The sequence below is a fragment of the Chiloscyllium plagiosum genome, unplaced genomic scaffold (genome assembly GCF_037043375.1).
Source record: "Chiloscyllium plagiosum isolate Xiang-an unplaced genomic scaffold, Cpla_swu_hap1 HiC_scaffold_44, whole genome shotgun sequence".
Classification (NCBI taxonomy): domain Eukaryota; kingdom Metazoa; phylum Chordata; class Chondrichthyes; order Orectolobiformes; family Hemiscylliidae; genus Chiloscyllium; species Chiloscyllium plagiosum.
The window spans coordinates 10,072,855-10,143,302 of record NW_028270182.1 but is presented as its reverse complement, the minus strand read 5'-3'; the positions used below and the strand labels follow the sequence as shown (position 1 = coordinate 10,143,302).

Here is a 70,448-nt window from a genome sequence, read left to right as displayed (position 1 = left end):
AAAATATAACCTACACCTTCCAAACAAAGCTGGCTAGCAGAGGGTTTTTGTTAAAAAAAAATCCAGCAGGTATCTTTTCAGCTTTTAATGGGACAAAATTATAAATGCTTCAGATTTTGACGCTTAAATGGATCTTTTGCACCCTTCAATAGCATTTATGTCTATCCAGTCAATTTGTGACTCCCAAATTATGGATTAAGTGTCTTGATACTACCTAAAGGGAGTCTGTTTGAACTCATACAATGATGATCATAGAATCTCTACATTGTGGAAGCAGGCCATTCAACCCTCCAAGTCCACACTGATCTTTCTGAACTGCATCCCATCCAGAGACACCCCCTGACCTTATGCCTGTAACTCTGCATTTTCCCATGGCTAACCAACCCAGCTTGCGCGTCCCTGGGCGACACAGGCCAGTCTAGCATGGCCAATCGAATTAACTCACACATCTTTGGACTGTGGGAGGAAACCAGAGCACCCAGAAGAAACCCACACAGACATAGGGAGAATGTGCAAACTCCATACAGACAGTGGCTCAAGGATGGAATTGAACCGGGATCCCTGGCGCTGTGAGGCACTGAGCCACCATGCCACCCTAACTCATTGCTAAGTTTAAATAGCTGGTTTGAGTGAGAGTGTGGGCTCCCTACCTTGTGAATCACAGCTATCAGAATCAGAATCAACTCTCTGTAGCCTGTGCCCGATTGGCAAAATTGGGTCAGTTGGAAATAGGTTTGGATTTCTGCATCCTGCCTGCCCAGGGTGTGGAGAGTTGAGACAGCTTTGTGAAAAGTCAGTCCTTTCTATCCAGGTGGATCACTTTCTGTTATGAAATAGAGAACACTACAATAGCAAACAATTGCCACAACTATAACATCGAAAATTGAACCACATCTTAACTTGTGTTGATGTAACAGAGCAGGGAAACACCACCAACATCCAACTCCCAGCCATTCTTAAATAACAAACACTCTTTAAAGAGTTCTCTGTCAGTGACTATCATCGGAAACTAAGCTTCCCCTATGTCTCTAAGGGTATTATTCTCTTTGCTTGATTAAAAATATAAACCAGTGATCACAAACTTTCTATAGCCTTCAAAGCCCTGATCTTTTTTATTCGTAAATACATTTGAAGCTATTGGTTCATCATAAACTCCTCTTACTTGTATGGCATTTTCTGAAGACACACTATGCACCTTCACAAAGGACACATTGTTACTTTCTGAACAATCCACCTTCACATGTCACCTGTTAAGAAAAAGATATCGTTTGACTTAACCTCCACTCTCTCATTTTCAATATTCTGACGAGTACACAACCTCATTGTGATCCTTACCCTGTTCACTATCAGATTTATCTTTTTAATTTCTGTATGGATTTGCAAACAAGGGTCTACTGTAACTCATGTGTTTGTGAGACAAGTTGTATTCATCATCCACTACAGCACCTGCTCTTTGAAACTTTATTTGCTTCTCGGTAGGACCTAGGTAGAGGGCCATTTTTGTACACATCCTCAGTATGAATTTTAAAAACCTGACAGGTCAAGTCTTTGAACACTTTTTCATTCCTGATCCTTAACACATTCAAATATAAATTTCAGGTTAGTCACCGAAATTGCCATGTACCACTATAAGACAGAAAGTGAAATTCAAGATGACCCTGAACTTCAGGCCTGGATTAAAGACCTCACTGAAGTTGGACTTGGAGATAATAAAAATACCGGTAAGTGAATTTAGACTCACACCTGAACAAATTTTAAGTTTGAACTTTCCTTAAGTGTCACAAAATACATTTTGACTACGGTGAGGACAAGGACCACAGGTGAGTCTCAACATTATCACATCCGAGTTCCCCTTCAGCTCACACACCAACCCAACTTGGGACACTTTTCCTCCCAGTAAAATCATAGAATCTAACAGCATAGAAAGGAGGCCATTCAGCCCATCATATACGAGCCAGGTCTTTGAAAGAGCTGTCCAATTAGTTCTGCATCTCAGCCTTTTACATACTGTACACAATATTCAAAAGGTAGTCTCACCAATAGTATAAAATGTAGCTAAAAACCCCCACTGTTCCCATATTTTGATATCTACCATCTATCATCTCAGTCACCAGCTGAACCTCACCTTATGGGATTCATGGACCAGGCCTCTCTCTGCAAACCTGAGTACTGCAATATCTCTCCTCTCTAAATAATATGCTGCTTTGATATTCTTCCTATTAAAGTGGACACATTATTTTCCTATATTGTAAACCATCAGGATTCCTAATGAAAAGTTTATGTTCAAAATGGAGTCCCCGGGGGAAGGTCAGAGGGGGGAATGGAGTCCTGGGGGGAATGGGCGGGCGGGGAATAAGTCCCAGGAGGAAGACCGGGGGCAGGGAATGCAATCCTCGGAGGAAGGCCGGGGCAGGGAATGGAGTCTGGAGTCCCTGGGGGGGGGGGGAGGCTGGGGCGGGGAATGGAGTCACGGAGGCCAGTGTGAGAAAGCGTACCCCAGAGCGGAGGCTGGTGCAGGGACTGCTGGAGCACTGAACTAGGGACAAAGATTCAGGGTAAAGATCAGGCCAGGTATGGCTGGGATGAGAATTCCTTCACTTCAGAATGTGGTGTGACTTTGGAATTCACTTCCCTAGACAACCATCAGTCAGTGAGTGTGCTCTTGACGTAAATGGATAATTGGTTGTTTCTGGAGACTAGTATCATCACAAAGTACGAAAGTAACATGAGAAAGTGGAATTGAGATAGATGATAGGCTGTGATATCATGAAGGCTGTCTCCACTTGTATTAAGTTAAAAATCACACAACACCAGGTTATAGTCCAACAGGTTTAATTGGAAGCACACTAGCTTCCAATTAAACCTGTTGGACTATAACCTGGTGTTGTGTGATTTTTAACTTTGTACACCCCAGTCCAACACCGGCATCTCCGAATCATGTCCACTTGTATTGAGAAGAATAGGTGCAGATTTAACAAAACCTGCAAAAGAGGATATGTGGAGGGATAAAAGTACTTTGTCATGCGTTGAGCAGTTGTGTTCTGGAAGACTGCCTGGAGGTGTGGTGGTGGAGAATTCAATTGTTGCTGTGGTGGAAATTGCACGTTTTCTGATGAGCAGCAGAGGGCGCCTGTGGCCCAGTCTGGGGCTGTTAGCTTCTCATTGATCTCCAGCCTCCAGTTCTGGCTTGTGGCTGCAATAGGGTTTGCAGCCTCCCACCCTCCTCCTTGTATTTCTTACTGGGATTTCAGGTGGAAATTTCAGATAGGTGGTCACAGAGTGCAGAGAGAGAGTATAAGTCAGGCAGACAGAGGGATGGATAATAGCTAAGGAAGGAGAAAACAGGGATCATAAGTGGATGAAAATGGGCTGGCTGCGCTGAAAGCAGACCGCATCATGGGGAGAAAATGAACTGCAGATGCTGGAGATCAGAGTCAAGAGTGTGGTGCTGGAAAAGCACAGCCGGTCAGGCAGCATCCGAGGAGCAGGAGGATCGATGTTTCGGTCATAAGCCCTTCATCATGAATGAGCCTTGTGGGCCAAGAGTGCTGAGAGATAAATGGGAGGGAGTGGGGCTGGTTGGAAGGTAACTGAGAATGCGATAGGTAGACGGAGGTGGGGGTAAAGGTAATAGGTCATAGAGGAGGATGGAGCGGATAGGTGGGAAGGAAGGTGGACATGTAGGACAGGTCAAGATGGCGGTGCCGAGTTGGATGGTTGGATCTGTGATGTGGTGGGGAGGAGGGGAAATGAGAAAAATGACCACATCGTGACAGGGCCAGGGGTGTCAGGGTCGGTAAAAGACGTGGAAGGAGATGTTTTGGTTCTAAAATTATTGAACTCGATATTGAGCCCCCAGGCGAAAAATGAGATCCTGTTTGAAATAACTCCATTAAGGCCGGTATCCCATCACCAAGTCACTCTTTATTATGACACTGACGCAGCTAGTTCAGAGCTGGCTCCTAGAGTGAGCAGAACCCCTGACACAAAAAAGAACAAAGAACAATACAGCACGGAAGCAGGCCCTTCAGCCTTCTAAGCCTGCGCCGCCATATTTTGCCCTTCTATATTAAAACTGTCTTCACTTACAGGATGCATATCCCTCTATTCCCTTCCTGTACCTGTCAGCCAGGGCTCCCTGATTGGACCAGATTAACAGTCCCAATCAGGGAACTCATATTCTACAAGATCAACCTCACTGCAATCACTACACTGTTCTTCCAGCTTGTAACTGCTTCAGCATAACCAGGAAACTGCGCAGAGAGAGAGAGAGAGAGAGGATGTCTGAGGGTGAATACAAGGTAATTGAGGGATAGCATTGTGTTCTTTTGTTGTTTACCTGAATGTGGGCACCGCAGGCAAGGCCAACATTTATTAACCATCCCTCAGTGTCCTTAAAGTGTCTGTGGAGAAGCCAATTACAGCTGCCACAATGCATGTAGGTTAGGGACCCAGTGACACTGAAGGATATATTTCCAAGTCACGATGGTGAGGGGCTTGGAGGAGAACTTGCATGGGAGTGCTGTTCGTCTGCACCTGCTGACCTTGTCCTTCTCGGTGTAGAGTTCGGGACAGGCTATTTCGACAGCACAATGGAAAGCTCAAAGGGTGGGGTGCTGTAAAGGTCCATGTGTTCTTGGAGAGGGGGGGGGGGTGCGATGAGACTGAGAAAATGACCTTCATCTAAATAACTCCTCCCACAATGACAGGATACTTTGCGTCCAATTAAGTAATTTTTGAAGTTTAGTCCCTCCTGTAAAGTCAGAAGCAGTGTAACTGATAGCAAGATCCTCTAAACCTCGATTAAATTCATCACAAAATCATTCGTTATGGGCATCCGTTGATTGAGAAATGCTGGCTTGGGACTCAGGAGATTAGTCCATCCTCTTCTTCCGATATTTGCTGCCGCGGTATCTTTTACTTCTTCCTGGGTGGAGCCTTGCTGCTCCGGTTTCCTCCCACAGTCCAAGGATGTGCAGGTTAGGTGAATTGGTCATGCTAAATTGCCCGTAGTGTCAGGTGCATTAGTCAGGAGTCAATGTAGGTGAATGGGTCTGGGTGGGTTGCTCTTCGGAGGGTTGGTGTGGACTTGTTGGGCCGAAGGACCTGTTTCCACACTGTAGAGAATTTAATCTAATCAAAGGATGGCACCTCTGACTACGCAGCGCTCCTGCGGCACTGTACTGAGGTTATCAGCCTTAAGCAATCGATTCTCTAACATGGAGGCTGCTGGAGAAAGGTGCAAAACTGAGGAAAGCCCGACATCCAAAAGCAAAACACAGTGCAAAGCAACAGGAGGAGGGACAGGCTCAGTCACGCAAGAAAAGGTATGAAATCATAAACCTTGCACCAATTGTGGAGCATTCTACACCTGAGGCGGTTCATGTGAAAAAAGTCTGGGTTGAAGTCAGCCTGTGTTAATTCCTGTAAAGTGAGGGACTCACCCACTTCCCTTTCTATAAACTAACAAAGTCGTCCATATGGCCAACATAGGAAAGATGTTGTTAAATGCTACAGGGAAAGTGTGTTAAACTTAAGAGGGCGCAGAAAAGACTTACAAGGACATTGCTGCTGTTAGAGGGTTTGAGCTATATGGAGAGGTTGACTAGGTTGGGGCTGTTTTCCCTAGCTGAGGGGTGATATTGCAGTTATACAAGACATTAATTAGGCTACTTTTAGAATACTTATTGGTTGCCTTGCTATGGGTAGGATGTTGTGAAACTTGAAAGGGTGCAGAAAAGATTTACAAGGATGTTGCCAGGGTCGGAGGATTTGAGATGCAGGGAGAGGCTGAATAGGCTAGGGCTGTTTTCCCTCGAGCAATGGAAGCTGAGGGGTGACGTTATAGAGGCTTATAAAATCATGAGGGACATGGATAGGGGAAATAGACAAGGTCTTTTCCCCCAGCATAAGGAAGTCCAGAACTAGAGGGTATAGGTTTGAGGTGAGAGGGGAAAGACTTAAAAGGGACCTAAAGGGCATCTTTTTCACACAGAGCATGATGTGTGGATGGAATGAGCTGCCAGAGGAAGCGGTGGAGGTTGGTACAATGACTACATTTAAAAGGCATCTGGATGGGTATATAAATGGAAGGGTTTGGAGGGATATGGGCCAGGTGCTGGCAAGTGGGACTAGATTACGTTGGGATAACTGGTTGGCATGGTCGGGTCAGAGCGAAGGATCCGTTTCCATGCTGAACAACTCCATGACTGTATGACTGTAACATGGACAAGCACACCAAACCCTGTAACTGCTCTGGATGGTTGACCTGAAGGGTTTGGAAAGAGATCTTCTTCCTTCTGGCAGTGAGACTGCTTGACCCAGGATATTCCACCATGAACATGGAAGGGCATGCTTTACTTCTGTAGGATGAGTGCTTGGAGTGAGCAGGGGGTCCTTCAGCTTGGAAGACATCAGCTGGTCCACTGGGAGAGAGCCACAGATTGCATGATCGCTGCTCACAGCCCTGTCATCAGTGTAGAGCCACAGGGAGCTGGGGTATTGCCTGGAGTTTTGAAGAAGTGGCGCTCAACCAGAAATGTTAATTCTGCTTTCTCTCCACAGATGCTCGCAGACCTGCTGAGTTTTTCCAGCATTTTCTGTTTTGGTTTCTGATAGTCTGGAGTGACTGTGTTGTGTGGGATTTGAGCATTTCGCGCTATTTATTGCCCTTCCACATTTGCCCAGAGGGTAGTTCAGACTCAGTCTCATATAGGCAAGACCAGGTAAGGATGGCTGATTTCCTGTTCAAGAGGACAATGGTGAACCAGATGGGTTGTTTTTTTTTAATGACAGTAACAACAGATATGCAATCACAATTTCTCCCCTTCAGATTTTAGTGAACTCAAATTTCACCATCTGCCATGGTGAGATTCTAACTCATGTCCATTTAATAGTAGCCTGAGGTTCCTGAGGAAGAGCTTATGCTCGAAACGTCGATTCTCCTGCTCCTCGGATGCTGCCTGACTGGCTGTGCTTTTCCAGCACCACACTCTGTGACTCTAAGCTCCTGGATTACTCACCCAATGTCAGCTGCTACCATCGCTTTAAGGTTGAAGTGTTGTTGGATTACAAGGGAGATCCTGGGTTTGGAGAGACTGTCTTATGAGGAGAGGTTTAGTAGACTTTGCCTGTATGTGTTGAGGTTTAGAAGAATGAGAGGTGACCTCGTTGGAATATGCAAGATTTTTAGGGGACTTAATCCTTATGGGAGAGTCTTGGACCAGACAATATAGTCTCAGAAAATTGGTATGTTCATTTAAAACAGAAATGATGAAGAATTTCTCCTCTTAGAAGGTTGTGAAATTATTTACAGCTGAGGGCTGTCAAAGCTGGGTTGCTATGTATATTCAAGGCTGAGATAGACAGATTTTTAATTGATAAGCCAATTAAGGGTTATGGGGAAAAGGAAGGAAAGTGGAATTGAGGATTATCAGGCCAGCTATGATCTCACTGAATGATAATGCAGACTTGATGGGCTGAATGGCCTTCTTCTGCTCCTGTGTCCTCATGAAAATATTCTATCCAATGTTGAATTCTGACCTCCTCATCTTTAACAACACAAACTCCATCCTGAGAGGGAAGCAGTTTTTGTCCATTTGACCATCATCTACAGGGAGCCCCGGTGGATTACAAAAAGTATTGTTGTCATGACGATTGGTTGATCTCTCGAGTTTTCGGTTTCTGCTACATGTCCTTTATCTTCCAAAATTGTCACTGGGCTTTTGATTTTGTGGCCTTTAACAGGACAGGCCTCTCTGAGTGATTAAGTGAGTCACATTGATATATCCACCTTAGTGAGGAGCTCCACTGGGAATTGTGAGAGCTGGATGGATCACAAGAGGTTGGATTAACGATGTTCCAAGAACTGTATTGTCTGAATCTAAGGTGGCTGTGACAGTGACCATCATTTCTCAGAGAACTCTGAATTCAGGTGCAGTTCTCAAATATTTTCTTTGATTCTGACAAAAATATCAAGCACAAGAAACTGAGGACATTTGATCCCCAAAATCTGTCACACCGAGTTCTATGAATTTATTTATGATTTCATCCCTCCCCTTACTTGCTAACTGCATCCAATCCCACAATTTTCCAAGTTCTTTGCAATGTGGTTAACTCTGAAGTAACCCTTTCAAATTATCCAGCTATAGAGTAGTCCAAGGAGAAAGTGAGGACGGCAGATGCTGGAGATCAGAGCTCAAAATATGTTGCTGGAAATGCGCAGCAGGTCAGGCAGCATCCAAGGAACAGGAGAATCAACGTTTTGGGCATAAGCCCTTCTTCAGGAATGAGGAAAGTGTGTCCAGCAGGCACACATAAAAGGAGTAGTCCAACTCAATCACGCCTACCAGGTTTCCCAAACGGAACCAATCCCTTTTGCCTGCATTTGGCCCATATCCCTCTAAACATTTCCAATTCATGTATCTGACCAATGTCTTTTAAAATGTTGTATCTGGATCTGCCACTTTCGCTGACGGTTCATTCCACAGCCTCAGGCAACTGTCTGTGTGGAGTTTGCACATTCTCCCCGTGTCTGTGTGGGTTTCCTCCGGGTACTCCAGTTTCCTCCCAAAGTCCAAAAAATGTGCAGGTTAGCTGAATTGGCAATGCTAAATTGTCCGTAGCGTTAGGTGTAGGGGAATGGGTCTGGGTGGGTTGCTCTTCGGAGGGTGTGTATGAACTTATTGGGCTGAAGGGCCTGTTTCCACACTGTAAGTAATCTAATCTAGACCCTCTGTGTGAAAAAAAATTGCCCCTTTTAAAACTTTCCCTTTTACCTTAAAGTTATACCCTCTAGTTTTGAAACCTTATCTTAGCCCATGCATGATTTTATACAATTCAATGAGGTCACCCCTTAACCTCCTACACTCCACTGAAAAAAGTCCCAGCCAGTGCAACCTCTCCTTTTAACTCAAATTCTCCAGTCTTGGTAATATCCTTGTAAATCTTTTCTGCACCTTCTCCAATTTAATAATATCCTTCCTGAAGGGAATTGAGGATGCAAAACAAATGCTAGCCTCGACACACACACACACATATATATATATAAAAGCTACGTACTCTCACTGCAATTCTGAATTTATTGCAGCAACAGGTCACCGTCACTCTTAATGTGGTTTATTGCAACTTGCATTTCCGCCAGGGCTGTTTCCAATTTTCCAATCAAGTCCCCCCCCCCCCTTTAACTTAATTACAAGAAAGAAATACAATGGTCAAACCAAGTGTCACTTTCCCAAATGTGCGACTTGCATAACCATTCATTTGCAATGTTGGAGTGAGGCAATCAACAAGTATGCATTTCCGTTAAGGCAGAACCGACTCTTAACCCAGAGGAACCTCACAAACCATTCCATTCAGATACACTGCAGACTTTCCGGGGGGGTGCTGCTGACTGCCACTTTCTCAAAGCTGTTAAGGACAGGCAACAAATGAGTGCCTTGCCAGTGACAGCCACATCTTAAAAATGACATGCAATAGATACGCATCCTGTAAATTTGAAGCATTGACATTAACAGAGGGGAAAACATGAGGATGTTGGTCCACACACAGAGAAATGTCACTATATATCCAAAGGGGCCTTCTGCTGTCTGGCAGCTGGTAGCCTTTTAAATCACAAGGGTTAATCCCGCGCTCAGGCAATTTGGGAGAGCGTCTCATGTTACTGAACTAAGCACACGCCTATAACAACAGGTATGCAGTTTGAAACACACCTAGTATTTGTTCAGTGTTTAATAGCCTTGCTAAAGGAAACCTAGCTCTGTGACATTATCCAGCGCTGACGACCCGTGAACTAGCCCTGCCCTCTGGCTGATTCACTCCAAAGCTGCGTCTCCCACAACCAGCAATACTCTTTCTTTCCTGTTCCCCTCCAAACCTTTGTGAAAAGATGATCACCTACAGGGTCACAGTGGCTACAGGCACAACTTATTACTCAGGAACAAACAATTACATCTATGTCACTCTGATAGGAGAGAAAGGGAAAAGCCAGAGGACCAGCCTGGACAAGTGGCTTCAGAATAATCTGGAGCGTGGAAGTGTAAGTGCCTGTGAGAGTTTTTTTTTGTGTGTGTGCATGAGAGAGAGAGTGTATGTGTCTGCATGAGTGTGCATGTGTATGAGAGAGAGAGAGGAAATGTGTGGGTTGAATTTGTGTAGTCAGTGAAACTTTTTAGATAATATGCAAGAGAGAAAGTGTGTGTGTACTGCACATCGTGCATGAATTTTGCATGAGTGAGTGTGACAGAAGTCTTGTTTATGTCTTTGCGAGTGGGTATGTGTATGAAAGAGAATGGGCGTGTGTATGAGTGTGTGTGTGAGAGAGAGCAGGCATGCATATGAGTGTGAGAGTCTGAGTGGTGTGAGAGAGAGTGTGTGCAAGTGTGTGTGTGACAAGGTGGATGGATGTACGAGTTGGCAAGTGAATGTATGTGTGAATCTGTGAGAGAATGTGTGTGTGAGGGAGTGTCTGAGTGCGTGAGTGTGTATGAGAGAGAGATGGCTGTGTATATACGTGTGTGTGTGTGTGTGAGAGAGAGAGAGTGGCTGTGTGTAGGTGAAAAAGAGAATGGCTGTGTTTCTGTATGTGTGCAAGAGTGATTGTGTGAGAGAGTGGCCATGTGTTTGCGATGGATGTGTATCTGTGTGCAGGCTTTGTGTGCGTGTATGTGTGCCTATTTGTGTGTTTGAAAGTGAGAGAGAGACATTTGCATGCGTGTCTGTTTGTGAGAGTGGGTGTGTGAGTGACGAGTGTAACGTGTGTTAAGTGTGCTGTGTGACTACTGAGTGTGTAAGTATTCGCTGTATGGTGGCCATAAAAGCTGGTGAGTATAATGATATCACTTTTTAGTATTGAACATTTAATCTGCATTCTAACCGTACGAGAACTCAATTTGAGAGAGGGGTGTCTCCTGTAGAAAATTAAGAACTGAAAGTTTTTTTTATAAAATAAGACCTGTGGAGGCAGGAGCTATTTTCCCAATTAATGAATTATATATAATACTCCCTTAACAGCCTGCAGCAAGACCTATAATCGCAAATTGCTCATTGATTCTTGCTTATGCAGAAAGTCTACAATCTCCATTTCGTAGGGAAGGGTGAGCTCTATCCCCAGATTTTGCTTACTGAGATTGTTGTAAAACATATCAGCATTTAGTTTGTTTCCACTATTGTACTGATGCCAATTTGGCACAGAATACCGGCAGGTTCTTGAGATTAAGCAGAAGCATACCCAAAGGCAGCTAACATTTGGTGTTGCTCAACTATTGTAGACTCACACCAGCCACGTTCACGCCCCATGCCCAACACACCTTTTATCTAAACTGGGATTTGATGTGTGGGGAAAGGCATCTTAACTTACAGAAAGGAGAAAATGATGGTTCCTTGGTCAGACTCTATCACAGTGGTCAGTTCCAGTTGCTGGAAGGGACCTCAGGAAGGGTCAATACCGAACGTCTGATTCATCATAGTGCAATTAGTATTGATCACCGTTATGTACGAACAATGCTAGGTGTGGCCTTAAATGACATTCGTTCTTGTTTCACAGTGTTTCTATTCCAAGCCTATACTTGCAGTTACAACACATCCAGTTAGGCCTGAGACCAATCTCATTCTGGATAAAGGGCTTATGCCTGAAATGTCGATTCTCCCGCTCCTCGGATGTTGCCTGACATGCTGTGCTTTTCCAGCACCACACTCACGACTCTGATCTCCAGCCTCTGTCGTCTTCACTTTCTCCTACCATTCTCCTAAAGTAACACACCACAGAAACAGAGCCTTTGGTTAAAGCAGTCCATGCCGAACGTAATCCCAACTAAACTAGTCCCAGCTGCCTGCTGCAGGGTTACAAGGACTGGGTCGGGAGTCTGGGTGGGATTCTCTTCAGGGGGTCAATGTGGGCTTGATGGGCTGAATGGCCTGCTTGTTCACTGCAGGGATTCTATGATTCAGTCCATGCCAAATGTAATCCCAACTAAACTAGTCCCTGCTGTGTGCTCCTGGTGCATCTCCATCCAAACCTTTCTTTTGCATGTTACTTATCTAAGTGTCTTTTAAATGTTATAACTGTGGTTGCATCCACCACTTCCCCAGGAAGTTCATTCCACGTGCGAACCGCCCCCAAATTTGCCCCTTATGTCTTTTTTAAGTCTCTCTCCTCTCATCTTAAAAATATGCCCCCCAGTCTTGTCACCAGTTCTGAAACCGTGTATGGTTTCAGAACTGGTGACAAATTTCACATGTAACGGACACGATCCTTGTTTCAAATGTCCAAGAAAGAATAACAGTAAGGATTGCTTACAGATGGCAATGTGCAATTTCAAACTCAACTCGTGAGCATGGCGGTGGCATTACTCACAATTTTAAGAGAGACATGCATCAGGAGAAAGATTGGCTCTGATTTAAAATAAATGTCAATTTTAGCTGAATGAATTCCGAGAATGAAATTTGAACTTTACCTGGGACTGCATGTTTCCAATAATAGTTTCTCTGAATGTAGTCTTTTTCAGGAATGTAAATATCGCGTTGTTTGTTTGATGATGCAAATACCTCCCGCCTCAGGCTTACTGCTCAAGGGTAGATGTTTTCAAATTGAAAATTGCAATAGTAGAATTCAGCTTCTCTATCTGATCCTGATTTTATTTACTCCACCATTATCAGGTCATGTTGGTGAGCTGCCAAGCCCTGTGATTTGCTTCCCCAGGGTGGGGGAGTCCGAGCAAGATGGCATGGATTTAAGGGGAGAGGGCAAAGGTATAAAAGGGACCTGATAGAACACAAGAGGGGGGTGTGTGTATGGAATGAGCTGCCAGAGGAAATAGTGGAGGCTGGTACAATGACAGCATTTAAAAGATAGGTATAAAGATAAGAAAGGTTTAGAGAGATGTGCGCTAAACACAGGCCAATGGGACTAGTTCAGTTTCGGAAACCTGGTTGGCATGGATAGGTTGAGCATAATGCCTGTTCTCTCTGACATTTCCAGTTAAGGTTTCAAATCGAGTGACCGTTCGTCAGAACTGAAAGCAGCAGCTTGGAAAGGGCAGGGTTTATGCTGATTACAGGGGAGTGGGGAAAGGAGTGAGTGGACAGGTGGAGAGGGAGCCCAGAGAGAAATATAAAGGATAGGCAGACAAAAGGAATAAGCCAGGAAAGATGAGAAGCTAGATTGGTGCTAATGGGAACTGTGAGTGGGCGAAAATAGTTGGCCTCACACCATGTTGTAACACAGTAGGTTAGGCAGCAACCGAGAGGCAGGAGAATCAACGTTTCAGGCAGAAGTCCTTCATCAGGAATGATGACCGACTTATGCCCGAAACACCGATTCTCCACTCCACTGTCTGACCTGCTGTGCTTTTCCAATACCCCACTCTCCACTCTGATCTCCATCATCTGCAGTCCTCACTTTCTCCATGTCATAACATGGCCTGGTGTGTGGACTGGGTAATAGATATGTTCAGGACCTAAAATTATTAAACTCAATATTGAATCCTGAAGGTTGTAAGGTCCTCGAGTGAAAGATGAAGTGTTGTTCTTCCAGCCTGCATTGTGTCTTACTGGAGCACTGCGGGAGGCCTGAGACAGAAATGTTAAGACAAGAACATGGCAGTGTGTCAAAGTGGCAGGCAGCTGGAAGCTCGGGGTCATTTTTGTGAACAGAACTCATTATTTCATTACTGTTTGGTCATGTAGCTGCCTACCAACCACTCAGAGACATCTTGAGATCGTGAAGGCTGCCACAGAAATGTGGAATACTGGGGGTGAGCAGTGCGATTGCCCCATTTGCACTTGCATGACTGTCAGGCTCTTGAATGAGCATGGCAACTTTATCAATGGAATGTGGAAAAGCATCTGACCCTTATGCACAGTGTAAAGCCGCACCTTATTGTCACACAGAGACCGGCTTGTCAGAGGATGTTTGGCTTGGCATATGAAACAAACATTCAGCAGGCTGAACAGGCAGATACTGTGCTGAGAGGGAAAATAAAACAACCTCATCCGACTTCTAGAATATTCCGTGCTCTGTGGGAACCAACTGTGCATGCTATCGCCAAGAGCAAAGTAATGGAACCTACCATCCTGTGACCAACACACAGCCTCTTGGTTTAGTGCTTGGTTAAATCACAGGACATGGTTTAATCCAATCTCAACACAGCCTGATGCATTTTCCTCACAGATTTCCTCACTCTCCCAAGGAGTGTGAATGTCAGCATTTATGGCCCAACCCTGATTGGCCTGGAGAATTGGTGCTGAGCTCCCTGTTTTAACCATTGCAGTCCAACTTCTGTAGGTATATACATGTATGACTCTAATCTGCATTGCTCCAACAATCACCTACCCAGTAGAATATCCAGGCCATTGTTGCTAAGACTATTGAGAGACCTATAAATGTAGGTCTTCAACCTACAAGAGCACCAGACGATCTGCCTCTCTCCAGCAAAGCTGTTGAGACACAATCAGATTTTGTGGCGTTTAATGCCGCTCCAACATTAACCATTTGCAACACTTCTAAGACAACCACATTTCGCAAGTAAGGAGGCCAAAATTAAATACAGTGTGCCAGAACGTCGTCTCACCAGGGGACATGTCAGATATTTCCCCTGATTGTAGGGTAGAGACCAAGGGGACGTAGCCTAGGAATAAAAGGCAAGCCAATTTATACTATAACAAGGAGGAACATCTTCACTGGGAGGTTGGTGAATGTTTGAAATCCTTTACCGCAGCTGGTCAATCATTGCATTCTGGAATCGACAGATTTTGGGAGACTGAGGACATCGAGGGTCTTGGAGATGGTGAGATGAAATGGCCTATGAGGTGGATGAACAGCCATGAACAGTTTAGTTTGACAGACTAAATTGCTTGTTACGACTTCATCTTTCAAAGTTCCCTCTGTTCCAAAGTCCACTAACATCCCCACTGAGTGGTAGCACCATCCATATACTGAGGAACCTCGATTATCTGAATGAGGTGGGCGGGCTGTATTTCCTTCGGATAATTGATCATTCCGATAATCAATTTTCCCTTAAACAAGGGAAACCATGCTGATCGAACACTGTGCTCTACCAGAGAGTTTGTTTAAATCTATAATATTAATGTATTGTGTGTGAGGACACAGGTTTCATATGATGAACCAAATAAAGCAATGATAACACGAGAAAACTTTTTAAAAAATGCAGCAGTGGTTAGCATTTGGCAAGGAATGGTGAAGACAGCCTGAAGGTCCTGAACAGCTTCTACGTTTGCAAGAGCATTTGTCGGTTTCCAGGAACACAGTCTTGCATTAGAAAGATAGAAGCACCGCCTCGCACATGCATTTACGTTCTCGGATGTTTTTTTCATGAACAGTAAAGTGATGGGAATACTGTAAAACACTTACTTTTTCAAAGGGCTGTGTAACAACCATGACCTAAAAAATATCCAGTTGCTGATGCTTGAACTGCTTGTGTTTCTATGTTCTTGCCAGTGTTTTCACATGTCCTTCAGTACAGGTAGATCGAATACACTTACCTCTTTGATGTAACGTTTTTGCGGGACCTTGAAATCTTCAGATAATCCAAAATTCGCTTAATTAATATTCGGATAATCGAGGTTCCTCTGTAAATCTACATTTTTTTTTTCTTTTGCACTGTCCTGACTCCTCTATATTCTTTTAGTGTCCCCTAGTCAGGGAGTCGAGAATCAGGGGGTCATTGTTTCAGGAAATGGGGTCGGCCGATTAAGACAGAGACGGGGAAACTTTTCTTCACTCAGACAGAGGTCAACTTGTGGAATTTGCTACTACGGAAGGTTGCGGGGGTGGGGGGAGCTGGGATGTTGAGGATATTCGAGAAAGAGATCGGTCATTTTGTCTTAGATATTAAAGGCATCAAAGGACATGGCTGTGAATATGGCTTTGAGACAGAGGATCAGCCATGATCATATTGAATAGCAGAGCAGGTTCGAAGGGCTGAATGGCCTCCTCCTACGTTCATTGTAACATATCTTCTCATTGGTTTGGCCAGGTGGATGAATACAAGGTGAAAAGTGAGAGGGATCTGGGCTCCATCTGGTGGGTGCAGTTGGAGAAAGTGAAGTTTCTGGTGGAAGATGACTGGTTTTGCCGTTATTTGACGGTATGCACCCCCTCAGGAGATATCCTACAGTTCCCCTGCTACCGGTGGATGAGCGAAGAGGACATCATCCGCGTCCGGGAAGGAACAGGTTCGTGTGTGAACCCCGCATAGTGGAGGGTTTGAAGCTTGACGTGATGTCCCAATAACTTTTGATTTGATTTGATTTATTATTGTCACATGCACTGAGATGTGAAAAGTATGGTTTTACGCGCTAACCAGACAGATCCTACCTTACATAATTACGTCAGGGTAATGGAACAGAATGCAGAATATAGTGTTGAAGCTACAGAGAAGGTGTGGAGGAGGACTGACTCTAATATGTGAGAGCTCCCTTCATAAGTCTGATGACACCAAGGAAGAAGCTGTTCTTGAATCTATGTTTTCAAAGTTTTGCCCAATGGAAGAGGGGGAAGAGAGTATAACTGGGGTGGGAGGGGTCTTTAATGATATTGGCTGCTTTCCCGATGCAGAGGAAAGTGTAGATGGAGCCAATGGATGGAAGGCTGGTTTGTGTAAAGGACTGGGCTGTGTTTACAACTCTAAGTTCTTGCAGTGTTGGACAGAGCAGTTGCCTTACCAAACTGTGATGCATCCAGATAGGATGCTTTCTATGATGTATCTGTAAAAATTCCAATTCAAAACATTCTCACGTGCCTTCACAGGAGTGTTATCAAGGTATTGAGAGACCCCCTGGGATTGAGGATCAAAACCTTGGTCATAGGGCTTTAACCAAGAGGGAGTGAGACGTAGATGGGTTTATGGAGGTAATTGCAGAGCTTAGGGCCCCAGGCAGTTGATGACATAGCCACCAATGGTAGATTGATAGAGATCAGTGAATGCTCATGACGGCAAAATTGGAGGAGCCCAGAGATCTTGGAAGCTAGCAGAAGGTGATAGAAATGGTTTGGCACCTCACGAGGACGTGAAGGGGTTTGAAAACAAGGGTAAGCACTTCAAAATCAAAGGTGTGAGTTGACACATGAGCTTTGGAGGGCTCAAGACCTGGGAGGGAAGGAACATAGCCAGATCACTGGGTGGGAGGTGGTGGGGGGAAATAGCCAGATCGCTGAGGGGGGGAAAGAGAGCAGAGGGCAAAAAGATGGTCGCTGGTTGGGAACAGGCGGTGGGTGTAAATAGCCAGATGGTTGGTCGGGGAGAGGGGGGTGGGGAAGGTGGAATTGCCAGATCGCTGGGGAATAGAGGGGGCAGCGGTTTGGAAGGGGAAAGGCTAGTTCACTGGGTGGAGAGGGGTTGGCGGGTGGGGGGGGAGGGGAGTGTTGCTGAATAGCCAGATTGCAGATAGATAGGGGACAGGGGAACAGCCTGTAAGAGAATTAGACTTGTTGCAGAGGCTGGTGAGGAAGGTGAGAGAGTGGTCGGAGTGCAGAGGTGAGGACGATGAGAGAGTGGGCGGAGTGTAGAGGTGAGGACGATGAGGGAGTGGGCGGAGTGTAGAGGTGAGGACGATGAGGGAGTGGGCGGAGTGTAGAGGTGAGGACGATGAGGGAGTGGGCGGAGTGTAGAGGTGAGGACGATGAGGGAGTGGGCGGAGTGTAGAGGTGAGGATGATGAGGGAGTGGGCGGAGTGTAGAGGTGAGGACGATGAGGTGGTGGGCGGAGTGCAGAGGTGAGGACGATGAGAGAGTGGGCGGAGTGCAGAGGTGAGGACGATGAGGCGGTGGGAGGAGTGTAGAGGTGAGAACGATGAGAGAGTGGGCGGCGTGCAGAGGTGAGGACGATGAGAGAGTGGGCGGCGTGCAGAGGTGAGGACGATGAGAGAGTGGGCGGCGTGCAGAGGTGAGGACGATGAGAGAGTGGGCGGCGTGCAGAGGTGAGGACGATGAGAGAGTGGGCGGCGTGCAGAGGTGAGGACGATGAGAGAGTGGGCGGCGTGCAGAGGTGAGGACGATGAGAGAGTGGGCGGCGTGCAGAGGTGAGGACGATGAGGCGGTGGGAGGAGTGTAGAGGTGAGGACGATGAGTGAGTGGGCGGAGTGCAGAGGTGAGGACGATGAGAGAGTGGGCGGCGTGCAGAGGTGAGGACGATGAGAGAGTGGGTGACGTGCAGAGGTGAGGACGATGAGAGAGTGGGCGGCGTGCAGAGGTGAGGACGATGAGAGAGTGGGCGGCGTGCAGAGGTGAGGACGATGAGAGAGTGGGCGGCGTGCAGAGGTGAGGACGATGAGAGAGTGGGCGGAGTGCAGAGGTGAGGACGATGAGGGAGTGGGCGGAGTGCAGAGGTGAGGACGATGAGGGAGTGGGCGGAGTGCAGAGGTGAGGACGATGAGAAAGTGGGCGGCGTGCAGAGGTGAGGACGATGAGAGAGTGGGCGGCGTGCAGAGGTGAGGACGATGAGGGAGTGGGCGGAGTGCAGAGGTGAGGACGATGAGGGAGTGGGCGGAGTGCAGAGGTGAGGACGATGAGAAAGTGGGCGGCGTGCAGAGGTGAGGACGATGAGAGAGTGGGCGGCGTGCAGAGGTGAGGACGATGAGTGAGTGGGCGGAGTGCAGAGGTGAGGACGATGAGTGAGTGGGCGGAGTGCAGAGGTGAGGACGATGAGGGAGTGGGCGGAGTGCAGAGGTGAGGACGATGAGAGAGTGGGCGGAGTGCAGAGGTGAGGACGATGAGGGAGTGGGCGGAGTGCAGAGGTGAGGACGATGAGAATGTGGGCGGCGTGCAGAGGTGAGGACGATGAGAGAGTGGGCGGCGTGCAGAGGTGAGGACGATGAGGCGGTGGGAGGAGTGCAGAGGTGAGGATGATGAGTGAGTGGGCGGAGTGTAGAGGTGAGGACGATGAGAGAGTGGGCTGAGTGTAGAGGTGAGGACGATGAGAGAGTGCGCGGCGTACAGAGGTGAGGACGATGAGAGAGTGGGCGGCGTGCAGAGGTGAGGACGATGAGAGAGTGGGCGGCGTGCAGAGGTGAGGACGATGAGAGAGTGGGCGGCGAGCAGAGGTGAGGACGATGAGAGAGTGGGCGGAGTGCAGAGGTGAGAACGATGAGGCGGTGGGAGGAGTGCAGAGGTGAGGACGATGAGTGAGTGGGCGGAGTGTAGAGGTGAGGACGATGAGAGAGTGGGCGGAGTGTAGAGGTGAGGACGATGAGAGAGTTGGCGGCGTGCAGAGGTGAGGACGATGAGAGAGTGGGCGGCGTGCAGAGGTGAGGACGATGAGGGAGTGGGCGGAGTGCAGAGGTGAGGACGATGAGGGAGTGGGCGGAGTGCAGAGGTGAGGACGATGAGGGAGTGTGCGGAGTGCAGAGGTGAGGACGATGAGGGAGTGGGCGGCGTGCAGAGGTGAGGACGATGAGAAAGTGGGCGGCGTGCAGAGGTGAGGACGATGAGAGAGTGGGCGGCGTGCAGAGGTGAGGACGATGAGGGAGTGGGCGGAGTGCAGAGGTGAGGACGATGAGGGAGTGGGCGGAGTGCAGAGGTGAGGACGATGAGGGAGTGTGCGGAGTGCAGAGGTGAGGACGATGAGGGAGTGGGCGGCGTGCAGAGGTGAGGACGATGAGAAAGTGGGCGGCGTGCAGAGGTGAGGACGATGAGAGAGTGGGCGGCGTGCAGAGGTGAGGACGATGAGGCGGGAGGAGTGCAGAGGTGAGGACGATGAGTGAGTGGGCGGAATGTAGAGGTGAGGACGATGAGGGAGTGGGCGGAGTGTAGAGGTGAGGACGATGAGAGAGTGGGCGGCGTGCAGAGGTGAGGACGATGAGAGAGTGGGCGGCGTGCAGAGGTGAGGACGATGAGAGAGTGGGCGGCGTGCAGAGGTGAGGACGATGAGAGAGTGGGCGGCGTGCAGAGGTGAGGACGATGAGAGAGTGGGCGGCGTGCAGAGGTGAGGACGATGAGAGAGTGGGCGGCGTGCAGAGGTGAGGACGATGAGAGAGTGGGCGGCGTGCAGAGGTGAGGACGATGAGAGAGTGGGCGGCGTGCAGAGGTGAGGACGATGAGAGAGTGGGCGGCGTGCAGAGGTGAGGACGATGAGAGAGTGGGCGGCGTGCAGAGGTGAGGACGATGAGAGAGTGGGCGGCGTGCAGAGGTGAGGACGATGAGAGAGTGGGCGGCGTGCAGAGGTGAGGACGATGAGGCGGTGGGAGGAGTGTAGAGGTGACGACGATGAGAGAGTAGGCGGAGTGTAGAGGTGAGGACGATGAGGGAGTGTAGAGGTGAGGAGGATGAGGCGGTGGGTGGAGTGTAGAGGTGAGGAGGATGAGAGAGTGGGAGGAGTGTAGAGGTGAGGACGATGAGGGAGTGGGCGGAGTGCAGAGGTGAGGACGATGAGGGAGTGGGCGGAGTGCAGAGGTGAGGACGATGAGAAAGTGGGCGGCGTGCAGAGGTGAGGACGATGAGGGAGTGGGCGGAGTGTAGAGGTGAGGACGATGAGAGAGTGGGCGGAGTGTAGAGGTGAGGACGATGAGAGAGTGGGCGGCGTGCAGAGGTGAGGACGATGAGAGAGTGGGCGGCGTGCAGAGGTGAGGACGATGAGAGAGTGGGCGGCGTGCAGAGCTGAGGACGATGAGAGAGTGGGCGGCGTGCAGAGGTGAGGACGATGAGAGAGTGGGCGGCGTGCAGAGGTGAGGACGATGAGAGAGTGGGCGGCGTGCAGAGGTGAGGACGATGAGAGAGTGGGCGGCGTGCAGAGGTGAGGACGATGAGAGAGTGGGCGGCGTGCAGAGGTGAGGACGATGAGAGAGTGGGCGGCGTGCAGAGGTGAGGACGATGAGAGAGTGGGCGGCGTGCAGAGGTGAGGACGATGAGGCGGTGGGAGGAGTGTAGAGGTGACGACGATGAGAGAGTAGGCGGAGTGTAGAGGTGAGGACGATGAGGGAGTGTAGAGGTGAGGAGGATGAGGCGGTGGGTGGAGTGTAGAGGTGAGGAGGATGAGAGAGTGGGAGGAGTGTAGAGGTGAGGACGATGAGGGAGTGGGCGGAGTGCAGAGGTGAGGACGATGAGGGAGTGGGCGGAGTGCAGAGGTGAGGACGATGAGGGAGTGGGCGGAGTGCAGAGGTGAGGACGATGAGAAAGTGGGCGGCGTGCAGAGGTGAGGACGATGAGGGAGTGGGCGGAGTGTAGAGGTGAGGACGATGAGTGAGTGGGCGGAGTGTAGAGGTGAGGACAATGAGGGAGTGTGCGGAGTGCAGAGGTGAGGACGATGAGGGAGTGGGCGGAGTGCAGAGGTGAGGACGATGAGGGAGTGGGCGGAGTGCAGAGGTGAGGACAATGAGAAAGTGGGCGGCGTGCAGAGGTGAGGACGATGAGAGAGTGGGCGGCGTGCAGAGGTGAGGACGATGAGGCGGTGGGAGGAGTGCAGAGGTGAGGACGATGACAGAGTGGGCGGAGTGTAGAGGTGAGGACGATGAGTGAGTGGGCGGAGTGTAGAGGTGAGGACGATGAGAGAGTGGGCGGAGTGTAGAGGTGAGGACGATGAGTGAGTGGGCGGAGTGTAGAGGTGAGGACGATGAGGGAGTGTGCGGAGTGCAGAGGTGAGGACGATGAGGGAGTGGGCGGAGTGCAGAGGTGAGGACGATGAGGGAGTGGGCGGAGTGCAGAGGTGAGGACAATGAGAAAGTGGGCGGCGTGCAGAGGTGAGGACGATGAGAGAGTGGGCGGCGTGCAGAGGTGAGGACGATGAGGCGGTGGGAGGAGTGCAGAGGTGAGGACGATGAGTGAGTGGGCGGAGTGTAGAGGTGAGGACGATGAGTGAGTGGGCTGAGTGTAGAGGTGAGGACGATGAGAGAGTGGGCGGCGTGCAGAGGTGAGGACGATGAGAGAGTGGGCGGCGTGCAGAGGTGAGGACGATGAGAGAGTGGGCGGCGTGCAGAGGTGAGGACGATGAGAGAGTGGGCGGAGTGCAGAGGTGAGGACGATGAGAGAGTGGGCGGAGTGCAGAGGTGAGGACGATGAGAGAGTGGGCGGAGTGTAGAGGTGAGGACGATGAGAGAGTGGGCGGCGTGCAGAGGTGAGGACGATGAGAGAGTGGGCGGCGTGCAGAGGTGAGGACGATGAGGCGGGAGGAGTGCAGAGGTGAGGACGATGAGGGAGTGGGCGGAGTGTAGAGGTGAGGACGATGAGAGAGTGGGCGGCGTGCAGAGGTGAGGACGATGAGGCGGGAGGAGTGCAGAGGTGAGGACGATGAGGGAGTGGGCGGAGTGTAGAGGTGAGTAGGATGAGAGAGTGGGAGGAGTGTAGAGGTGAGGAGGATGAGAGAGTGGGAGGAGTGTAGAGGTGAGGAGGATGAGAGAGTGGGCGGCGTGCAGAGGTGAGGACGATGAGGCGGTGGGAGGAGTGCAGAGGTGAGGACGATGAGTGAGTGGGCGGAGTGTAGAGGTGAGGACGATGAGTGAGTGGGCTGAGTGTAGAGGTGAGGACGATGAGAGAGTGGGCGGCGTGCAGAGGTGAGGACGATGAGAGAGTGGGCGGCGTGCAGAGGTGAGGACGATGAGAGAGTGGGCGGCGTGCAGAGGTGAGGACGATGAGAGAGTGGGCGGAGTGTAGAGGTGAGGACGATGAGAGAGTGGGCGGAGTGTAGAGGTGAGGACGATGAGAGAGTGGGCGGCGTGCAGAGGTGAGGACGATGAGAGAGTGGGCGGCGTGCAGAGGTGAGGACGATGAGGGAGTGGGCGGAGTGCAGAGGTGAGGACGATGAGGGAGTGGGCGGAGTGCAGAGGTGAGGACGATGAGGGAGTGGGCGGAGTGCAGAGGTGAGGACGATGAGGGAGTGGGCGGCATGCAGAGGTGAGGACGATGAGAAAGTGGGCGGCGTGCAGAGGTGAGGACGATGATAGAGTGGGCGGCGTGCAGAGGTGAGGACGATGAGGCGGGAGGAGTGCAGAGGTGAGGACGATGAGTGAGTGGGCGGAGTGTAGAGGTGAGGACGATGAGAGAGTGGGCGGAGTGTAGAGGTGAGGACGATGAGAGAGTGGGCGGCGTGCAGAGGTGAGGACGATGAGAGAGTGGGCGGCGTGCAGAGGTGAGGACGATGAGAGAGTGGGCGGCGTGCAGAGGTGAGGACGATGAGAGAGTGGGCGGCGTGCAGAGGTGAGGATGATGAGAGAGTGGGCGGCGTGCAGAGGTGAGGACGATGAGAGAGTGGGCGGCGTGCAGAGGTGAGGACGATGAGAGAGTGGGCGGCGTGCAGAGGTGAGGACGATGAGAGAGTGGGCGGCGTGCAGAGGTGAGGACGATGATAGAGTGGGCGGCGTGCAGAGGTGAGGACGATGAGAGAGTGGGCGGCGTGCAGAGGTGAGGACGATGAGAGGGTGGGAGGAGTGCAGAGGTGAGGACGATGAGTGAGTGGGCGGAGTGCAGAGGTGAGGACGATGAGCGAGTGGGCGGCGTGCAGAGGTGAGGACGATGAGAGAGTGGGCGGCGTGCAGAGGTGAGGACGATGAGAGAGTGGGCGGCGTGCAGAGGTGAGGACGATGAGAGAGTGGGCGGCGTGCAGAGGTGAGGACGATGAGAGAGTGGGCGGCGTGCAGAGGTGAGGACGATGAGAGAGTGGGCGGCGTGCAGAGGTGAGGACGATGAGAGAGTGGGCGGCGTGCAGAGGTGAGGACGATGAGAGGGTGGGAGGAGTGCAGAGGTGAGGACGATGAGGCGGTGGGAGGAGTGTAGAGATGAGGCGGTGGGAGGAGTGCAGAGGTGAGGACGATGAGAGAATGGGCGACGTGCAGAGGTGAGGACGATGAGAGAGTGGGCGGCGTGCAGAGGTGAGGACGATGAGAGAGTGGGCGGCGTGCAGAGGTGAGGACGATGAGGCGGTGGGAGGAGTGTAGAGGTGAGGACGATGAGAGAGTAGGCGGAGTGTAGAGGTGAGGACGATGAGGGAGTGTAGAGGTGAGGAGGATGAGGCGGTGGGTGGAGTGTAGAGGTGAGGAGGATGAGAGAGTGGGAGGAGTGTAGAGGTGAGGAGGATGAGAGAGTGGGAGGAGTGTAGAGGTGAGGAGGATGAGAGAGTGGGAGGAGTGTAGAGGTGAGGAGGATGAGAGAGTGGGAGGAGTGTAGAGGTGAGGAGGATGAGAGAGTGGGAGGAGTGTAGAGGTGAGGAGGATGAGAGAGTGGGAGGAGTGTAGAGGTGAGGACGATGAGAGAGTGGGCGGAGTGTAGAGGTGAGGACGATGAGAGAGTGGGCGGAGTGTAGAGGTGAGGACGATGAGAGAGTGGGCGGTGTAGAGGTGAGGACGATGAGAGAGTGGGAGGAGTGTAGAGGTGAGGACGATGAGAGAGTGGGAGGAGTGTAGAGGTGAGGACGATGAGAGAGTGGGCGGAGTGTAGAGGTGAGGACGATGAGTGAGTGGGCGGAGTGTAGAGGTGAGGACGATGAGGCGGCGGGAGGAGTGTAGAGATGAGGCGGTGGGAGGAGTGCAGAGGTGAGGACGATGAGAGAGTGGGCGGCGTGCAGAGGTGAGGACGATGAGAGAGTGGGCGGCGTGCAGAGGTGAGGACGATGAGAGAGTGGGCAGCTTGCAGAGGTGAGGACGATGAGGCGGTGGGAGGAGTGTAGAGGTGAGGACGATGAGTGAGTGGGCGGAGTGTAGAGGTGAGGACGATGAGGCGGTGGGAGGAGTGCAGAGGTGAGGACGATGAGAGAGTGGGCGGAGTGCAGAGGTGAGGACGATGAGGCGGTGGGAGGAGTGCAGAGGTGAGGACGATGAGAGAGTGGGCGGAGTGCAGAGGTGAGGACGATGAGAGAGTGGGCGGAGTGTAGAGGTGAGGACGATGAGAGAGTGGGCAGAGTGTAGAGGTGAGGACGATGAGGCGGTGGGAGGAGTGCAGAGGTGAGGACGATGAGAGAGTGGGCGGAGTGCAGAGGTGAGGACGATGAGGCGGTGGGAGGAGTGCAGAGGTGAGGACGATGAGAGAGTGGGCGGAGTGTAGAGGTGAGGACGTTGAGGCGGTGGGAGGAGTGCAGAGGTGAGGACGATGAGAGAGTGGGCGGAGTGTAGAGGTGAGGACGATGAGAGAGTGGGCGGAGTGTAGAGGTGAGGACGATGAGGCGGTGGGCGGAGTGTAGAGGTGAGGACGATGAGAGAGTGGGCGGAGTGTAGAGGTGAGGACGATGAGAGAGTGGGCGGCGTGCAGAGTTGAGGACGATGAGAGAGTGGGCGGAGTGTAGAGGTGAGGACGATGAGAGAGTGGGCGGAGTGTAGAGGTGAGGACGATGAGAGACTGGGCGGCGTGCAGAGGTGAGGACGATGAGGCGGTGGGAGGAGTGCAGAGGTGAGGACGATGAGAGAGTGGGCGGAGTGTAGAGGTGAGGACGATGAGAGAGTGGGCGGAGTGTAGAGGTGAGCTCGATGAGTGAGTGGGCGGAGTGTAGAGGTGAGGACGATGAGAGAGTGGGCGGAGCGTAGAGGTGATGACGATGAGAGAGTGGGCGGCGTGCAGAGGTGAGGACGATGAGAGAGTGGGCGGCGTGCAGAGGTGAGGACGATGAGAGAGTAGGCGGAGTGTAGAGGTGAGGACGATGAGGGAGTGTAGAGGTGAGGAGGATGAGGCGGTGGGTGGAGTGTAGAGGTGAGGAGGATGAGAGAGTGGGAGGAGTGTAGAGGTGAGGAGGATGAGAGAGTGGGAGGAGTGTAGAGGTGAGGAGGATGAGAGAGTGGGAGGAGTGTAGAGGTGAGGAGGATGAGAGAGTGGGAGGAGTGTAGAGGTGAGGAGGATGAGAGAGTGGGAGGAGTGTAGAGGTGAGGAGGATGAGAGAGTGGGAGGAGTGTAGAGGTGAGGACGATGAGAGAGTGGGCGGAGTGTAGAGGTGAGGACGATGAGAGAGTGGGCGGAGTGTAGAGGTGAGGACGATGAGAGAGTGGGCGGTGTAGAGGTGAGGACGATGAGAGAGTGGGAGGAGTGTAGAGGTGAGGACGATGAGAGAGTGGGAGGAGTGTAGAGGTGAGGACGATGAGAGAGTGGGCGGAGTGTAGAGGTGAGGACGATGAGTGAGTGGGCGGAGTGTAGAGGTGAGGACGATGAGGCGGCGGGAGGAGTGTAGAGATGAGGCGGTGGGAGGAGTGCAGAGGTGAGGACGATGAGAGAGTGGGCGGAGTGTAGAGGTGAGGACGTTGAGGCGGTGGGAGGAGTGCAGAGGTGAGGACGATGAGAGAGTGGGCGGAGTGTAGAGGTGAGGACGATGAGAGAGTGGGCGGAGTGTAGAGGTGAGGACGATGAGGCGGTGGGCGGAGTGTAGAGGTGAGGACGATGAGAGAGTGGGCGGAGTGTAGAGGTGAGGACGATGAGAGAGTGGGCGGCGTGCAGAGTTGAGGACGATGAGAGAGTGGGCGGAGTGTAGAGGTGAGGACGATGAGAGAGTGGGCGGAGTGTAGAGGTGAGGACGATGAGAGAGTGGGCGGCGTGCAGAGGTGAGGACGATGAGGCGGTGGGAGGAGTGCAGAGGTGAGGACGATGAGAGAGTGGGCGGAGTGTAGAGGTGAGGACGATGAGAGAGTGGGCGGAGTGTAGAGGTGAGCTCGATGAGTGAGTGGGCGGAGTGTAGAGGTGAGGACGATGAGAGAGTGGGCGGAGCGTAGAGGTGATGACGATGAGAGAGTGGGCGGCGTGCAGAGGTGAGGACGATGAGAGAGTGGGCGGCGTGCAGAGGTGAGGACGATGAGAGAGTAGGCGGAGTGTAGAGGTGAGGACGATGAGGGAGTGTAGAGGTGAGGAGGATGAGGCGGTGGGTGGAGTGTAGAGGTGAGGAGGATGAGAGAGTGGGAGGAGTGTAGAGGTGAGGAGGATGAGAGAGTGGGAGGAGTGTAGAGGTGAGGAGGATGAGAGAGTGGGAGGAGTGTAGAGGTGAGGAGGATGAGAGAGTGGGAGGAGTGTAGAGGTGAGGAGGATGAGAGAGTGGGAGGAGTGTAGAGGTGAGGAGGATGAGAGAGTTGGAGGAGTGTAGAGGTGAGGACGATGAGAGAGTGGGCGGAGTGTAGAGGTGAGGACGATGAGAGAGTGGGCGGAGTGTAGAGGTGAGGACGATGAGAGAGTGGGCGGTGTAGAGGTGAGGACGATGAGAGAGTGGGAGGAGTGTAGAGGTGAGGACGATGAGAGAGTGGGAGGAGTGTAGAGGTGAGGACGATGAGAGAGTGGGCGGAGTGTAGAGGTGAGGACGATGAGTGAGTGGGCGGAGTGTAGAGGTGAGGACGATGAGGCGGCGGGAGGAGTGTAGAGATGAGGCGGTGGGAGGAGTGCAGAGGTGAGGACGATGAGAGAGTGGGCGGAGTGTAGAGGTGAGGACGTTGAGGCGGTGGGAGGAGTGCAGAGGTGAGGACGATGAGAGAGTGGGCGGAGTGTAGAGGTGAGGACGATGAGAGAGTGGGCGGAGTGTAGAGGTGAGGACGATGAGGCGGTGGGCGGAGTGTAGAGGTGAGGACGATGAGAGAGTGGGCGGAGTGTAGAGGTGAGGACGATGAGAGAGTGGGCGGCGTGCAGAGTTGAGGACGATGAGAGAGTGGGCGGAGTGTAGAGGTGAGGACGATGAGAGAGTGGGCGGAGTGTAGAGGTGAGGACGATGAGAGAGTGGGCGGCGTGCAGAGGTGAGGACGATGAGGCGGTGGGAGGAGTGCAGAGGTGAGGACGATGAGAGAGTGGGCGGAGTGTAGAGGTGAGGACGATGAGAGAGTGGGCGGAGTGTAGAGGTGAGCTCGATGAGTGAGTGGGCGGAGTGTAGAGGTGAGGACGATGAGAGAGTGGGCGGAGCGTAGAGGTGATGACGATGAGAGAGTGGGCGGCGTGCAGAGGTGAGGACGATGAGAGAGTGGGCGGCGTGCAGAGGTGAGGACGATGAGGGAGTGGGCGGAGTGCAGAGGTGAGGACGATGAGGGAGTGGGCGGAGTGCAGAGGTGAGGACGATGAGGGAGTGTGCGGAGTGCAGAGGTGAGGACGATGAGAGAGTGGGCGGAGTGCAGAGGTGAGGACGATGAGGGAGTGGGCGGCGTGCAGAGGTGAGGACGATGAGAAAGTGGGCGGCGTGCAGAGGTGAGGACGATGAGGCGGGAGGAGTGCAGAGGTGAGGACGATGAGTGAGTGGGCGGAGTGTAGAGGTGAGGACGATGAGAGAGTGGGCGGAGTGTAGAGGTGAGGACGATGAGAGAGTGGGCGGCGTGCAGAGGTGAGGACGATGAGAGAGTGGGCGGCGTGCAGAGGTGAGGACGATGAGAGAGTGGGCGGCGTGCAGAGGTGAGGACGATGAGAGAGTGGGCGGCGTGCAGAGGTGAGGACGATGAGAGAGTGGGCGGCGTGCAGAGGTGAGGACGATGAGAGAGTGGGCGGCGTGCAGAGGTGAGGACGATGAGAGAGTGGGCGGCGTGCAGAGGTGAGGACGATGAGAGAGTGGGCGGCGTGCAGAGGTGAGGACGATGAGAGAGTGGGCGGCGTGCAGAGGTGAGGACGATGAGAGAGTGGGCGGCGTGCAGAGGTGAGGACGATGAGAGAGTGGGCGGCGTGCAGAGGTGAGGACGATGAGAGAGTGGGCGGCGTGCAGAGGTGAGGACGATGAGAGAGTGGGCGGCGTGCAGAGGTGAGGACGATGAGAGAGTGGGCGGAGTGTAGAGGTGAGGACGATGAGAGAGTGGGCGGAGTGTAGAGGTGAGGACGATGAGAGAGTGGGCGGCGTGCAGAGGTGAGGACGATGAGAGAGTAGGCGGAGTGTAGAGGTGAGGACGATGAGGGAGTGTAGAGGTGAGGAGGATGAGGCGGTGGGTGGAGTGTAGAGGTGAGGAGGATGAGAGAGTGGGAGGAGTGTAGAGGTGAGGAGGATGAGAGAGTGGGAGGAGTGTAGAGGTGAGGAGGATGAGAGAGTGGGAGGAGTGTAGAGGTGAGGAGGATGAGAGAGTGGGAGGAGTGTAGAGGTGAGGAGGATGAGAGAGTGGGAGGAGTGTAGAGGTGAGGAGGATGAGAGAGTGGGAGGAGTGTAGAGGTGAGGACGATGAGAGAGTGGGCGGAGTGTAGAGGTGAGGACGATGAGAGAGTGGGCGGAGTGTAGAGGTGAGGACGATGAGAGAGTGGGCGGTGTAGAGGTGAGGACGATGAGAGAGTGGGAGGAGTGTAGAGGTGAGGACGATGAGAGAGTGGGAGGAGTGTAGAGGTGAGGACGATGAGAGAGTGGGCGGAGTGTAGAGGTGAGGACGATGAGTGAGTGGGCCGAGTGTAGAGGTGAGGACGATGAGGCGGCGGGAGGAGTGTAGAGATGAGGCGGTGGGAGGAGTGCAGAGGTGAGGACGATGAGAGAGTGGGCGGAGTGTAGAGGTGAGGACGTTGAGGCGGTGGGAGGAGTGCAGAGGTGAGGACGATGAGAGAGTGGGCGGAGTGTAGAGGTGAGGACGATGAGAGAGTGGGCGGAGTGTAGAGGTGAGGACGATGAGGCGGTGGGCGGAGTGTAGAGGTGAGGACGATGAGAGAGTGGGCGGAGTGTAGAGGTGAGGACGATGAGAGAGTGGGCGGCGTGCAGAGTTGAGGACGATGAGAGAGTGGGCGGAGTGTAGAGGTGAGGACGATGAGAGAGTGGGCGGAGTGTAGAGGTGAGGACGATGAGAGAGTGGGCGGCGTGCAGAGGTGAGGACGATGAGGCGGTGGGAGGAGTGCAGAGGTGAGGACGATGAGAGAGTGGGCGGAGTGTAGAGGTGAGGACGATGAGAGAGTGGGCGGAGTGTAGAGGTGAGCTCGATGAGTGAGTGGGCGGAGTGTAGAGGTGAGGACGATGAGAGAGTGGGCGGAGTGTAGAGGTGAGGACGATGAGGCGGTGGGCGGAGTGTAGAGGTGAGGACGATGAGAGAGTGGGCGGAGTGTAGAGGTGAGGACGATGAGAGAGTGGGCGGCGTGCAGAGTTGAGGACGATGAGAGAGTGGGCGGAGTGTAGAGGTGAGGACGATGAGAGAGTGGGCGGAGTGTAGAGGTGAGGACGATGAGAGACTGGGCGGCGTGCAGAGGTGAGGACGATGAGGCGGTGGGAGGAGTGCAGAGGTGAGGACGATGAGAGAGTGGGCGGAGTGTAGAGGTGAGGACGATGAGAGAGTGGGCGGAGTGTAGAGGTGAGCTCGATGAGTGAGTGGGCGGAGTGTAGAGGTGAGGACGATGAGAGAGTGGGCGGAGCGTAGAGGTGATGACGATGAGAGAGTGGGCGGCGTGCAGAGGTGAGGACGATGAGAGAGTGGGCGGCGTGCAGAGGTGAGGACGATGAGAGAGTAGGCGGAGTGTAGAGGTGAGGACGATGAGGGAGTGTAGAGGTGAGGAGGATGAGGCGGTGGGTGGAGTGTAGAGGTGAGGAGGATGAGAGAGTGGGAGGAGTGTAGAGGTGAGGAGGATGAGAGAGTGGGAGGAGTGTAGAGGTGAGGAGGATGAGAGAGTGGGAGGAGTGTAGAGGTGAGGAGGATGAGAGAGTGGGAGGAGTGTAGAGGTGAGGAGGATGAGAGAGTGGGAGGAGTGTAGAGGTGAGGAGGATGAGAGAGTGGGAGGAGTGTAGAGGTGAGGACGATGAGAGAGTGGGCGGAGTGTAGAGGTGAGGACGATGAGAGAGTGGGCGGAGTGTAGAGGTGAGGACGATGAGAGAGTGGGCGGTGTAGAGGTGAGGACGATGAGAGAGTGGGAGGAGTGTAGAGGTGAGGACGATGAGAGAGTGGGAGGAGTGTAGAGGTGAGGACGATGAGAGAGTGGGCGGAGTGTAGAGGTGAGGACGATGAGTGAGTGGGCGGAGTGTAGAGGTGAGGACGATGAGGCGGCGGGAGGAGTGTAGAGATGAGGCGGTGGGAGGAGTGCAGAGGTGAGGACGATGAGAGAGTGGGCGGAGTGTAGAGGTGAGGACGTTGAGGCGGTGGGAGGAGTGCAGAGGTGAGGACGATGAGAGAGTGGGCGGAGTGTAGAGGTGAGGACGATGAGAGAGTGGGCGGAGTGTAGAGGTGAGGACGATGAGGCGGTGGGCGGAGTGTAGAGGTGAGGACGATGAGAGAGTGGGCGGAGTGTAGAGGTGAGGACGATGAGAGAGTGGGCGGCGTGCAGAGTTGAGGACGATGAGAGAGTGGGCGGAGTGTAGAGGTGAGGACGATGAGAGAGTGGGCGGAGTGTAGAGGTGAGGACGATGAGAGAGTGGGCGGCGTGCAGAGGTGAGGACGATGAGGCGGTGGGAGGAGTGCAGAGGTGAGGACGATGAGAGAGTGGGCGGAGTGTAGAGGTGAGGACGATGAGAGAGTGGGCGGAGTGTAGAGGTGAGCTCGATGAGTGAGTGGGCGGAGTGTAGAGGTGAGGACGATGAGAGAGTGGGCGGAGCGTAGAGGTGATGACGATGAGAGAGTGGGCGGCGTGCAGAGGTGAGGACGATGAGAGAGTGGGCGGCGTGCAGAGGTGAGGACGATGAGAGAGTAGGCGGAGTGTAGAGGTGAGGACGATGAGGGAGTGTAGAGGTGAGGAGGATGAGGCGGTGGGTGGAGTGTAGAGGTGAGGAGGATGAGAGAGTGGGAGGAGTGTAGAGGTGAGGAGGATGAGAGAGTGGGAGGAGTGTAGAGGTGAGGAGGATGAGAGAGTGGGAGGAGTGTAGAGGTGAGGAGGATGAGAGAGTGGGAGGAGTGTAGAGGTGAGGAGGATGAGAGAGTGGGAGGAGTGTAGAGGTGAGGAGGATGAGAGAGTTGGAGGAGTGTAGAGGTGAGGACGATGAGAGAGTGGGCGGAGTGTAGAGGTGAGGACGATGAGAGAGTGGGCGGAGTGTAGAGGTGAGGACGATGAGAGAGTGGGCGGTGTAGAGGTGAGGACGATGAGAGAGTGGGAGGAGTGTAGAGGTGAGGACGATGAGAGAGTGGGAGGAGTGTAGAGGTGAGGACGATGAGAGAGTGGGCGGAGTGTAGAGGTGAGGACGATGAGTGAGTGGGCGGAGTGTAGAGGTGAGGACGATGAGGCGGCGGGAGGAGTGTAGAGATGAGGCGGTGGGAGGAGTGCAGAGGTGAGGACGATGAGAGAGTGGGCGGAGTGTAGAGGTGAGGACGTTGAGGCGGTGGGAGGAGTGCAGAGGTGAGGACGATGAGAGAGTGGGCGGAGTGTAGAGGTGAGGACGATGAGAGAGTGGGCGGAGTGTAGAGGTGAGGACGATGAGGCGGTGGGCGGAGTGTAGAGGTGAGGACGATGAGAGAGTGGGCGGAGTGTAGAGGTGAGGACGATGAGAGAGTGGGCGGCGTGCAGAGTTGAGGACGATGAGAGAGTGGGCGGAGTGTAGAGGTGAGGACGATGAGAGAGTGGGCGGAGTGTAGAGGTGAGGACGATGAGAGAGTGGGCGGCGTGCAGAGGTGAGGACGATGAGGCGGTGGGAGGAGTGCAGAGGTGAGGACGATGAGAGAGTGGGCGGAGTGTAGAGGTGAGGACGATGAGAGAGTGGGCGGAGTGTAGAGGTGAGCTCGATGAGTGAGTGGGCGGAGTGTAGAGGTGAGGACGATGAGAGAGTGGGCGGAGCGTAGAGGTGATGACGATGAGAGAGTGGGCGGCGTGCAGAGGTGAGGACGATGAGAGAGTGGGCGGCGTGCAGAGGTGAGGACGATGAGGGAGTGGGCGGAGTGCAGAGGTGAGGACGATGAGGGAGTGGGCGGAGTGCAGAGGTGAGGACGATGAGGGAGTGTGCGGAGTGCAGAGGTGAGGACGATGAGAGAGTGGGCGGAGTGCAGAGGTGAGGACGATGAGGGAGTGGGCGGCGTGCAGAGGTGAGGACGATGAGAAAGTGGGCGGCGTGCAGAGGTGAGGACGATGAGGCGGGAGGAGTGCAGAGGTGAGGACGATGAGTGAGTGGGCGGAGTGTAGAGGTGAGGACGATGAGAGAGTGGGCGGAGTGTAGAGGTGAGGACGATGAGAGAGTGGGCGGCGTGCAGAGGTGAGGACGATGAGAGAGTGGGCGGCGTGCAGAGGTGAGGACGATGAGAGAGTGGGCGGCGTGCAGAGGTGAGGACGATGAGAGAGTGGGCGGCGTGCAGAGGTGAGGACGATGAGAGAGTGGGCGGCGTGCAGAGGTGAGGACGATGAGAGAGTGGGCGGCGTGCAGAGGTGAGGACGATGAGAGAGTGGGCGGCGTGCAGAGGTGAGGACGATGAGAGAGTGGGCGGCGTGCAGAGGTGAGGACGATGAGAGAGTGGGCGGCGTGCAGAGGTGAGGACGATGAGAGAGTGGGCGGCGTGCAGAGGTGAGGACGATGAGAGAGTGGGCGGCGTGCAGAGGTGAGGACGATGAGAGAGTGGGCGGCGTGCAGAGGTGAGGACGATGAGAGAGTGGGCGGAGTGTAGAGGTGAGGACGATGAGAGAGTGGGCGGAGTGTAGAGGTGAGGACGATGAGAGAGTGGGCGGCGTGCAGAGGTGAGGACGATGAGAGAGTAGGCGGAGTGTAGAGGTGAGGACGATGAGGGAGTGTAGAGGTGAGGAGGATGAGGCGGTGGGTGGAGTGTAGAGGTGAGGAGGATGAGAGAGTGGGAGGAGTGTAGAGGTGAGGAGGATGAGAGAGTGGGAGGAGTGTAGAGGTGAGGAGGATGAGAGAGTGGGAGGAGTGTAGAGGTGAGGAGGATGAGAGAGTGGGAGGAGTGTAGAGGTGAGGAGGATGAGAGAGTGGGAGGAGTGTAGAGGTGAGGAGGATGAGAGAGTGGGAGGAGTGTAGAGGTGAGGACGATGAGAGAGTGGGCGGAGTGTAGAGGTGAGGACGATGAGAGAGTGGGCGGAGTGTAGAGGTGAGGACGATGAGAGAGTGGGCGGTGTAGAGGTGAGGACGATGAGAGAGTGGGAGGAGTGTAGAGGTGAGGACGATGAGAGAGTGGGAGGAGTGTAGAGGTGAGGACGATGAGAGAGTGGGCGGAGTGTAGAGGTGAGGACGATGAGTGAGTGGGCCGAGTGTAGAGGTGAGGACGATGAGGCGGCGGGAGGAGTGTAGAGATGAGGCGGTGGGAGGAGTGCAGAGGTGAGGACGATGAGAGAGTGGGCGGAGTGTAGAGGTGAGGACGTTGAGGCGGTGGGAGGAGTGCAGAGGTGAGGACGATGAGAGAGTGGGCGGAGTGTAGAGGTGAGGACGATGAGAGAGTGGGCGGAGTGTAGAGGTGAGGACGATGAGGCGGTGGGCGGAGTGTAGAGGTGAGGACGATGAGAGAGTGGGCGGAGTGTAGAGGTGAGGACGATGAGAGAGTGGGCGGCGTGCAGAGTTGAGGACGATGAGAGAGTGGGCGGAGTGTAGAGGTGAGGACGATGAGAGAGTGGGCGGAGTGTAGAGGTGAGGACGATGAGAGAGTGGGCGGCGTGCAGAGGTGAGGACGATGAGGCGGTGGGAGGAGTGCAGAGGTGAGGACGATGAGAGAGTGGGCGGAGTGTAGAGGTGAGGACGATGAGAGAGTGGGCGGAGTGTAGAGGTGAGCTCGATGAGTGAGTGGGCGGAGTGTAGAGGTGAGGACGATGAGAGAGTGGGCGGAGCGTAGAGGTGATGACGATGAGAGAGTGGGCGGCGTGCAGAGGTGAGGACGATGAGAGAGTGGGCGGCGTGCAGAGGTGAGGACGATGAGGGAGTGGGCGGAGTGCAGAGGTGAGGACGATGAGGGAGTGGGCGGAGTGCAGAGGTGAGGACGATGAGGGAGTGTGCGGAGTGCAGAGGTGAGGACGATGAGAGAGTGGGCGGAGTGCAGAGGTGAGGACGATGAGGGAGTGGGCGGCGTGCAGAGGTGAGGACGATGAGAAAGTGGGCGGCGTGCAGAGGTGAGGACGATGAGGCGGGAGGAGTGCAGAGGTGAGGACGATGAGTGAGTGGGCGGAGTGTAGAGGTGAGGACGATGAGAGAGTGGGCGGAGTGTAGAGGTGAGGACGATGAGAGAGTGGGCGGCGTGCAGAGGTGAGGACGATGAGAGAGTGGGCGGCGTGCAGAGGTGAGGACGATGAGAGAGTGGGCGGCGTGCAGAGGTGAGGACGATGAGAGAGTGGGCGGCGTGCAGAGGTGAGGACGATGAGAGAGTGGGCGGCGTGCAGAGGTGAGGACGATGAGAGAGTGGGCGGCGTGCAGAGGTGAGGACGATGAGAGAGTGGGCGGCGTGCAGAGGTGAGGACGATGAGAGAGTGGGCGGCGTGCAGAGGTGAGGACGATGAGAGAGTGGGCGGCGTGCAGAGGTGAGGACGATGAGAGAGTGGGCGGCGTGCAGAGGTGAGGACGATGAGAGAGTGGGCGGCGTGCAGAGGTGAGGACGATGAGAGAGTGGGCGGCGTGCAGAGGTGAGGACGATGAGAGAGTGGGCGGCGTGCAGAGGTGAGGACGATGAGAGAGTGGGCGGCGTGCAGAGGTGAGGACGATGAGAGAGTGGGCGGCGTGCAGAGGTGAGGACGATGAGAGAGTGGGCGGCGTGCAGAGGTGAGGACGATGAGAGGGTGGGAGGAGTGCAGAGGTGAGGACGATGAGTGAGTGGGCGGAGTGTAGAGGTGAGGACGATGAGGCGGTGGGAGGAGTGTAGAGATGAGGCGGTGGGAGGAGTGCAGAGGTGAGGACGATGAGAGAATGGGCGACGTGCAGAGGTGAGGACGATGAGAGAGTGGGCGGCGTGCAGAGGTGAGGACGATGAGAGAGTGGGCGGCGTGCAGAGGTGAGGACGATGAGGCGGTGGGAGGAGTGTAGAGGTGAGGACGATGAGAGAGTAGGCGGAGTGTAGAGGTGAGGACGATGAGGGAGTATAGAGGTGAGGAGGATGAGGCGGTGGTTGGAGTGTAGAGGTGAGGAGGATGAGAGAGTGGGAGGAGTGTAGAGGTGAGGAGGATGAGAGAGTGGGAGGAGTGTAGAGGTGAGGAGGATGAGAGAGTGGGAGGAGTGTAGAGGTGAGTAGGATGAGAGAGTGGGAGGAGTGTAGAGGTGAGGAGGATGAGAGAGTGGGAGGAGTGTAGAGGTGAGGAGGATGAGAGAGTGGGCGGCGTGCAGAGGTGAGGACGATGAGGCGGTGGGAGGAGTGCAGAGGTGAGGACGATGAGTGAGTGGGCGGAGTGTAGAGGTGAGGACGATGAGTGAGTGGGCTGAGTGTAGAGGTGAGGACGATGAGAGAGTGGGCGGCGTGCAGAGGTGAGGACGATGAGAGAGTGGGCGGCGTGCAGAGGTGAGGACGATGAGAGAGTGGGCGGCGTGCAGAGGTGAGGACGATGAGAGAGTGGGCGGAGTGTAGAGGTGAGGACGATGAGAGAGTGGGCGGAGTGCAGAGGTGAGGACGATGAGAGAGTGGGCGGCGTGCAGAGGTGAGGACGATGAGAGAGTGGGCGGCGTGCAGAGGTGAGGACGATGAGGGAGTGGGCGGAGTGCAGAGGTGAGGACGATGAGGGAGTGGGCGGAGTGCAGAGGTGAGGACGATGAGGGAGTGGGCGGAGTGCAGAGGTGAGGACGATGAGGGAGTGGGCGGCATGCAGAGGTGAGGACGATGAGAAAGTGGGCGGCGTGCAGAGGTGAGGACGATGATAGAGTGGGCGGCGTGCAGAGGTGAGGACGATGAGGCGGGAGGAGTGCAGAGGTGAGGACGATGAGTGAGTGGGCGGAGTGTAGAGGTGAGGACGATGAGAGAGTGGGCGGAGTGTAGAGGTGAGGACGATGAGAGAGTGGGCGGCGTGCAGAGGTGAGGACGATGAGAGAGTGGGCGGCGTGCAGAGGTGAGGACGATGAGAGAGTGGGCGGCGTGCAGAGGTGAGGACGATGAGAGAGTGGGCGGCGTGCAGAGGTGAGGATGATGAGAGAGTGGGCGGCGTGCAGAGGTGAGGACGATGAGAGAGTGGGCGGCGTGCAGAGGTGAGGACGATGAGAGAGTGGGCGGCGTGCAGAGGTGAGGACGATGAGAGAGTGGGCGGCGTGCAGAGGTGAGGACGATGAGAGAGTGGGCGGCGTGCAGAGGTGAGGACGATGAGAGAGTGGGCGGCGTGCAGAGGTGAGGACGATGAGAGGGTGGGAGGAGTGCAGAGGTGAGGACGATGAGTGAGTGGGCGGAGTGCAGAGGTGAGGACGATGAGCGAGTGGGCGGCGTGCAGAGGTGAGGACGATGAGAGAGTGGGCGGCGTGCAGAGGTGAGGACGATGAGAGAGTGGGCGGCGTGCAGAGGTGAGGACGATGAGAGAGTGGGCGGCGTGCAGAGGTGAGGACGATGAGAGAGTGGGCGGCGTGCAGAGGTGAGGACGATGAGAGAGTGGGCGGCGTGCAGAGGTGAGGACGATGAGAGAGTGGGCGGCGTGCAGAGGTGAGGACGATGAGAGGGTGGGAGGAGTGCAGAGGTGAGGACGATGAGGCGGTGGGAGGAGTGTAGAGATGAGGCGGTGGGAGGAGTGCAGAGGTGAGGAAGATGAGAGAATGGGCGACGTGCAGAGGTGAGGACGATGAGAGAGTGGGCGGCGTGCAGAGGTGAGGACGATGAGAGAGTGGGCGGCGTGCAGAGGTGAGGACGATGAGGCGGTGGGAGGAGTGTAGAGGTGAGGACGATGAGAGAGTAGGCGGAGTGTAGAGGTGAGGACGATGAGGGAGTGTAGAGGTGAGGAGGATGAGGCGGTGGGTGGAGTGTAGAGGTGAGGAGGATGAGAGAGTGGGAGGAGTGTAGAGGTGAGGAGGATGAGAGAGTGGGAGGAGTGTAGAGGTGAGGAGGATGAGAGAGTGGGAGGAGTGTAGAGGTGAGGAGGATGAGAGAGTGGGAGGAGTGTAGAGGTGAGGAGGATGAGAGAGTGGGAGGAGTGTAGAGGTGAGGAGGATGAGAGAGTGGGAGGAGTGTAGAGGTGAGGACGATGAGAGAGTGGGCGGAGTGTAGAGGTGAGGACGATGAGAGAGTGGGCGGAGTGTAGAGGTGAGGACGATGAGAGAGTGGGCGGTGTAGAGGTCAGGACGATGAGAGAGTGGGAGGAGTGTAGAGGTGAGGACGATGAGAGAGTGGGAGGAGTGTAGAGGTGAGGACGATGAGAGAGTGGGCGGAGTGTAGAGGTGAGGACGATGAGTGCGTGGGCGGAGTGTAGAGGTGAGGACGATGAGGCGGCGGGAGGAGTGTAGAGATGAGGCGGTGGGAGGAGTGCAGAGGTGAGGACGATGAGAGAGTGGGCGGCGTGCAGAGGTGAGGACGATGAGAGAGTGGGCGGCGTGCAGAGGTGAGGACGATGAGAGAGTGGGCAGCTTGCAGAGGTGAGGACGATGAGGCGGTGGGAGGAGTGTAGAGGTGAGGACGATGAGTGAGTGGGCGGAGTGTAGAGGTGAGGACGATGAGGCGGTGGGAGGAGTGCAGAGGTGAGGACGATGAGAGAGTGGGCGGAGTGCAGAGGTGAGGACGATGAGGCGGTGGGAGGAGTGCAGAGGTGAGGACGATGAGAGAGTGGGCGGAGTGCAGAGGTGAGGACGATGAGAGAGTGGGCGGAGTGTAGAGGTGAGGACGATGAGAGAGTGGGCAGAGTGTAGAGGTGAGGACGATGAGGCGGTGGGAGGAGTGCAGAGGTGAGGACGATGAGAGAGTGGGCGGAGTGCAGAGGTGAGGACGATGAGGCGGTGGGAGGAGTGCAGAGGTGAGGACGATGAGAGAGTGGGCGGAGTGTAGAGGTGAGGACGTTGAGGCGGTGGGAGGAGTGCAGAGGTGAGGACGATGAGAGAGTGGGCGGAGTGTAGAGGTGAGGACGATGAGAGAGTGGGCGGAGTGTAGAGGTGAGGACGATGAGGCGGTGGGCGGAGTGTAGAGGTGAGGACGATGAGAGAGTGGGCGGAGTGTAGAGGTGAGGACGATGAGAGAGTGGGCGGCGTGCAGAGTTGAGGACGATGAGAGAGTGGGCGGAGTGTAGAGGTGAGGACGATGAGAGTGGGCGGAGTGTAGAGGTGAGGACGATGAGAGAGTGGGCGGCGTGCAGAGGTGAGGACGATGAGGCGGTGGGAGGAGTGCAGAGGTGAGGACGATGAGAGAGTGGGCGGAGTGTAGAGGTGAGGACGATGAGAGAGTGGGCGGAGTGTAGAGGTGAGCTCGATGAGTGAGTGGGCGGAGTGTAGAGGTGAGGACGATGAGAGAGTGGGCGGAGCGTAGAGGTGATGACGATGAGAGAGTGGGCGGCGTGCAGAGGTGAGGACGATGAGAGAGTGGGCGGCGTGCAGAGGTGAGGACGATGAGGGAGTGGGCGGAGTGCAGAGGTGAGGACGATGAGGGAGTGGGCGGAGTGCAGAGGTGAGGACGATGAGGGAGTGTGCGGAGTGCAGAGGTGAGGACGATGAGAGAGTGGGCGGAGTGCAGAGGTGAGGACGATGAGGGAGTGGGCGGCGTGCAGAGGTGAGGACGATGAGAAAGTGGGCGGCGTGCAGAGGTGAGGACGATGAGGCGGGAGGAGTGCAGAGGTGAGGACGATGAGTGAGTGGGCGGAGTGTAGAGGTGAGGACGATGAGAGAGTGGGCGGAGTGTAGAGGTGAGGACGATGAGAGAGTGGGCGGCGTGCAGAGGTGAGGACGATGAGAGAGTGGGCGGCGTGCAGAGGTGAGGACGATGAGAGAGTGGGCGGCGTGCAGAGGTGAGGACGATGAGAGAGTGGGCGGCGTGCAGAGGTGAGGACGATGAGAGAGTGGGCGGCGTGCAGAGGTGAGGACGATGAGAGAGTGGGCGGCGTGCAGAGGTGAGGACGATGAGAGAGTGGGCGGCGTGCAGAGGTGAGGACGATGAGAGAGTGGGCGGCGTGCAGAGGTGAGGACGATGAGAGAGTGGGCGGCGTGCAGAGGTGAGGACGATGAGAGAGTGGGCGGCGTGCAGAGGTGAGGACGATGAGAGAGTGGGCGGCATGCAGAGGTGAGGACGATGAGGCGGTGGGAGGAGTGTAGAGGTGACGACGATGAGAGAGTAGGCGGAGTGTAGAGGTGAGGACGATGAGGGAGTGTAGAGGTGAGGAGGATGAGGCGGTGGGTGCAGTGTAGAGGTGAGGAGGATGAGAGAGTGGGAGAAGTGTAGAGGTGAGGACGATGAGGGAGTGGGCGGAGTGCAGAGGTGAGGACAATGAGGGAGTGGGCGGAGTGCAGAGGTGAGGACGATGAGATAGTGGGCGGCGTGCAGAGGTGAGGACGATGAGGGAGTGGGCGGAGTGTAGAGGTGAGGACGATGAGTGAGTGGGCGGAGTGTAGAGGTGAGGACGATGAGGGAGTGTGCGGAGTGCAGAGGTGAGGACGATGAGGGAGTGGGCGGAGTGCAGAGGTGAGGACGATGAGGGAGTGGGCGGAGTGCAGAGGTGAGGACAATGAGAAAGTGGGCGGCGTGCAGAGGTGAGGACGATGAGAGAGTGGGCGGCGTGCAGAGGTGAGGACGATGAGGCGGTGGGAGGAGTGCAGAAGTGAGGACGATGAGAGAGTGGGCGGAGTGTAGAGGTGAGGACGATGAGAGAGTGGGCGGAGTGTAGAGGTGAGGACGATGAGTGAGTGGGCGGAGTGTAGAGGTGAGGACGATGAGGGAGTGTGCGGAGTGCAGAGGTGAGGACGATGAGGGAGTGGGCGGAGTGCAGAGTTGAGGACGATGAGGGAGTGTGCGGAGTGCAGAGGTGAGTACAATGAGAAAGTGGGCGGCGTGCAGAGGTGAGGACGATGAGAGAGTGGGCGGCGTGCAGAGGTGAGGACGATGAGGCGGTGGGAGGAGTGCAGAGGGGAGGACGATGAGTGAGTGGGCCGAGTGTAGAGGTGAGGACGATGAGTGAGTGGGCTGAGTGTAGAGGTGAGGACGATGAGAGAGTGGGCGGCGTGCAGAGGTGAGGACGATGAGAGAGTGGGCGGCGTGTAGAGGTGAGGACGATGAGTGAGTGGGCGGAGTGCAGAGGTGAGGACGATGAGAGAGTGGGCGGTGTGCAGAGGTGAGGACGATGAGAGAGTGGGCGGCGTGCAGAGGTGAGGACGATGAGTGAGTGGGCTGAGTGTAGAGGTGAGGACGATGAGAGAGTGGGCGGTGTGCAGAGGTGAGGACGATGAGAGAGTGGGCGGCGTGCAGAGGTGAGGACGATGAGAGAGTGGGCGGTGTGCAGAGGTGAGGACGATGAGAGAGTGGGCGGCGTGCAGAGGTGAGGACGATGAGGGAGTGGGCGGCGTGCAGAGGTGAGGACGATGAGAGAGTGGGCGGAGTGCAGAGGTGAGAACGATGAGGCGGTGGGAGGAGTGCAGAGGTGAGGACGATGAGTGAGTGGGCGGAGTGCAGAGGTGAGGACGATGAGGGAGTGGGCGGCGTGCAGAGGTGAGGACGATGAGAGAGTGGGCGGAGTGCAGAGGTGAGAACGATGAGGCGGTGGGAGGAGTGCAGAGGTGAGGACGATGAGAGAGTGGGCGGCGTGCAGAGGTGAGGACGATGAGAGAGTGGGCGGCGTGCAGAGGTGAGGACGATGAGAGAGTGGGCGGAGTGCAGAGGTGAGAACGATGAGGCGGTGGGAGGAGTGCAGAGGTGAGGACGATGAGTGAGTGGGCGGAGTGTAGAGGTGAGGACGATGAGGGAGTGGGCGGCGTGCAGAGGTGAGGACGATGAGAGAGTGGGCGGAGTGCAGAGGTGAGAACGATGAGGCGGTGGGAGGAGTGCAGAGGTGAGGACGATGAGAGAGTGGGCGGCGTGCAGAGGTGAGGACGATGAGAGAGTGGGCGGCGTGCAGAGGTGAGGACGATGAGAGAGTGGGCGGCGTGCAGAGGTGAGGACGATGAGAGAGTGGGCGGCGTGCAGAGGTGAGGACGATGAGGGAGTGGGCGGAGTGCAGAGGTGAGGACGATGAGGGAGTGGGCGGAGTGCAGAGGTGAGGACGATGAGGGAGTGGGCGGAGTGCAGAGGTGAGGACGATGAGGGAGTGGGCGGCATGCAGAGGTGAGGACGATGAGGCGGGAGGAGTGCAGAGGTGAGGACGATGAGTGAGTGGGCGGAGTGTAGAGGTGAGGACGATGAGAGAGTGGGCGGAGTGTAGAGGTGAGGACGATGAGAGAGTGGGCGGCGTGCAGAGGTGAGGACGATGAGAGAGTGGGCGGCGTGCAGAGGTGAGGACGATGAGAGAGTGGGCGGCGTGCAGAGGTGAGGACGATGAGAGAGTGGGCGGCGTGCAGAGGTGAGGACGATGAGAGAGTGGGCGGCGTGCAGAGGTGAGGACGATGAGAGAGTGGGCGGCGTGCAGAGGTGAGGACGATGAGTGAGTGGGCGGAGTGTAGAGGTGAGGACGATGAGAGAGTGGGCGGCGTGCAGAGGTGAGGACGATGAGAGAGTGGGCGGCGTGCAGAGGTGAGGACGATGAGAGAGTGGGCGGCCTGCAGAGGTGAGGACGATGAGAGAGTGGGCGGCGTGCAGAGGTGAGGACGATGAGAGAGTGGGCGGCGTGCAGAGGTGAGGACGATGAGAGAGTGGGCGGCGTGCAGAGGTGAGGACGATGAGAGAGTGGGCGGCGTGCAGAGGTGAGGACGATGAGAGAGTGGGCGGCGTGCAGAGGTGAGGACGATGAGTGAGTGGGCGGAGTGTAGAGGTGAGGACGATGAGGCGGTGGGAGGAGTGTAGAGATGAGGCGGTGGGAGGAGTGCAGAGGTGAGGACGATGAGAGAATGGGCGACGTGCAGAGGTGAGGACGATGAGAGAGTGGGCGGCGTGCAGAGGTGAGGACGATGAGGCGGTGGGAGGAGTGTAGAGGTGAGGTCGATGAGTGAGTAGGCGGAGTGTAGAGGTGAGGACGATGAGGCGGTGGGAGGAGTGTAGAGGTGAGGACGATGAGAGAGTGGGCGGCGTGCAGAGGTGAGGACGATGAGAGAGTGGGCGGCGTGCAGAGGTGAGGACGATGAGAGAGTGGGCGGCGTGCAGAGGTGAGGACGATGAGGCGGTGGGAGGAGTGTAGAGGTGAGGACGATGAGAGAGTAGGCGGAGTGTAGAGGTGAGGACGATGAGAGAGTGGGCGGCGTGCAGAGGTGAGGACGATGAGAGAGTGGGCGGCGTGCAGAGGTGAGGACGATGAGAGAGTGGGCGGCGTGCAGAGGTGAGGACGATGAGAGAGTGGGCGGCGTGCAGAGGTGAGGACGATGAGAGAGTAGGCGGAGTGTAGAGGTGAGGACGATGAGGGAGTGTAGAGGTGAGGAGGATGAGGCGGTGGGTGGACTGTAGAGGTGAGGAGGATGAGAGAGTGGGAGGAGTGTAGAGGTGAGGAGGATGAGAGAGTGGGAGGAGTGTAGAGGTGAGGAGGATGAGAGAGTTGGAGGAGTGTAGAGGTGAGGAGGATGAGAGAGTGGGAGGAGTGTAGAGGTGAGGACGATGAGAGAGTGGGTGGAGTGTAGAGGTGAGGACGATGAGAGAGTGGGAGGAGTGTAGAGGTGAGGACGATGAGAGAGTGGGCGGAGTGTAGAGGTGAGGACGATGAGAGAGTGGGTGGAGTGTAGAGGTGAGGACGATGAGAGAGTGGGAGGAGTGTAGAGGTGAGGACGATGAGAGAGTGGGTGGAGTGTAGAGGTGAGGACGATGAGAGAGTGGGAGGAGTGCAGAGGTGAGGACGATGAGAGAGTGGGCGGCGTGCAGAGGTGAGGACGATGAGAGAGTGGGCGGCGTGCAGAGGTGAGGACGATGAGAGAGTGGGCAGCTTGCAGAGGTGAGGACGATGAGGCGGTGGGAGGAGTGTAGAGGTGAGGACGATGAGTGAGTGGGCGGAGTGTAGAGGTGAGGACGATGAGGCGGTGGGAGGAGTGCAGAGGTGAGGACGATGAGAGAGTGGGCGGAGTGCAGAGGTGAGGACGATGAGAGAGTGGGCGGAGTGTAGAGGTGAGGACGATGAGAGAGTGGGCAGAGTGTAGAGGTGAGGACGATGAGGCGGTGGGAGGAGTGCAGAGGTGAGGACGATGAGAGAGTGGGCGGAGTGCAGAGGTGAGGACGATGAGGCGGTGGGAGGAGTGCAGAGGTGAGGACGATGAGAGAGTGGGCGGAGTGTAGAGGTGAGGACGTTGAGGCGGTGGGAGGAGTGCAGAGGTGAGGACGATGAGAGAGTGGGCGGAGTGTAGAGGTGAGGACGATGAGAGAGTGGGCGGCGTGTAGAGGTGAGGACGATGAGAGAGTGGGCGGAGTGTAGAGGTGAGGACGATGAGAGAGTGGGCGGCGTGCAGAGGTAAGGACGATGAGGCGGTGGGAGGAGTGCAGAGGTGAGGACGATGAGAGAGTGGGCGGAGTGTAGAGGTGAGGACGATGAGAGAGTGGGCGGAGTGTAGAGGTGAGGACGATGAGTGAGTGGGCGGAGTGTAGAGGTGAGGACGATGAGAGAGTGGGCGGAGTGTAGAGGTGAGGACGATGAGAGAGTGGGCGGCGTGCAGAGGTGTGAAATGTAAGGGCTGCACAAACCGTCCTGTACTCACCTTCGCTGTCTTCAAGGACACTTTTTTTTTAATGTGCCTAAGTGTAAATTTGGACAACCTCATTGCATGGGCAGCCTGTACTGGCCAGTACTGGGGTTCACTTTGAACACATATCATCGAACCCACATAGTGTGGAAGCAGGATATTCAGCCTATTGTGTCCACATTTACCCTCCAAAGAGCATCCTGCCCAGACCCACCCGTCTCACCTTATAACCCTGCAAATCCCATAGCTAATCCACCTGACCTATGAATCTTTGGAATTGGGGAGGAAACCGGAGCAAACCCATGCAGACATGGAGAGAATATGCCAACTCCACACATACAATCGCCTGAGCCTGGGATTGAACCTGGGTCTCTGGTGCTGTGAGACCTCTGTGCTCACCACTGTTCGCTGTGCATTATGAATTGCAATCTCTGTTTTCGTGTGTATATTAGTATAGTGCATGTTTATCTTTTCTTTATTCATTCAAGTGATGAGGACGTTTATTATTCATACTGAGGGCAGTTAAGAGTCAGTTAAGACCGGGTGAGGATGGCAGTTCCCCTCCCTAAAGAACATTAGTGAACCAGACTGTTTTTTCCCACTATCCACAATGGATTCATGGTCATCATTAGACTTCTAACTCAAATTCCGCCATCTGCAGAGGAGGAATTTGAACCTAGGCCCTCCCCTTCGTGAACATTACCTGCGTCTTTGGAGTAACAGTCCAGCTATAATACCACTAGGCCATCATCTCCCCATTACTAGTATTCCCTACCTATAGTAATTGTAGTCCATGTTTTCGTGTGCATAGTAGCTTCTTTGTAAATTAATCGTGGTCCCTGTTCACATTGTAGTTTAAATAAGCCTTTTTTCTTTTGTTCTCACAGCAAAGAGACCCTGTGACGATGACAAGGTGCCTGACCTTAAGTCCCATCGTCAAAAGGAACTGCAGAACAGACAGACGCTGTACAGGTAACAGCAATCGGTCCGTCATAGAGGCCTGTATTATCATGTCCTAATGAAAACCAGGGCGAAGATTTCTCTGCTTTGTCAACACCAATGAGTCAACTGGTGTAGAAAGATAGTGGACACGTTGACAGATCACAGTGGGGTTGTGGGGAGCGGGTTGCAGTTCAATGGGGGTGGGATTCTTGGTGGTTGAAGCCACCACGGACGTGTTCATTTAGGGTTGGACACGAGGATGGGTGATGTGATGACCAGCCTCCCATTGCCCAGGCCTTCAGGATAACTCAGAACAGGGGAGTAAATGTGTACAGAACACGCTGTCACGGTTTCCTTCATGTGTCCCAGGTGGAAGTTGTGGAAACCAGGGGTAACCAAATGCATTGAGGCTGATACAGAGACAGACCTTCACCCAGATGTCAAATTTGATGACGATAGACGTTCTGACTTCAAACACTCATTCCATGTGGCGTGAGTATCACAAAATGGCTCCCACGGATAAGAAGGTAGGAAATATAGCCATGCTAATCAAAAAGAGAGGAAGCGGAGGAGACTGAGAACATAAAGGGCCGTTCGATGGTTGGCAAACAGACTATGATAAATCAAGAGGTTGCCCAGAGGAAAGCATGCAGCATCAATTAACATTTCGGGTTGAGTTAGCCTTACTCAGAATCTGATTTCTCTCCACAGATGCTGCCAGACCTGCTGAGCTTTACCAGCGATTTTTGTTTTTGTTTCTGATTTACAGCATCTGCAGTCCTTTCAGTTGTTACCCAGCATAAGGTGTCAATTCAACATGAGATTTATAAAATCATGAGGGGCATGGATAGGATAAATAGACAAAGGCTTTTCCCTGGGGTGGGGAAATCCAGATCTAGATGGCATAGGTTTAGGGTGAGAGGGGAAAGATATAAAAGAGACCTAAGAGGCAACTTCTTCACTCAGAGGTGCTGTGTGTATGGAATGAGCTGCCAGAGGAAGTGGTGGAGGCTAGTACAATTGCAACATTTAAAAGGCAATTGGATGGGTATATGAATAGGAAGGGTTTGAAGGGATATGGGCCGGGTGCTGGCAGGTGGGACTAGATTGGGTTGGGATATCTAGTTGGTATGGACGGGTTGGACCGAAGGGTCTGTCTCCATGCTGTACATCGCTATGACTCTATAAATCAGTTCCCTCTTCTCATGCAGCGTAAATTATTGTTCCCTTTGAGACTGGGTATTCTTGCCATTCTGTCCTGATAAGTGCAAGACTAAAAGCATTGACAGCACATCTCTCTCTCTGTTTCTCTTCATCAGTGTTCATGCCCAGTAAGTTAATCATTGCGCATTTGCTCAGTATAGGGGAACTTTTCTTGAAGAAGTTTGTGAACATGTTTGGAGACTCCTGGGACAGTCTGGAAAGCTTTCAAAGGATCTTCTGGCGAGTTAAGAGTGCAACAGGAAGTAAGTAATTGGGAATTTTATGGTTTAAGGCCAAGACTTGGATACTGAGAATCCTATAGACCAATACAACGAACCATAATTGGGAACTGTATTAACTAATAGGAAAAGGCTGAGCTTGGGAATTCTGTAAGATCTTTTACAGTCCTCTCTTGGAATGCCACAGTTTTCTCCTCTGTTCTAATTCCATACTCCACACTACCTCACACACTCTTTCTCCTCCCCATTGGATTGCTAATCAGTTAAAAACAAGACTTAATTACACCCACCTCCTATCTCCCAGAGTTTCAAAACTCAAAGTCCCAATTTCTGTGGTGCTTATGTCAAAGCCATGTCGAGGTTGTACAGGACCTTGGTGAGGCCTCTTCTGGAGCACTGTGACCAGTTCTGGTCACCCAGTTTTAGGAAGGACATTATTAAGCCAAAGAGGGTTCAGAAGAGATTTACCAGGATGTTGCCGGGTATGGATGGGTTTGAGTTAGAAATGAGAGGCTGGAAAGTCTGGGACATTTTCACTAGAATGTAGAAGGTGGCCTTATAGGAGTTTATAAAATAATAAGTTGTACAGATAGAGTTAATGGTAGTTGCCTTTTCCCGAGGATGGAGGACTCCAAGACTAGGGGCACATTTTAAGGTGAGAGGAGAGAGATCTTAAAAAGACAGGAGAGGCAAACCTTTTACACAGACAGTGGCTCATGTGTGGAATGAGTGGCAGTGTGCTGCATCTCGAAGGAGTCCTGAGATTTTAACAAACGTCTTTATTCCCCGCCCATCTCACTCTCTTCCTGTCCAGACTTTGTGGTGAAACACTGGAAGGAGGACTGGTTTTTCGGATACCAGTTTAAGAACGGAAGCAACCCTTGTATGATCGAGAAGTGCAGGGAGATCCCAGAGAAATTTCCGGTGACAAACGAAATGGTCTGCCAATCCCTCGGAGGCTCCACACTGGAGGAAGAAATCAAGGTGAGCAGGCCTGAATGCACACATTGACTTTTACAACGTCAACAGTGACTACAGTTCCCAGAGGCAGGCAAAAGACGGAGTTAGATACAGAGTAAAGTTCCTTCTACACCATCCCCATTAAACACTCTCAGGACGGGGACAGCACAGGGTTAGATACAGAGTAAAGCTTCCTCTACACTGTCCCGATTAAACACTCCCAGGATGGAGACAGTGTAGGGTTAGATATAGAGTAAAACTCCCTCTACACTGTCCCCATCAAATTGCCGCACTACAGGGACAGCATGGGACTAGATAAAGGGTAAAGCTGCCTCTTAACTATCCCCACTAAACACGCCCAAGACAGGGACAGTACAAGGTTGGATACGGAGTAAAGCTCCTCCTACACTGTCCCATCGAACACTTCCAGGGGAGGGTTAGCACAGGGTGAGATACAGCGTAAAGCTCCATCTACACTGTCCCCATTAAACACTCCCAGGACAGAGACAGCACAGGGTTGAATACAGAGTGAATCTCCCTCTATACTGTCCCTATCCCAGGACAGGGACAGGATGGGGTTAGGTACAGAGTAAAGTTTCTTTTATACTGTTCCCCCATTCCAGGACAGGGACAGGATGGGGTTAGATACGGAGTAAAGCTCCCTATAGGCTCACCCCCATCAAACACTCCAGGGTCATGGACAGCACACAGGGTTGGATAAAGGGCTTCCTGTACGCTGTGCCCATCTCAGGACAGGGACAGGATGGGTGGGTTACTTGTTTGCCTGAATTCCTAATCTGTGTCAGGATCGCTAAAAACTATTGTTTCTCTCAGAAAGGAAACATTTACATTGTGGATTACAAGGTCTTGGATGGAGTTCCTGCCAATGTAATAAAGGGAGTCCCACAGTACATCGCAGCCCCAATTTGTCTCCTGTACCAGGATCCCGAGAACAGGCTGATGCCAATTGCTATCCAGGTAGGAGGCAGCACTGGGTGGGGTTCATTATTCACCCATCTTTCTCCAGAGAAGTGTCTCCACAGATGCCACCACTCTCCCCTTCACAACGTCGCAGTTGAGGGAGAAGGGTAGAGAGAAATAAAATAACAGACTCTGAGATAATCAGACAGAAGGAGCAGAGAGAGGTACTTGGACAACAGCAAAAAGAGCAAGAGGCTGAGGTTGGAAGGTAGAGAGCGCACAATGGAGAAAGAGAAAAACAGATAGACAGGGTATAGGTCAGTGGGATAGAGACAGAGCTCAAGAGAGCAAGGAGCAGATAGTCAAATGAGGAGACCTAGAAGAAAAACAGAAGAGAGGAAAGAGAGATAAATTTAAGCAGAACATTTTAATTCTTTTTTGGAGTGTGGCATCACTGGCAATGTCAGCATTTGTACCCATCTCTGTCCTTGGACTGATGGCTTGCTCAGTCATTTTAGAGTGCAGTTATGAGAAAACTACTGAAGACAGGAAAGTGTTGGAAATCACAGCAGGTCAGACAACATCTGTGCAGAGAGCTAGCTAATGCTTCGAGTCCAAACGACTCTTCATCAGAGCCATCTCGAGCCTAAACGTTAGCTTGCTCTCTCTAGTCTCTTTCTCCATGGAGGTCATCTGACCCTGCTGTGATTTCCAGAATTTTTTATCTCAGTACAGAGTCCAGCATCTGCAGTAATTTTTTCCTACTATGAGAAAACCATGTTGCTGTGGGTGTGGAGTCATTTGTAGGCCAGATGGGTAAGGAAAGGAGATTTCTTTCCCCAAAGGGGTTTAGTGAACCAGATGGGGTTTGTTCAGATTTCCAGCATCGGGATTTTTTTGGTTTTGTTTGATGTGATCACCCTCCCCTGGATCTGCATTTTAATCGTGAATTGATTTTTTTTTTTTAAAAGTTTAGATTTACAATTGAATTCAAAGTCAACCTTCCCTCTGAAGTGGAATGCTCCAAAGGGAAAGCTGGATCTCCAAATGACTATGCCAACTTACATTACCACTGCAACGCCATCTTCCCATTGGTCAGAATGCACAAAAGGGGCAGGGGAAGAGAGAACTTGAGCAATCCAGAATGACAGAAAAATCAGGGCGAGAAAGAAACTGGAAGAGAGAAAGTGAAAGAGATATACAATCAGAGATGGAGGGAAAAGAGTGAGCTAGAAAGGTGTGGGGGAGAGAGAGAGAGACAAGCAACATGAAAGAGAGAATGAAAGAATGTGAGAAAAGACAGTAGAAGGGACTGAAGAGAGAGACAGTACGAATTGATGGTTGGGGAAAGAGTTATATGAATCGGGAACATCAGGTGGTGTTGAGAAAGGCTCCTAATGGCCAGTTTTGGGGGGAATTGGCCATATAAACCTAGCTCAGCCTGCCACATGTCCTTATTTCTCAACCAACTCCACATTCACAGCTCCACCAAGTCCCAGGATGCGATAACCCAATTTTCCTGCCCACGGATCCCGAGAATGTCTGGCTCCTGGCGAAGATTTGGGTGCGGAGTTCCGAATTCCAGGTGCACCAGATAGTCTACCACCTGTGCGGGACCCACTTGCTGGGGGAGACGTTTTGCATTGCCACCCTGAGACAGCTGCCTGCCGTGCACCCCATTTTCAAGGTAAGGGGAAGGTGGGAGATTGCCGTGACACACACTCTCGGTACTCGACAAAACCTTCTGTGACCAGGGATCTACTTAGGGGGGCGCTCGCTGTCGGAAGCAAAGTCTGTGAGGATTAAATTGGCTTTGTGACATTATTGCCGTCTTCTCTCTGTTTTCAGCTCCTCACCCCACACACGAGGTACACACTGGAGATAAACACCCGGGCCAGAAGTGACCTCCTGGGCGAGGACGGTGTTATTGCCAGGGTGAGTCATCCCTTCTCTCTTCTCCTCTTCAAAATGTGCAATGGGTCCTTCCTTTAATCTCCCTTTAATCATGCTAGCAACGATAGCAACATAAACCTTTTATTGGGCTCAACCACTTGACAGACTCAGATTAAAAACTCAACCACTGACATTGAGTGAAGCTTAGGTCAAATGTTTCTGTTGGACAGGAGAATGGCTTTTTCTCTTTGAGTGTTGGAAGGCAAGCTCAAGATCATTGTAGACCTCCAGCAATGCACACGACCCTTGCCATCTTGACGATTCATTATGGCTTGGAAGTAAGGAAACTGCTCCACAGAACACCGTGTGTTAAATTGTTATCCATGCACCTTGTCATCTTCCAACTTCAGTTTCAAGATGATCTTATTTCTCAAAATGTTTTTCACACTCATGGGATGTGGGTGTCTGACTAGGCCAGAATTAATTGTTCACCCCTAATGACCCAGAGAGCAATTAAGATCGACACATTGGCTGTGGGTCTGGAGTGACATGTAGGCCAGACTGGGTAAGGCCAGCAAATTTCTTTCTCTGAAGGGCATCAGTGATTCAGACGATTTTATCAAGGGTTTTTTGAGACATTTAGGCAAGAATTGTTTTTTAAATTCAGGTTTTCAAAACTTGATTCAAATTTCACTATCTGCCACAATGGGATACAAACTCATGCCTGAGAACATTTAACCTAATGTTCTGGAGTACTAGAAATTACCATGACAACTCCACCACCATACCTCCCCGTGTTGAACGAGGCATTTAAGCATAGAGTCATACAGCATACAGACCCTTCGGCCCAACCAGTCCATGCCGAACGTAATCCCCAACTAAACTAGTCCCACCTGCCTCAACTTGGCCCATATCCCTCCAAACATTTCTTATTCATGTACTTATCCAAATGTCTTTAAACATTGTAACTGTACCCGCATCCACCACTTCCTCTGGAAGTTCATTCCACACATGAACCATTCTAAAAGAAATTACACCTCATGTCTTAGAGTCATAGAGTCATACAGATGTACAGGATGGAGACAGACCCTTCGGTTCAGTCTGTCCATGCCGACCAGATATCCCAACCTATTCTAGTCCCACCTGGCTGCACCCGGCCCGTATCCCTTCAAACCCTTCCTGTTCATATACCCAGCCAGATGCCTTTTAAATGTTGCAATTGTACCAGCCTCCACCAGTTCCTCTGGCAGCTCATTCCATACACATACCACCCTCTGCATGAAGAAGTTGCCCCTTAGGTCTCTTTTATATCTTTCCCCTCTCATCCTAAACCTATGCCCTCTAGTTCTGGACTCCCCCACCCCAGGGAAATGACTTTGTCTATTTATATTATCCATGCCCCTCATGATTTTATAAACCTCTCATAAGGTCACCCCTCAGCCTCCGACGCTCCAGGGTAAACAGTCCCAGCCTGTTCAGCCTCTCCGTATAGCTCAAATCCTCCAACCCTGGCAACATCCTTGTAAATCTTTTCTGAACCCTTTCAAGTTTCACAACACCTTTCCGATAGGAAGGAGACCAGAATTGCACACAATATTCCAACAGAGCCCTCACCAATGTCCTGTACAGTCTTTTTAAAATCTTTTTCCTCTCACCTTAGAAATATGCCCCCTCATCTTGAAATCCCCTACCCTAGGGAAAAGACACCTGCCATTCACCTTATCTAAATCCCTGATGATTTTATAAACCTCTATAAGGTCACCCCTTCAACCTCCTACGCTCCAGTGAAAAAGTGCCAGCCTATCCAGCCTTTCTCTGTAACTCAAACCTTCATTACCTGCCAACACTGGCAAATCTATTCCGAATCCTCACCAGATTAATATGTCCTTTCTATAACAGTAGAAATAAGAACTAAACACAGTACTCTAAAAGTGGCCTCGCCAATGTCCTGTCCAACCTTAACATGATGTCCCAATTCGTATACTCAAAAAGGACTGAGTAATGAATGCAAGCGCGTGCTGAAAGCCTTCTTAACCACCCTGTCTCTGTGACACAAATTTCAAAGCATTATGTACCTGAACCCCTGGGTCTGTCTGTTTTTCAACACTACCCAAGGGTTGAGAGTGTGGTGCTGCAGAAGCACAGCAGGTCAGGCAGCATCTGAGGAGCCGGAGAATCGACGTTTCGGGCATAAGCCCTTCCTGGTTTATAAACCCATCCAATTCATGTACCCATTCAAATATCTTTTAAATGTTGCAATTGTACCAGCCTTCACCACTTCTTCTGGCAGCTTGTTCCATACACCCACCACCCTCTGTGTGAAAAAGTTACCTTTTTAAATCTTTCCCCTCTCACCCTAATCCTCTGCCCTCTAGTTTTGGACTACCCTACCCTGGGGAAAAGACCTTGGCTATTCACTTGGACTCTATGGCTCTATGCTCCTTGGTAACCACTGGTGTCTGAGAGCTTGCAACCCCAGTATTTTAGCGGGGTGGCAACTCCCTGTTTGGAAAGCTCTGTACCAGTGCATATAAATGCAGGAATAGGGAATCTGACACTATACCTTTGTTCATTTCTGTTCTCAAGGTGGTTGCCTCAGGAGGCATTGGTCAGGATGTCATTGCACAAAAAGGGATGCAATTGTTCACCTATCAGGCCATGTGCCTGCCAGACAACCTGAAGGAACGAGGGACTGAAGGGTTAAAGGAATACTATTATCAAGAGGATGGTCTCCAACTCTGGTTTGCAATTAATAAGTAAGTTCCTGCGAAGAATCAGGGAGTTGGATTCTTTAATTTGCTTTTATTGATGGGAAGTGTATGCTGACAAGGCTTATGTGAGTGGTTAGCAATGAGCTGCCTTCTTGAATTGTTGCAGCCCATGCCGTGGTGTTGATTCACCCATAATGCCTTTGGGACAGGGCTATCAAGGGTTTTGATTCAACAACAAATAGGAATGGCCAACGTACTGCAAAGATCAGGATTGGGTGTTGCTTGGAGGGGAATGCGAAGGGGGTGGTATTCCCATGTATCCGCTGCCCTTGTCCTTCTAGATGGTCGAGATTGTGGGTTTGGAAGGTTCTGCTGAATGTGCCAAGGAGTCCATTCACAGTGGATGGAGGATGCGGGGGTTGTGGGGGGAATGGGGCAAATAGAACGTTTCAAAGACAATTGAGTATAGGAATTGGGATGTCGTGTTGAGCTTGTACAGGATGTTGGTGAGGCCTGTTCCAGAGTACTGTGAGGAGTTTGAATCATTAGTGTATGGGGAAATAAGTAGCGTATGCTATTGTAATGATCACTCTGTTAATTAAGCATTGAAATCTGAGACTTGGATCGGAGATGCAGTTTGAAAGGATAATAACTGCCTGGTTAAAATCTTCTAGCATTGTCTATATGTGATGGAAACACATTCGCTGTGGCCTTGACGGCTTTCTGTATTAGAAGTGAATGTTGGTTATTTTGAAAAGAACTTTTGTTCTTAACCTATGCCTGTTGTCCTGTTCCATTGTAAATACTGTGGTGTCTGGGAAACAAATGCTTTCCATTGTGTATCATGGCTCTGTGTATGATGGAGTACCAATAGTTAATGAGAAAATCGATAACTTGTTTTTATTCTGCCTCTATATGAGCCCAAACACCTCAGTTGTCAACATAAATACGGACAGTATTGTTGTTATATGACTGAATCAGTTTCGGAAATGAGAATGGAAAAGGGGCCCTGGAGAACCCAATTACAGTCCCTGTAGATCAAACAGAAGCCCTCCAAGACAATTTCAACGGAGCATGAGAGAGATCCTTTAGTGCATGTTATATATGCTACCCACTGCTGCCGCTGTGTGTTGGTGGTGAAGGGATTTGATGCTGATGTAGGTAGAAAGTTGCTTAATCCTGAATTACCAGAACCATACATTTATTCCCTGACTTTAACATCGGAATGCGATCACAGGTTCTTGATAAGTGCGCATCACTGCAACTGCAATCTTGCCTCCTTCTCAGTCTTGTTAATCGTTCAAGATGTTGCATAAGGCATAGGGCCTGAAAGGGTTCATATGAAGCCTTTACATCGCTCTACATAAATGATTAACTCTGGGAGGTGCTGCTAATAATTTGTTCTATGTTGTTTATCAACTGTTTCCTTCTACAATCATTTATCATAGGTTTAGTTACTATCTATTAGGTGGTAACAATATCTCTTAATCTAGTGCTAATGTAGTCAAACTAGTCCTAACATCATGTAACCTGTTATCTTACGATTATGTCGTAAACACTTTTTTGTTCCTCCAGTACCTGCATTGTTTTGGAGGTGTATCAGAGGTTAAACCATCACCATTCAATTCTACAAAGAGCAGCTAGACTAGAATTACAAAAAGGGGAATTCTACCCATAGAAGATACTAGCTGAATCAAGTGTCAGCTGTGGGCACCTCTTACAACACAATAAATTAGGGGGAACTGATGTGTAGATAGAGGGGGGAAAAAAACTATTTCTTTTGGGTGTGGAGTCAACAGCTAGAGAACATAGCCTAAATGTTACAGCCAAGTTTTTCAGAATATAATTCAAAAACATATTGATTATAATCTGCAGAGGCAGAAAAGAAGATAGGAGTAGTTAGATAGTTCTTCAAACAAGCCGTCAGAAAAATAATGGGTTGAGTAGGCTCCTTCTGTATCAATCACTGGTCTGATCACTGGACCTTCTTGGCTATCCTCTTGTGAAGGATATGGGGAAGAAGGGACGAGAATCAATCACAGAGATGACCATTCAGAGAAAGGTCAGTCCTGTAAGTAGGATCGACGGAATCAATGAGGAATTCCTCCTCCAATCACAGGCTCCTGCGCCCCACCAGCAGCCAACACAGGAGAAGAAGAGAAACAACGAGCAGGCAGGACAGGAATTGATGGCCGTAAGAGGCTTGCCAAGGCAGAGGGAGGGTTTGTGGCCTTTTGCTATCACTCAAGAGGAATGTGGTTCAGTGGTTAGCACTGCTACCTCACAGCATTAGGGATCTGGGTTTGATTCCAGCCTTGTGCGACTGACTGTGTGGAGTTTGCACGTTCTCCCTGTGTCTGCGTGGGTTTCCTCCAGGTGCTCTGGTTTCCTCCCACAGTCCAAAGATGTGCAGATTAGGTGAATTGGCCATGCTAAATTGCTCATAGCATTCAGGGATGGGTAGGTTAGGTGCAATAGTCGGGGTAAATGTAGAGGCATGGGTTTGAGTAGGTTACTCTTTGGAATGTCAGTGTGGATTTGTTGGGCTGACTGGCTGTTTCCACAGTAGGGATTCCATGATTCTAGGAGGGATTGGGCGTGTGTTTTATTAGGGGTTTTGGTGCCTTTTTGCAGGGGATGTTGGAGTGCAGAGGAGGCAGCTGAAAGTGGCCAACTGGGGAAGGAACAGATCCCAAGATAAGATGGGGTCATAGAATCATAGAATCCCTACAGTGTGGAAATAGGCCATTTGGCCCAACAAATGCACACCGTCCCTCCAGAGAATAACCCACCCAGACCCATTCCCCAATGCTATTGCTCTATATTTCCCCAAAATTTGCACTTAGCCTACACATCTCGGAACACTAGGGGCAATTTAGTATGGCGGGGTTGGAAGGCAGGAAGAGGCTGCAAAGTGTAGGGTGGGGCGATGGAGGCCGAAAATGGGGAAACAGGGAGGATGCTAGGGCAGAGAGAGGCTACAAAGTGAGGGTGGAAGGGGCTGCAAGTAGGAAGAGGGAGGCTGCAATGGGTGGAGGGAGAAAGAGAGAGAGAGAGAGCCTGCAAGAAGTTGAGTGAAAGCTATCAAGAGGACAGGACAGTTAAAACCTGTTAACAATAGAACAAGCAGCTAACTGGGAGCCAGGAAACCATGAAAACGCACAGGTAATGAATGCCTTGCAATTGAATATGGAATCTCCAGCTTGAAAGTGCAAGATTCTCAGAGCTATTGTAAGGGGAAATAAGTAGTCCACGCTACTGTAATAATCACACTGTTAATTATGAATTTAAATCTGAGATTTGGCTCTGAGATGCAGTTTAAAAGAGTAGGAAATGCATGGTTAAAATCTTCCAACATTGTGTATATGTGATGGAAACACATCTGTGCCCTCACTTGTCTATGGAAAATGTGCTTTCTGTGTTAGAAGCGACCTTAACCTATGCCTGTGTCCTGCACCATGGCAAATACTGTGCTCTCTGGGAAACTAATGTTATCCTTGTGTACCGTGGCTCCATGTGTGATGGAGTATCAATAATGAATGTGGAAATTAATAGGTTATTCTTATTCTGTCTTTATTTGAGCCTAATTCATCAACATAAGTACAGACAGTATTGTTGCTGTGTGACCGAATCAGTTTCAGAAATGAGTCAGTGAGAATGGAAAAAGAGCCCCGGAAAACCAAAATACAGCCCCTGAAAATCAGAAAGACGCCCTCCAAGAAAATTTCAAAACATTTTGCCATCCAGAAAAAGCTTATTTTGAGACCTCGTTGGCTAGTGGTACCATGTGAAGACTGGGTGCCACTTGTACAAGTAGTTAAATTCCGTGTTGAAATGGCTGAAATAACTCTGCAGATTTTTGATGTAAGGTTCATTTCCAGACGTTTTGTGACCCTACTAGGTAACATCTTGTTTTAAAAAATTCTCAAGGTCAGGTTCGTAGGAGAGTAGTCTGACACAGAACAAACGACCAAGAGGCGAGTCTGCTAGAATATGGGCATTTTATTCCCCGCAGCGTCGCCAGAACGGGTCTGGCTTATACTCACTCTACATGTTACCAAAACTGGGAGCCGTCAGTTCTCGTAGAGCGGTTGCCAACAACCCACGCTCGGCGGTTAAACGTAACCCCGGAGCAGACTCACCGAACTGGAGACTTTTCCAGCTGATATACTCTTTTCCAGATATAAACATTCATGTGAACAACAGAGCAAGGCTAAAAAACACATTCCATTCTGGTTACATACAGATAAGAAGATTCACACGGGGAGGTGTGTAATAAGATTCACACGGGACTAAGCAACACCTCCATTCCGGTTAGATTCACACATGTATTGGGACATAATTTTTAACCGTTTCACCACATTCCACTGCTTGGAATTTTACACCACATTCCACTGCTTGGCCCAATACATGTGTTACATTATGCTTAATTCAGTTCAATTCGTTTCAGTTAATTTCAGTTCAGTTTCAGGTCTGTTCAGTTCAATTCAATTGTGTTCAATTCAGTTCCGTCCATTTCAATTCAATTTAGCTCAGTTCCATTTTGTTCCGTTCAATTTGATTCACTTCAGTTCCACTCAGTTCAGTTCAGTTCAATCCCATTCAATTCTGTTAACTCCGCTTACATGCCCACATCCTCCGCTGTACCCCAGGCAAGGGGTTCTTCGGCAGGACTGGGATCCTCTCTCAAACAAACTGCCACGTACATGCCCACATCCATGCCATCCCGGGACGGTCGGGACCTCCACAGTTTGTTCTTCTGGTTTCTTAGTCTTTTTCCAAAACATTGTTCAGTATCAAAATCTCTCCTCAATTGCGATTGACCCTGCTCGACTACGCCAAATGTTTTAAAAAATTCTCAAGGTCAGGTTCGTAGGAGAGTAGTCTGACACAGAACAAACGACCAAGAGGCGAGTCTGCTAGAATATGGGCATTTTATTCCCCGCAGCGTCGCCAGAACGGGTCTGGCTTATACTCACTCTACATGTTACCAAAACTGGGAGCCGTCAGTTCTCGTAGAGCGGTTGCCAACAACCCACGCTCGGCGGTTAAACGTAACCCCGGAGCAGACTCACCGAACTGGAGACTTTTCCAGCTGATATACTCTTTTCCAGATATAAACATTCATGTGAACAACAGAGCAAGGCTAAAAAACACATTCCATTCTGGTTACATACAGATAAGAAGATTCACACGGGGAGGTGTGTAATAAGATTCACACGGGACTAAGCAACACCTCCATTCCGGTTAGATTCACACATGTATTGGGACATAATTTTTAACCGTTTCACCACATTCCACTGCTTGGAATTTTACACCACACATCTTCAGTGGGCCTCAGGTGAAGCAATGCTGAAAATTCCGGCTTTCTATTTATATGTTTGGGTTTCTTTGGGTAGGTGGTGTCATTTCCTGTGGTGAAGGCACTTCCAGTTCCTTTTCTCAGGGGGTGGTAGATGGGGTCTAACTCGATATGTTTGTTGATAGAGCTCCGGTTGGAATGCCATGCTTCTAGGAATTCTCAAAACTCGCTATAACTCTGCAGAGGCCAGTATCCCGTCGCCAAGTCATCCTTTGACACTGATCCAACTCCCTCAGAGCCAACTCTCAGAATAAACGGAACCTCTGACACTCCCGTTTGTATCTGTCAGCCAGGGCTCCCTGCTTGGACCAGATTAACAGCCCCAGTCAGGGAACACTCATTCTATGAGGTCCAGCTGGCTGATCTTGTTACAATCATTACAATATCCATGATTGCAGGTTCCAGGAAATCTCTTGTTCGCTATGGAGGGCTTGGTAGGCCCTCTATCCCTCAAAAGAGCCAACGCTGAGCAAGAGAAAACTATATTTAATACCCATTTTGATCCCCAGATACGTCAAAGGCATTACAGAGCTCTACTACAAAACTGACCAGGATGTTCTTCAGGACACCGAACTACAGGCTTGGATTAAAGATCTGGCACAGGACGGATTTCAGGAGCTTCCAGGAATTGGTAACTGAAAACAACTGTTTGAGGAATAATTGGGAAGAGGATATAGAGTGAGGAAGTACAAAAGCTCCATGTGGACCAGCAGATAGCAAGATGGGGAAATAAGTAGTCTATGGTACTGAAATGATTACTCTGTTAATAATGAATTTAAATCTGAAATTTGGATCTGAGATGCAATTTAAAAGGGTAGTAACTGTCTGGCTAAAATCTTCTAGTATTGTGTATATGTGATAAAAACACATTCACTGTTCCCGATGTCAGGAACCTGGGCTTGATTCTAGCCTCGGGCAACTGTGTGGAGTTTTCTTGTTCTCCTGGTGGGTTTCCTCCAGGTCCTCCCAGTTGCCTCCCACAGTCCAAAGACGTGCAGGTTAGGGTGGGTTGGCCGTACTGAAATTGTCTGTAGTGTTCAGGGATGTGCAGATTGGGTGGATTAGCCATATTAAATATGGGGTTGCAGGAAATGGTGGGGGGGCTGGGCTTTGATGGGATGCTCTTCAGAGGATTGGTATAGACTCAATGGGCCAAATGGCCTACTTCTGCATTGTAGAAGTGTTATGATCCTATGATCAGTCTGATTTGTAGAATAGTTAGGGTGTGGATTGTAATAGCATCTTTGTTGCAAATTTTGTTGTGTATTGGGGCAGCACGGTGGCTCAGTGGTTAGCACTGCTGCCTCCCGGCGCCAGGGACCCAGGTTTGATTCCAGCCTTGGGCGACTGTCTGTGTGGAGTTTGCACATTCTCCCGGTGTCTGCGTGGGTTTCCTCCAGGTGCTCCTGTTTCCTCCCATAGTCCTGTGCAGCTTTGGGTGGATTGACCAAGCTATAATGTCTAGGAAATTACAGGTTAGGTGGATTGGTTATGCTATAGTGTCCAGGGATGGGAAGGTGGTGGGATGTCTTCGGAGAGTCAGTGTGGATTTGAGGGAAAAAATGACCTGTTTCCACGTTGTAAAGATTCTAATTCATTGATTTGTTTTACATTTTAAATATCTGATTTACCTCAGGACAATGCAGCAAAGACACTAGTATAACTCTACAAGAGATTTATTTGCAGTGCTTTAAAATATCACAGCACTCTCAGAATTTCTGCACATGTTTCTCAGCTTGGGCTTCTCACATCTTTTTAGAAGCTTTTTGTGTACATTAGCTTTGACAGGCTACACCAGGTTTAATCAGTTTAACACAATCAAAAACAGATCAATTAAACCATTGAACATTACAGTTTTGTCAGTTCCCCAAAATCGTTAAATGTGCCCATTTAGAGTAGGTTTCCATTTTAGTCTCTAGAATATGTTCAACTGGGAGAGTTCCATAAGCAATTCATGTGGCCAGAATATCTTAGCAAGGGGATAATTGGAAGAGAAAAATATCAGGAGAAAGTGAGGACTGCAGATGCCAGATGTCAGAGTCGAGGTTCCTGATGAAAGGCTTATGCCCGAAATGTCGATCCTGCTGCTCCTCGGATGCTGCCTGACTGCTGTGCTTTTCCATGCACCACACTCTCAACAGAGAAAACTGTCACGTTTACTATTCCAGGTGATGCCTGTTTGTTTACGGAGTTAATTGTGGCTGAACAATCTGTGCACGGTCACCCGTTTTGCTCCTATCTTAAGAATACTATTCAGGTGATGATGATGATGGAAGGTGGATAAGGCGTGTGCAACCATTGGCGTGTGGGAGATTTGTCCTCAGCTCTGTCGTGGGCATGGTGGATGTTTGAATATCAGTCTCCCAGACTAAACAGGACAATTTCAAAAAGATTGACGTTGCCAAATACAGTGGAAGTTCATTATAATTTCGAAGTTGGGTTCCAAAAATTGAAACCATGTTAGAGCTGGGCTGGGTTGGAGCTGGACTGGGTTAGTTTGGGTAACTTTGTCGGCATGGATGAGTTGGGCTGTATGACCCCCTAACTCTATGGACCACCTTATAGCTGTGGTCGCCCAGTTACAGTAAGATTGAATTCTAGCTGCACCAATTAAACGTGGACCACATTGACAAGAAAACACCTCAGTTCAAGGAGCAAAATGGAGATTTAGATAAAGATTTTCCTCCTTTGGGAGCCATGAGATCCCCTCTGCTAAAGTGAGTTCTTGCTATATGAGTTGAAACTTTATTGCTGGAACAGCACAGCAGGTCAGGCAGCATCCAGGGAACAGGAGATTCGACGTTTCGGGCACAGGCCCTTCTTCAGTTTCCTGAAGAAGGGCCTGTGCCCGAAACGTCGAATCTCCTGTTCCCTGGATGCTGCCTGACCTGCTGTGCTGTTCCAGCAATAAAGTTTCAACTTTGATCTCCAGCATCTGCAGACCTCACTTTCTCCTCTTGCTATATGAACCTTGTTTGTAAAGGACTTCCACTGAATAATAAAAACTTCTGTTAATCTAATAATACAAGCAATCAATTCACATTTCTATAGCACCTTTAATATCTCACACTGAGGTCTTGTGGAGAAATGGGTCATGTTCCTGGTCCTCGGTAAGAAACGCTGAAAATGTGTTGCTGGAAAAGCGCAGCAGGTCAGGCAGCATCCAGGGAACAGGAGAATCGATGTTTCGCGCATAAGCCCTTCTTCAGGAATGAGGAACGTTTGTCCAGCAGGCTAAGATAAAAGGTAGGGAGGAGGGACTTAGGGGAGGGGTGTTGGAAATGTGATAGGTGGAAAGAGGTCAAGGTGAGGGTGATAGGTCAGACTGGGGTGGGGGCGGAGAGGTCAGGAAGAAGATTGCAGGTTAGGAAGGCAGTGCTGAGTTCGATGGTTTTGACTGAGACAAGGTGGGGGGAGGGGAAATGAGGAAACTGGTGAAATCCGAGTTCATCCCTTGTGGTTGGAGGGTTCCTAGGCGGAAGATGAGGCGCTCTTCCTCCAACCGTCGTGTTGTTGTGGTCTGGCGATGGAGGAGTCCAAAGACCTGCATATCCTTGGTGGAGTGGGCCTTTGCAGGTCTGTGAGAGTGTTGTCCTGAGCTGGGGGTAGGTAGAGTTGCAGGGAATGTAGGTAGCGGCACATGGCTGCAAGCGTGGAGAGGAGGATCCGGAGGGAGGTCTGTTGCTGGAGGCTTCGGGTTTGTTGTAGGTACTGGTTGTCCTGGTTGGGTCCAAGTAAGAAACATCTGGTTCAAGACTCACAATGTGCCCACTGCCCACAGGTTGAGTGTTTAGGACTCAGTTCAACAAGCTGACAATCAATTTGAGAAATAATTCCACCAACTCCCCACAAACCCCCAAAGTGAAAAACATTGCACTTGAAGATGCAGAAAAATATATATTAAACCATCCCTTGCACCAGGAGCATCATTAAAACCAAACTTGACTCCAAGACACACAATGAGCTATAAAGTTAAAAATGCCACAACACCAGGTTATAGTCCAACAGGCTTATTTGGAAGCATTAGCTTTTGGAGCGCTGCTCCTTCATCAGGAGTACAAGATCATCACACACACTACAACCACCTGATGAAGGAGCGTCGCTCCGAAAGCTAGTGCTTCCAAATAAATCTGTTGGACTCTAACCTGGTGTTGTGGGATTTTTAACTTGGTCCACCCCAGTCCAACACCGGCACGTCTACATAATGAGTTATAAAGGAGAGGTGTTTGACAGCTTGGTCAACGAGGTGAGTCTTCAGGAACATTTTTAAGGAAGAAAGGGAGAACTGTAGACAGTGTAGTAGGGAATCACCAAGCTTAGGGACCAGGCAGCTGTAGACAGTGTAGCAGGGAATCACCAAGCTTAGGGACCAGGCAGCTGTAGACAGTGTAGCAGGGAATCACCAAGCTTAGGGACCAGGCAGCTGTAGACGTGGCTGCTAATAGTGAAGTGAAGCAGACCAAAATTGGAGCAGACCTTGGAGGCCTTGAAGGAAGGTAGAAAATCATGGGGTGGGTGTTTTGAGCACAGGTCCTTCTTTGAGCACACACCAACCCATGTCTGAAGGGAAACTAAGGAAATTGCTTAATCCAGACAGTAACGTTTGGTACCGAAATGAGTGGTTGAGACAAATAGCAAAGGTATATTCAAAGGGGAGCTGGATATGTCCACAAAGGAGGGGGGAAGGGGCGGGTGTGTTGATAGCGTGGCTGACGGGAAGTTTGCAAAAAAGAGTTGGGTAAAATGACTTGCTTCCACTCTCCATGAAAGCAAATAATGTTGCAGTCCCAGAGAATAATCTTTCATTCGATCCGAGGGTCTACCACACTTCAGGTGAAGTTGAGGCCCGCACCGCTTTCATGGTGACCTCAACTGGTACAAGGGAGGAACCCTGATCTGTTGGTGTTACACCAGATCATAAACCAGCCAACTGAACTAACCAGCCCCCTACCTTCCAATTGACCAAGGAAAGCAAAACAAAGGGCCTTTGCAACAGTGGCATACCTTAAGTGAAACCCTTGTGTCTCCTCTACTCTGACTTCATGTTCTGTTAGACTAATTGAACTTTTCATGGGGTCCTTTCAGGAATCCTGTCAGCCCTTCGCACCCGAGAAGAGATGTGCAAGTTCCTCACCATGGTGATCTTCACCTGCTCTGCTCAACATGCTGCAGTAAATAATGGGCAGGTAAGGACTCGCCGCCATCTTTGTTTCATTCAACTCTCACTGTCAAGTTGACCCAAGTGGGATGAGTGTGGAGCACGTGAGTTAGGGTGTGGGTACTGACCAGGGAAGGTTGTGGGCGTGGGTAAGAATCTAGAGTTAGGTCATGTCAGTTACGGCTCACTGGGCAGCACACAAGTCTCTGCACAATATTGGAATCCCTACATTACTGAAAGAGACCATTCAGCCCATTGAGTCTGAGTCAGCCCTCCAAAGAGCATCCTAACCAATCCCCATGGCCGCCTATTTCCCATGGCTAACACACCTAGCCTGAACATCCCCGGACACTGCGTTCATTATAGCATGGCCAATTCCCCCCTAACTTGCACATCTTTTGATTGTGGGAAGAAACCTGAGCACCCAGAGGAAACCCACGCAGACACTGGGAGAATGTACAAACTCCACACAGTCGCCCGAGGCTGGAACCGAACCACCGTGCCACCCTGTTGCACACTCAAATCCCACTCTTGGGCTTGGGCCCTCTGTGTCATACTCTGGGGGAGTACAGCACTATCCAAAAGGGCTGCCTTTCAGATGACATGTTAACCCAAGGCCCCAGCTGCCTACTTGAGTGGGTAGAGAAAATCCAGCAGCCACTGTTTTGAAGGAGAACAGGGAGGTTCTCCCCGTGTACTGGGTCAACATCCATCCCACAGTCAATGTCACAAATAGACACCATTACTGTGATGCTGTGTCTGGGACCTTGCTGCACACATCTTGGATGTTGCCTTTCCTATATTGCAGCATTGGCTACTCTTCAGAACAAAATCTACTTGATTGGCTGTGGACTACTTTCAGACATCCGGTGGCTGTGAAAAGGGATACATAAATGTACATCCTGTTCTTTATTGAAAGTGGGTGAGGTCAGGTGGGATGGGAGGCAAAGAGACGAGGGGACTTTTGCTAATGCTGTGTCCTGACGTCCTTCCTTGCTGCTGGTACAGAACCAGCGAAAGTTACAACGCAGAGGGAGGTGCTTTGGCCCATCCAGCCTGTGCTTGCTCTCTGAAAGTGGCCGACTCAGGATTCTACTTCCGAACCCGGCCAGGCATTTCATATCTGAAAAGTGTAAGAACTCTCTGAGAACTAACCCATCTCTGTTCAAGTTAAACTGATATTCCCCTTGTTACTGATTCACCAACGTAAGGAAACAGCATTTCCACTCCTAATACCAAAATCTTTCATCATTCTGGGCAAACAAACCATATCTATTGATGCATGTACTTTTCTCTATGACCCTTGATCTTTGACCTCCTTCTCTTGGCAGTATGATTGGTCGTGTTGGGTACCAAACAGCCCCTGTACAATGAGACAACCTCCCCCAGTCAGAAAGGACAACATTTTGATTGAGAACCTCATGGAAACTTTGCCAGACATGAGTCAGTCTGCTGTGCAGATGGCATTCACCTGGCACCTGGGCAGACCACTTCCCAACAAGGTGAGCCAGTGATCAGTCCTCCTGAAAGTGAGGTCTCTTAATGTAAACAGTCACAGGAGTGTTGTGTGGATGTATGCTGCCTGCATCAGACACACACACACATACAGATACTCACAGACACAGACACACACACACAGACTAATTAACACACAGGTGCACATGCACACACCCACACAGACATATACAGGTAGAGACATACACACATACAAATACTAACATTCACACATACAGATGCTAACAGGCACACAGAAACTAACATACATGCACAGACGCACACACAGACACATACTAACACACATGCAGATACTAACACACGCAAAGATACACATACAGGCATGCACACATACAAACACATTCTTACACAGACATATACAACCTTACATACACACAGATATACTCAGAGATACACACACTCACACACATACATATACGTGCATTCTCTCACATGTACACATTCAAACACATATATTTGCTCTTACACACTCACTCACAGTCACACACACTCTCACAAATACACACACAGTTACACAGAAATACACACTCTTTCACATAGAAACATACTAGCACACACTCTCATACGCACTCTTTGTCTCTTTCTGTCTCTCACACACACGCGCACGCACATGCTCTCTCTCACACACAATGGTTGGACAAGTGAAAGTGAAGAGGAGTTGTCTTACAAATGACTCTCGCACGATTCGCATTTTTCTAAATAAAATAATATTTATTTCAGATATTACTAGGCTCTTTTGATGAGGAATACTTTACAGAGGAAACGGCCAAGCAAATCATCGCAGAGTTTCAGAAAGATCTGGCGCAGATTGAGAAGCGAATTCTGGAGCGTAACAAAGGATTGCTTCTGTCATACGAGTACCTGCAACCGTCCAACATCGAGAACAGCATCAGCATCTGAGTCTTCACTTACAGCTCCTTTGCAATTCGACCAGGACTGATCAGAATCGAGCCACCATCAAATAGAATATTATACACCCTCGGGAGAAGGCTGGATGGAGGAATTTCACTTCCCAGCACAACCCCTCCTGCTCTGTGGGGAACTATCCTCCAGGATTGGTGTGGAATCTCCAGACATTGACAATTAATTTCCAGGACACTGCCCTATGCGACCCTGGGGTGATATTGGTATTAAAGAAAGCTCTTGTGTTTGTCATTTTCTTTTAATACTTTACTATGCATAAAATGATTCAAAACTTGGAATAAAATGATACTTGACTGACAATCAAACATTGGGTAAGGAGTTCTGTTTTTGCTTTCCAACTGGCAAAGGAAGGCGGTAGATCACAGGGATGAATGCATTGCCAATAAATCAATCCAGGAATAGAGGTAGTTGCAGTAGGCAGCGATACCAAGCACTCAGCAAAGCCTCCCAGTTTATGGTGCGAGTCTCTCTACAGAACCTGAGGGTGTTCTCTAGAATGGAAAGTGCTCGTTACCTGCAGTGGCTGTGGTGATGTGCACCTCAGGGTATTGTTGGTGGTTTTATTGTAGTCTGGACATTCAGTGTCACCTCCCCTTATCCCTTCCTTGGGTGCCAGGGAGAAGCTTGGGCTGTTTTAGTTGCAACTGAACCCACAGGCAGCAAAGTCCCTTACCTCCACTTCCCCAAGCCACCATTAACAGCCTGCCATTTACCCCCCTTTCCGTCCTCTGAATAGAATGGAATAGAAAAGCCTGTCTTGTCACAAACACTCAATGACTACAGTTTATACGTCACCAATTACAGCACGGACTTAGTTACAAAAGTACCTAGGTGCAGATCATTTCGTTACAAGGTTTTAGACAGTACAGAAATAAAATATCCAGCACCACAGAAATAAAAGTTCAGTATAGCAGACTACACTGGCACCTAACTTCCCATCAGTGCCTGGTCATAGCTCTACACCCCACCGGCAACACGCCAGGCTGTACCAGGCTGGGAGGTCACCATGCCAGGAGGCTGCTGTACCAGGTCAGAAGGTCACCAGGCCACACCAGGAGACTGCTGCACCAGGCTGGGAGGTCACTACACCACACCAGGAGGCTACTGTACCTGGTTGGGAGGTCACTACACCACACCAGGAGGCTACTGTACCTGGCTGGGAGGTCACTACACCACACCAGGAGGCTGCTGTGCCAGGCTGGGAGGTAACAGCACCACACCAGGAGGCTGCTGTGCCAGACCAGGTGGTCATCATGCCCACACCAGGAGGCTGCTGTACCAGGCCGGGAGGTAACAGCACCACACCAGGAAGCTGCTGTGCCAGACCAGGTGGTCATCATGCCCACACCAGGAGGCTGCTGTACCAGGTCAGAAGGTCACCATGCCACACCAGGAGGCTGCTGCACCAGGCTGGGAGGTCACTACACCACACCAGGAGGCTGCTGTACCTGGCTGGGAGGTCACTACACCACACCAGGAGGCTGCTGTGCCAGGCTGGGAGGTAACAGCACCACACCAGGAGGCTGCTGTGCCAGACCAGGTGGTCATCATGCCCACACCAGGAGGCTGCTGTACCAGGCCAGGACGTCATTATGCCACACCAGGAGGCTGCTGTTCCAGGCCGGGAGGGTCATCATGCCACACCAGGAGGCTGCTGTACCAGGCCGGGAGGGTCATCATGTCACACCAGGATGTCACTACAGGAGGCTGGGAATTGTTTCCCAAGGCAGGGAATCGTTGCTTACTAGATGGTGGGAATTGTCACTCACTGGAAGCTGGGAATCACTTGCCGGAGGCCAGGAATCAAAGAGAGAAAAAAAATAAGAAGGAAATGAAAAAAAAACACTTAGAGGAAGAAAAAGAACAGAAGAGGAAGAACAAGTGGTGTGGAGCAGCTAGGCTGGAGCAGCCTCCTCTGCCACAGCTATACTGCTGGGAGGTCGAGGACATTGGAGCCTCTGCTCAGGAGAATAGAAGGAAGAATTCTGACATGAAATTTGGAGATGGGGGAGAGGGGTGAAAGCAGGAGGGAAGGAGTGTGGCAGGAGAGGAGGATCAAGGGCAGGTTAAAAATGCCTCTCAAAGCACATCAACAAAGATTGTATGGAGAATAGCTACTTTGGTTTGGAGGTGGTGGTCATAGAGTCATGCAGCATGGAAATGGCCCTTCGGTCCAACTCATCCATGCCGACCGGGATTCCCAAACCAAACTAGTCCCATTTGCCTGCATTTGGAAATAACAAGAAATGTGAGGTTTAGGAAACTTTGATAAATCACAGTTAGTCCGGAAGTGGAATGATATCGACATCGTACAGTTCACTCACAGGATCTGAGTTGCTTGGCAACATGCAATTTTATTTGCATCTTGGGTAGAGGCTTCAATTTCTGTTCTGTCACATTGCTGATGAGAAACCCATCCCACTCGCCATTGGCATTGTATAGAATTCTTACAGGGTGGAAACACCCTTCAGCCCAACAAGTCCACACCGACCCACTCCCCTACACTATTATCCTATATTTATCCCTGACTAATACACCTAACCTACATATCCCTGAACACTATTTAGCACAGCTAATCTAGCTTAACCTGCACATCTTTGGAGTGTGGGATGAAACAAGAGCACCCAGAGGAAACCTAGGCAGACACTGGGAGAACGTGCAAACTCTACACAGACAGTTGCCCGAGGCTGGAACTGAACCCGGATCCCTAGCGCTGTGAGGCAGCGATGCTAACCACTGAACCACTGTGCTGCTCCATTTATGAGCTGATTGTTAAAAAAAACACCTCCCTTGACCATCAGATCCTGGAATGGGACTCATTCTGTCTCAAAGGCAAGAACACTACCCGTTGTGTCACAAGACATTCACTGACCAGTTATATGAAACTAAGACATTAATAAGACCACAGTTGGAGTGCTGGGTATCATTCTAGCCACTGCATTACAGGAAGGATGTATTGGACAGTACAGAATAAAGGGTTAATTATTCAAATATTCTGACAAAAAGTCTGAGCATGTGCATAGGGAGCTTTGTCGTAGCGATTCAGCATTCAATTTCTGTGCCACCAATGCAGAGTGACTGCAGTATGTACCATGTACAAGATGCACTGCAGCAACTCACAGTGGCTCAGTGGTTAGCACTGCTAACTCACAGTGCCATGGACCTGGATTTGATTCCAGGCGACTGTCTGTGTGGAGTTTACACATTCTCCCCGTGTCCACGTGGGCTTCCTCTGGGTTTGTCTCACAACCCAAAGATATGCAGGTTAGGGTGGATTGGCTGTGCTAAATTTCCCAGAATGTTCAGGGATGTGTAGGTTAGGTGCATTAGTAATAGGATAGGGGAATGGGTCTGGATGGGATACTCTTTGGAGGGTCAGTGCGGACTTGTTGGGCCAAATAGTCCATTTCCACACTGTAGGGATTCTGTGATGAACTCCCCAAGACTCCTTTGACAATATTTTCAAAACCCATGACTTCTGCCAACTAGAAGGACAAAGGCAGCAGACACACCATCACCTGTAAGTTCCCCCCCAAGCAACACACCATCCTGACTCAGAAATATGTTGGTCTCTCCTTCTGTCTGTGTGGAATTTGCACATTCTCCCTGTGTCTGCGTGGGTTTCCTCAGGGTGCTCCCGTTTCCTCCCACAATCCAAAGATGTGCAGGTTAGATGAATTGGTCATGTTAAGTTGCCTCACAGTGTTCAGGGATATGCAGATTAGGTGCATTAGTAAATAAAGGATAATAGGGGAGAGGAATGAGTCTGGGTGGGTTACTCTTTGGAGGGTTGGTGTGGATTTGTTTGGCCGAAGAACCTGTTTCCACACTGTAGGGATTCAATGACCTTCTAAATCATTTCTGCACCCTTTCTAATGTCCGTACATCCTTTCTACAATTTGGTGCCCAGATGTAGACATAGAATTTCATTTGAGCTGAAGCCAGGACTGTGTAAAGTTAAATCTTGTAATCTTTGTTCCCTGTCATGTTTTCTGCTGCTGCATGGAACTCTGAGGTTCCCACACAGCAATGACTTCTGGAGATGGACTTCAATACATTGGTTGAGAGTGTGGTGCTGGAAAAGCACAGCCGGTCAGACAGCATCCAAGGAGCAGGAGAATCAACGTTTTGGGCAAAGGTCCTTCATCAGGAATGAGTCTCGTGAGCCTAGGGGCTGAGAGATAAATGGGAGGGGGTGGCTCGGGGGGAAGGTAGCTGAGAATGCACCAGGTAGATGAAGGGGGGGGGGGTAGGTGGTGGTGAAGGTGATAGGTCAGA

The 70,448-nt window shown here is 51.5% G+C and overlaps 1 protein-coding gene across 2 annotated transcripts; it reads left to right on the top strand.

The window, feature by feature from the left end:
* Positions 1 to 9,756: 9,756 nt before the first annotated feature.
* Positions 9,757 to 66,475, top strand: LOC122544334 (polyunsaturated fatty acid 5-lipoxygenase-like). 2 transcript variants are annotated; one of them, XM_043683515.2, is made up of 14 exons: positions 9,757 to 10,036; positions 15,993 to 16,191; positions 45,230 to 45,314; positions 45,654 to 45,776; positions 46,644 to 46,750; positions 47,541 to 47,710; positions 48,521 to 48,664; positions 50,091 to 50,294; positions 50,456 to 50,542; positions 53,087 to 53,256; positions 59,083 to 59,204; positions 63,659 to 63,759; positions 65,063 to 65,233; positions 65,967 to 66,475. In XM_043683515.2, exons 1-14 carry the CDS (start codon positions 9,887 to 9,889, stop codon positions 66,144 to 66,146), a joined length of 2,013 nt encoding a protein of 670 aa, XP_043539450.2. In that variant the 5' UTR covers positions 9,757 to 9,886; the 3' UTR covers positions 66,147 to 66,475. The 2 variants fall into 2 exon arrangements, with proteins under 2 accessions (XP_043539450.2, XP_087839197.1); XM_087983071.1 differs by lacking the exon at positions 9,757 to 10,036 and adding an exon at positions 10,317 to 10,820.
* Positions 66,476 to 70,448: the final 3,973 nt, after the last annotated feature.

What these genes read in the sequence shown, in the direction of transcription:
- LOC122544334 (XM_043683515.2), top strand. Translation starts at nt 9,887, where the DNA reads ATGATCACCTACAGGGTCACAGTGGCTACAGGCACAACTTATTACTCA. An exon ending in AACAGACAGACGCTGTACAG is followed by an intron (nt 45,315 to 45,653) that starts GTAACAGCAATC and finishes CATGTGTCCCAG; the next exon opens with GTGGAAGTTGTGGAAACCAG. An exon ending in GCAGACCACTTCCCAACAAG is followed by an intron (nt 65,234 to 65,966) that starts GTGAGCCAGTGA and finishes TATTTATTTCAG; the next exon opens with ATATTACTAGGCTCTTTTGA.